This window comes from Cervus elaphus, chromosome 1, assembly GCF_910594005.1.
Source record: "Cervus elaphus chromosome 1, mCerEla1.1, whole genome shotgun sequence".
Classification (NCBI taxonomy): domain Eukaryota; kingdom Metazoa; phylum Chordata; class Mammalia; order Artiodactyla; family Cervidae; genus Cervus; species Cervus elaphus.
In genome coordinates, this window is record NC_057815.1 from 43,753,786 (window position 1) to 43,825,268 (window position 71,483).

Below are 71,483 nucleotides of genomic sequence, written 5' to 3' on the forward strand. Positions count from 1 at the left end.
CTCGTTTTTTCTTCTTCTTTTAAAAAATATCTATTTATTCAACTGCTCCAGGTGAGATCTTTAATTGTGGCATGCAAACACTTAGTTGGAACATGTGGGATCTAGTTCTCTGACCAGGGATCAAACCTGGACTCCCTATATTGAGAACTTGGAGTCTTAGTCACTGGACCACCAAGGAAGTCCCTCCACTTCTACAAGTGGAAGAACGAATGCAAAATTGCCATCCATAGAGGTTTTCCCAATTTATAGCCCATCAGCAGTGTCTGAGCCTGACTGTTTGCCCACTCTCACCAATTTGATGGCTGAAAAATGATATCTCAACGTAATTTTCATTTGCAGTTTTCTTACTATGTGAGTTAAAGCATCTTTAATTCCTTCTTTCTGTAAAGTTTCTACATCTTTTGCCTGTTTTTCTACTGGGTGTTCTCATTTTCTTGATGATTTGTGGGTGCTTTTTACTTATCAGAGATATTAGCTCTTTGTTTATAATAGGAAAGCCTAAAGCTGTTTCTAGTGGTTAAGCCTGCTGCTTTTGTGTATTTCTGAACATGAATATCCAGTTTCTCTCCCTGAGAAGGTATTTATATCTCCTACCTTCTTGACCAGGGGCAGTTGTGTGACGTGCTTTGGCCAATTAAATGTGAACAGAAGCGTATTTGTCACTTCTGGGCTGAAGCTCGAATTGCCAGAGCTTTGTGTTTTTTCTTTCCTCCTGCCATGGCAATCGGCATCAGCAGATGATGGCTATGCCTTCAGCTGGGGAGCCTAAAGAAAAGGTGACAAGAGTGACAACATGGAGGAGAGACCCAGCCAATCTGCAAGAGGACATGCAGTGTAGGCAAGAAGTAAACCTTTGCTGTTTTGTGCCACTAACATTTTGACTTTTTTTCTTGCTGCAGCATAACTAGCCTATCTTGACAGATACAGGTGATTTTTTCCACAAAGCCTATTTTTTATTTTGATGAGGCTAAAGTGATCAATTCTTTATTTTGTGACTTCTAACTCTGTATCAGAAATCTTCCCAACCTCTGGATTATTATTTTAAAAATTCTCCCATGGCATGGTTAGTTGAAAATCCACTATTTTTCTCTCAATTTGAAATGCCATCAGGTGCTATTACTCTGATTGTTGCTCCAAAGTTAAAGAAGCAGAGCCTGGGGCACCGGCTGCTGCAGTCACCATTAACCATTGTTAATGTGTTAGCACTTTGTGTTAGTCAGGGGAGGCAAGATTTATGCCTCGGTAACAAAAGACCCTTATCGAAGTGACTTAGTATATACATATTTGTTTCTTGTTCACAAAAATCCTCATAGCTGTCTAGGACAGCTGTCCCCACCAATCCAAGCAGCTTAGATTCTGGTGATGGCACCATCTCAACATATGCTGCACTTGCCACCAAGAGTGGCCAGACTGGCGGAATTCGAAACTGCTCTTTTCTGTTTCCGCTGGAAGTGACGCTTAGACCTACAGTCCACTGGCCAGCACAAGGCAGATGGCACCGTCTAGCTGCAGGTAGCACAGATGTGTGGTCAAGTCTCTGGGTCTAGCAGTGACATGTGCAAGAAGTGCCTCTACCATAGCCCACAGGAACCTGCTACTAGTTCATGTCCAAGTGCCTGCCTGACCCTCAACAACTCCTGTGGTTTGGCCCCACCAGACTCCTCCCAGCACATCACCCACCTCTCCCTGGTTTTACTCCCTGCTCCAGATTCATCACACCAACTCCTCCCTCTGAGCCTTTTCTCATGACCTCCCTTTGTTTATCAATCTTCACCTCTTCTTTCCTAAGTTCCTCAGAGCCTCAATCAAGGTCAGTCTCTTTCATGAAGCCTTTCTCTGGCTCAGCTCTTCATGTCCTCCCTTCTCAGAGCTCCTCCAGGGTTTACTTTTAAGCTCTCACTCAGCCCTGGGCACAGGTTCCTTCTATGGCCTACCTAGACTGTAACCCTTGGAGGTCCGAGGGCTGGATCTTCACCCTCTTTGTGATCTCAATGCCTTTCTCAGCAGGGTTCTCAATGATTTTAACTCACAAATGGTTGTTAAACATCTTCTAAATGCCAGACACCAAGCAAGGCATGGAGGATGCAAAGAACAATAAAACGCGGTTGTAGAAGGAAATTAACTAGCATTTATATGTTGCCTGATCTGTAGCATCTAATGATGAAGAGAGGTAACTCGAGTCTGCTTGGGGTTAAGCCCTGCCTCTGGTTAAATAAGCTGTAGGACCTCAGGCAAGTTACTTAACTTCTTTAGCCTGAGTTTTCTCATCTTCAACAATAATGATGATCATTATCTGCAGTATTAGCTTCCCAGGGCTGCTATAACAAATTACCACAAACTGGGTGGCTGAAGACAACAGAAATGCATTCTCTGACAGCTCTGGAAGCTAGAAATTTGAAATCAAGGGGTTGGCAAGGCTGTTCTCCCTCTAAAGGCTCTAGGGAAGAATTCTTTTCATGCCTCTTCTACTTCTGATGGCTCCCAGCACTCCTCGGTGTTCCTTGGCTGGTTGCTGCATAATCTCTGCCTCCATCCTTACATGATATTCTTCTCTTCCTCTCCTCTCCCCCATGTCTTCTCCTCTTCTTATAAAGACATCAGATATAGGATTTAGGACTCACCTAAATCCAGTATGACCACATCATAACTAATTTTGCGAAAAACACATCTGCAAAACCCTACTTCCCTATAAAGTCACCTTGTGAGGTTCCAGGTTGACGTAAATTTTTTGGAGGGGGTATCTGGTCAACCTACCTCATAAGATTATTTCGAGGATTAAATAAGATGGTGCCTGTAAATCATTTGGCACATTGCCTGGTGTATAGTAAAAACTCATTGAATGTTAGTCATTCTTAGAACAGTGTATTAGTGAGGATTATTTTATTTCAAAGTGTCAGAAACTCAACTCAGTCCTGGTATGGCTGGATCTGGGTGTTTAAATGAGGCTATTTAGAATCTTTCTCTTTTCCTCTCTCAGCTCTTTGTCACCTTTATTCTTACATACTCTCTCCCTGTGAAGTGGCAAAGACATTCTTCAACAGATCTAGGGCTCCATTTGACCAGCTAATCATCCTCAGTGGAAAAGAAGTACCTCTTTCCTCAATAGTTCCAGGAAAGTCCCAGGACTGATTCTCATGGAGCCGATCTGGACCATGAGTCCATTCCAGAAGCATTCTCTGTGGGCAGAATGATGGAGTAACCTGAGCTGGGGGATGGAGTGGGAGTTAGCCATAGCTGAACTACTTCTATAGCAAGTGAGTGAGGGGTGGTTCCCAGAAGGGAAATCAGAATATTGGACTACTGGATGCTAAGCAGGCAAAAGGACAGCTGGTTCACCATACATCACGGCACCGCTGTGTGCCAGCTTGTGGCCCAGTGCCTGGGACAGTGCAGGAGTTTCAGTCAATGTTCATTGAATGATCACAGGAATGATGTAAGAAAGAACATGTTTAGTTTGAAGCAGCTTGCTCGTGTTTTTTCATTATTTCCCACAATAGCACTAGATGTAGAAATTGAGGTTTAGTTAGTTTAAATGATCTGTCCAAGGTGACAGATTGAAAAATTGGTAGAGTTAGGATTCAAAGCCAGGTAGGTTTCATTGCGGAATCTATGTTATTTCTATTACACCACTTTACATTTTGTCTACCAAAATCATAGTGAGAGAAGAGAGAATGAATACATACCACTTTCAGGTGCAAATGTAAAATTAATACATTTCTTGGTCACCTTCCCACAATTTATCACCCTACAAGTTCAAATCCCCCTTTTCTTTTTTTCTAGTCACATCTCCCAATTTATTCAGTTTCTTAAAACAGTACACAAGCCCCTTGATTTAACTACCTCTTTGGGTTTTCATTTCTTTTCTGTGACGCCCCATGCACATATAACTATTAACACCAATGTAATTTTATGCCTTTTCTTCTGTTAATCTGTAGTTTGTTAGTTTAATTTGCAGGGCCCAGGTACATAACTAAAAGTGTAGAGGAAAAATTTTCCCTCTCTCACAATATTTAAGTTGTTTCCAGTTTTGAGCTATTAGGGAGCAAGTCACTTTGAATGTTCTTATTCACGTCCTTTGACAGACATACACCAAAAGCAGTTGTTTTTGTTAGGTACACAGCTAGAAGTGAAACTGTTGGGTCATAGTTCCTACCAGCATTTGCTGCTCCCTGTCTGCTACCTTTTGAAATTCCTCATATTGTGCAGAACCCTTGCCTGCTTAGACCTCTCTAAGCCTAGGGGCAGAGGGTTGAACAAGACGACCCCTGAGGCATCTCTCCTGTTTCCCAGAAGGACTTAACCATAGGTTTCCTCGGTCTTAAGCTCCTGCCAGCACCACTATTTGCTCATGAAAACGTTTCATGTGATTAGCCAAGTAATGACATCTTAAAACTGTAGAGCTAATATATTACGTAATAAAACACAGGAGCAAATCTCTTTGACACACAGTGGTGATTTACTCCACCAGCCATAAAGATAATTACATTTCAGGTTGATATATAAAAGGCGGCAGGCAGAGCTTATGAAGAATTAGCAAAGCTTTGTGTCGGACCTCTCCATCCATGTGGACCTATTTGTCATTCCTCTCGCTGCCAGCCGGCAAACATTGACTCAGCTGGGCCTGCTCAGTGACTGGTCACTGCTGCCACTGGGAGGAACTGCTGGACCCAGTGAAGGAGCAGCTGGGAAGGCTCAGGCTTGGGATACAGGGATTCAGTCCCACAGGAAGCTCTGTATCATTGCTGGGGAGAGCTCTGGCCCACACACTGAGCGCTTGGTCTCTGGGCCTGCTATGCCCCTCCAGCCTTAAGCAAGTCACCGCCTGCTTGGAATCAAGATATGCCCTGGGGCAAGATGATACCCAACTCCTTGTCCTATCACCCATGAGAATATTGTGGATGCTCTGAACTTCGAGGACCACTTTTTCAAAATCAAAGTTGGGTGGCTCAGTATGACAACTTAGTGAACTTCTAAGGACAAAGTGGCAGGGCGTATGTTCCCAGGGATGCCCTGGTGTCACTGATTTCCAGGACTCTGTTCCCCCATAATCCTTGCTTTCCCAGACCAGAAGGCAAGGGTCCAGAGGGAGATCAGAAGAAAGGAATCTGGAAAGACCTTGGGGCATCAGCATCTAAACTTTCAGTTTAGAAACAGGAAATTGAGGAAGGGAGAGGACATATAATTGTCCAGCTTCACAGAGAAGATCAGTGTCAGAGCAGAGAACAGAAACCAGGAGGAAAGACAAAGAGCCAGGAGATGTGAAGATTTTGCTACAGTTTGGGTAAGGGAGCCCAGAATCCAATGCTGTATCAGCTCCTTCTTTTACTTTGGCACAAAGCAAGATTTCAAAGGAAACCCAGCACCACACTGCTTCCCACTTCTCTCTTGCTTCTCCATTCCTTCTCTGTTGTTCCAGCTGGTGATGGCTTGTCTTGGGGAGTGTAGGTCTGGGTGCAGGGAGATGGCCGAGATGAACTCCGGAGAGCCTGGATGGCTAATCCTTAGACTTGGGGAAAAGTGGGACTTGGGAGGTGAGCTGTGGATGATTAAGGTTGAAGTAGCCATCAGCCAATCCCAGTGAATCCTTGGGAAATGACAGTCAGGACTCCTGGAGTCTCCTTCTCCACCTCCTCTCCTTCTGATTTTCTGAAGCCAGATTTGGTTTTCCGCTAGGAAATGTCGTTTGGCCATGCCTGGGCAGAGTGCCTCCTGCTGGTCCAATGGGGATATTCTCCAGTGAGCCCTAGGACCTGAGTTTGGGAAGAAACAAACTTCCCTGGTGACTCAGTAAAGAATCAGCCTGCAATGCAGGAGACCCCGGTTCGATCCCTGGGTCGGGAAGTTCCCCTGGAGAAGAGAATGGCAACTTACTCCGGTATTCTTGCCTGGAGAATTCCACGGACAGAGAATTCCATGGACAGGCTGCTGCTGCTGCCGCTGCTAAGTCACTTCAGTCGTGTCCGACTCTGTGTGACCCCATAGACGGCAGCCCACCAGGCTCCCCTGTCACTGGGATTCTCCAGACAAAAACACTGGAGTGGGTTGCCATTTCCTTCTCCAATGTGTGAAAGTGAAAAGTGAAAGTGAAGTTGCTCAGTCTGTCGGACTCTTAGCGACCCCATGGACCGCAGCCTACCAGGCTCCTCCATCCATGGGATTTTCCAGGCAAGAGTACTGGAGCGGGGTGCCATTGACAGGCTAGGGGGTCACAAAGAGTCCCACTCGACTGAGCGACTAACACTTTCACTTTTCTTTCAACATTGCAAATACCTGATTCAACAAAATGCCATTTGCAAGGGTTTGGGTATGCACCCCCAAGTCCAGCATCCTTGACCTGAATGCAGACCTGGCAGGTGTGGGGCATAATTTGGTGGTGGGGCGGCAGGGCGGGGGTGGGGAGGGGGACGGTGGTTGGAGGAAGCGTCCCAGCAAGCCCAGGAGAAACCCAGAGTCCCTTCCAGGTTCTGGAATGTGCACACTCAAGACCCACCGGCTCCCCTCAGCTGCGGGCCCCAGTTCCCTGCCGAGTCAGTCACTGAGGCAGACAACGGGAGCTGGCAGGGGTCTTTCTGAGTCGGGTGGGGCCGCCAGGGTCTCTAGAAACTCCCAAGCCCCTCCCCCTGGCCATTGTCTCCTGCCCCGCTGACGGTCGCGTCCTTCTCCCGCCAGCAGCCTGGGAGGCACTTCGGCTGGCTGCGGAGCCTGGCTCTTTGAGTGACAGTGGGGCGGGGGGACCGCGGGGCGTCCATTTGTTCTCCTTGGAGGTGGAGGCAGATAAACGGCGCCGCTAACGATCGCGTCTCCACGTCCGCAGGCTTCTGCGAGCCGTCCCAGCGGGGAGCCCGGGAGAAGATGAATCGCTTTGAATGACACAGGACATGGCAGATTGGATGTTTAATTTGGGTATCTATCTAGAACACCCCCACCCCCACCTCCTCGGCTCCCACTTAGCATCCTGCCGGGGAGAGAAAGCCTTGCTCCTTACAAATTGCCTTGTCTGGCGCAGAGAAATATCCCAACGTGACTGATGTCTAGTTGGGTCCCTCCGAGTGCGGGGAAGGGAACCAGCACGATTGCATAACGTTCCTTCCTACGAAGACAAGGCGTTGTGCCAGAGCCGGAGATTTGAGTCAGACTTCAGAAAGGACGGCCTGCGGGGGAGGGCTCCTGGCTGGGGGTGCGGGTTTGCTGAGGCGTCTCTCGGAGGCAGAGGGAGGACCAGCGGACCTCGGCAGGGGTCTGGGAGCTGTGGGGGGCCTGCAGGGTCGGGAAGAGGAGGCCTGCACGGCGTCCTGGAGGGCGGCTTTAGGATGCAGGGCGCGGAGGCAGTGCGCGGGCCCCACAGCCAGCCAGCCTTCGCGAGACTCTGCTCTGGAGCAGAGGCTGATCACAACCTGTCAGTCCTGCGTTCTCTCCAGCCTCACCTGCCTCCACATCTTTCCAAACAAGGAAAGGAGCTGCAAACACGGCAATCACCTTCTCTGGCAGCGCCTGAGAGCTGTCAGGGCTCAGCAGGGGCCAGAGCCCCGCCCAGCCCAGGATGGGGCGCCCCGGGGAGGGGAGGAGGGCCGCCCCGGGGAGGGGAGGAGGGTCGCGGCTGTGGCAGCCCTCCATGCCTATCTTGAACTCACGGGGAAGGCCTCTCAGTGCAGGGATTGTGGGGGTGGGGGTGGGGGGTGTCCACGGGCACCCTTGAGCCAGACCAGGATCGAGTTCAGGGCCCAGCACCCAGGAGCACAGCTGCTGAGACAGCAGTTAGGGAAGGAGCGTGAGGGGTGGAGCAGAGCCAGACATTGGCATCTCTGCTAACAATTGTGTGACCCTGGGGTGGCACTTGGTCCCTGACTGAGATTTGGAAGGGCTGTTTTGCAGAAAGTTTTGCTTTCTTTTTTTCCATTTTGGGGGACTTCCCTGGTGGCTCAGATGGTAAAAATCTGCCTGCAATGTGGGAGAACCGGGTTCAATCCCTGGGTTGGGAAGATCCCCTGGAGAAGGAAATGACTACTCTAGTATTCTTGCTTGGAAAATTCCATGGGCACAGGAGCCTGGTGGGCTACAGTCTGTGGGGTCCCAAAGAGTCGGACAGGACTGAGAGACTAACAATTTCATTTTAGGTTCAAAGGATTCATTAGCAAAAGAAGCCACTTGTTATACACAAATAAACAATGTCAATATTTAATAGAAGATTGTTTAACTTAATTTCAACATTCAGGCATTAAAAGAAAAGAAATAGAAACAATAGCCAGAAGTAACAGTGGTACACATCACCAAAGGGGGCGTAAGTCTACATCCAGACTTGAACAGTGCTGGGAAGTCCCAAGGAACAGCAATTTGGAGTCCCAACTGGGAAATGGACTGGGCAGTGAGTGCTTCCACCCTGGGGTGAGACTTCAAATTGCAGCTTTGGAGGCTTCCGCTGAAACTATTTGGTGGTGTTTTGTGGGGGCTCCGGTACCATAGTCCTGTATGTCTCTGCCTAAATAATTCAGTGAGAGGCAAGGTGATAGATAAGAGGTGATTTATCAGAATAGGATGCTTATGAAACTTACAGGCAGGCAGGTGAGGGAGTGCCATGTCCCAAGAACTTACTGGGCTACATTCTTAAAATTAAAGGAAAAGTGAGGAGGAGAGAAGATCTCCTTTGTCTTTCTTACAGTAGACGTCATGCTTCCATCATCAGCTCCTCCTCTGGCTTGAACAGGGGAGTTTCCTTATTTGTACATGGTCAAGCTAGGTCCACAAATTACTGTTTTCTATGTGTACAGAGAGCATGTCCTAGGGATCATTAACTTACCGAGGTCACTGGGCAGAACGTGGATCTCATGCCACCATTTTTTTTTATTGTTTTGAGGCAGGTCTTGTGCTTCTGTCACATTGTTTTGTTGCTAAACAAGCCTGCTTGGTTTTGTGGTTAAGCAAACCTGCTTTCTTGAGTAATCATTAACTTACAAGGGTCTCCCGTATTTTTTTACTTATGTTCCCCTAGTGGGATTAATTACTTAATCACCTACTTTGTCCCTTTATTCTGTCCCTATCGCCGCTTGTAATCCCAGGCTGCAAACTGATTCCATTATCAATTCGTGTGCAAAAATGCAGCTCTGGTTTTTCTTTAACTTTTACAATGCTGTTTGTTCCACCTTGTGAATTATGAGATTCCTTAGACCCCAGGGAAGCAGCCAGGTCCCCAGGGGCTTAAGAAATTCCAAGACCCACTCCCTTTCTTATTTAAAGTGCCACTTTGGGGGGTTTTCTAGTGGTTAAGCATCTATCTTGCTGTGCAGGGGACATTGGTTTGATCAGTTGGTGTGCTTGCAGGCAGGCATGTAGTCCAGGCAGGGTCCAGGCAAGGTCAGACGTGGGTCAGAGGCATGCTTCCCGACTTCTGAAGTCTGAACAGGACTACCTCTATTTTAATTTCCCTAACAAGGACCTAGGCAATCACACTTTTTTGGCCCCTGTCCTCTCTTCACACTCCCAGAGGAGTATTGAGGTGACTAATACAGGTTCTTTGAAATGAAGAGGCATGTGGATCAGACTCCTCAGGACTTTTCAAGCCCCCAGAAGCCTGGAACTAAGTGGCTGATTGATGGAGGTACATCTGGAAGTGTCTCATTTCCTTCCTGTCAGCCTTGGAGTATTTCTGCACATAGCTTCCCGCACATAGCACATCATTCCCCAGCTCTGGCTGCCTCTCCTGTTCCACGAGCTGTCTTTCTGAGGTTGCGTGTCTCCCTCTGAGTTCTTGAAAGCCTGGGGACAAAGAGAACAGAGGATGTTCTCAACATGAGTATGGGTAATTTGCTTCCGATAAGCCACAGTGTGGATAATTTACCTGGGCAAGTCAAGAGATGGATGCCTTTTCTGTCTGGCCACACTCTGATTTCTTCTCAAGTCAGAAAATATCTACTCTGTAGCCCCCAGCCCAGCTGATGCTGACTGCTCCTCCATAAGCCCCCTTCCCAGCTTCTTCCAGGGCAGTGGTGATGGATCTCTGCCCCATCTTGGTCACCTGGGATGAGAAAGCTGAGAGATGGAGGAGCCTGGAGGAAACTGGAGAGAGAAGAGCCACTTAAAAATGCCCCTTTGGCTTAAAACTTGATGTAGGTGGGGAAGATACCATGATCACAGGATAGTTGGGGTGGCAAAGCCCATCCCAGCACATCACAACAAAGAAGCTGGGACCAGATGCTAAGGCAACCTTCAACAAGCAATGCCAGGAGAACTTTTTCTTAATACTCTTAGCTCCCCTTTCTGTGCCACATGCTTTCCCCACCCCCTCCAGGGGCTTAACATCCTCATGTTTTCTGCGTCTGCACAGTATCTCTATGTGTCGTTTACACCTGCATTAGAAGATAAGTTATTGGGTGCCATCATGTGTAAATTCCTAGGCCATCTTTTCTGAAAGTTTTCTATCTAAGTAGTCTAAGACCTAAAAAATATCTAACACTGGGCTTTGTTCCCCCATCAAATAAGACCAACATTGATGGCACTTGGGGGTTTCAGAGCCTCTGTAAGTAGCAGTCAGGAAGCATTTGCTTTACCATCAGATGAAGTGACACTGCCAAGGTTCTGGCAATGGGACAAGCTCATAGTAGGGCAAGGAAGCCAAGTGGCCTTTTCCTCTCCTACCCTTTGCTCCAGGTTGGTGAGCTGGACCCAAGGGCTAAACTCAGGCTAGGCTCAGAGATTCCTGAGGATTCCCTCCTTAGTCCTCTTTCGGAAGAGCCTGAAAATGGCCTCTTTTGGTTGGGGTGATTTAGGAGAACAAACGACAGAAGCAGAGCCTGGGCTGGGGGGAAGGAGGGAGAGTGTGGCCACAGCCCATTGCCAGCAGCTCTCTCCCGCCAATTTCCAAGTCCATCCTTTTGCAGGGCTGCCGGTTAATGGGAGCACATGCTTTTGAGCCTCTCAGATGGACTGTGCATGGCAGAGGCACATTAATGGGGTTGTGGGTTGGAGTGGGTGAGGGAGGAACTACAGCTCAAGGGACAGAAGGGTGACTAGACGGACTGAAGGATGCTGCCTCTCCTTGCTGGCCGCTCACTGCAGCCCCCTCTATCCTCAGATGAATCATAGCACGACGGGACAGAAGCTCAAGAGGTATGCAGCCAGCAAACCTAAATCCTCTGCATTTGGTGCGTGTGTTAGCCCCTCAGTCATGTCCGCCTCTTTGCAACCCCACGGACTGTAGCCTGCCAGGCTTCTCCATCCATGGGAATTTTCTGCCAAGAATACTTTGGTAACTGCAACCAAAACTTCATTTTGGGACTTCTGTAGTGGTCCAATGGTTAAGAATTCGCCTTCTAATACAGGGGAGGCAGGTTTGACCCCTGGTCAGGAAACCAAGATCCCACATGCCGAGGGGCAACTAAGCTTGTGACCCCAACTACTAAGCGCAAGCGCTGTGGAGCCTTCGAGCTGCAACTAGAGAGTCTGTGCACCACAACAAAAGATCCTGCGTGATGCAACGAAGATCTTGGATGTCACAACTGAGACCTGAAGAGGTCAAATAAATATTTAAAAAAAAAACAGCAAACTTCATTTAGCCTCCATTTTCTCATCCGTAAATGGTGGTAATGTGAGTCCAACTCCCGATTTGAAGATTAAGAGAGATTTGGTATGCGAGACTTGCTAGTCTGCACAGTGGTGTGCTGATGTGAGTTATTATAGTTTTCCTTATGCAGGAAGCGCGCGAGAGCCTGGCCAGGTCACTTTCCCTCATAGCGGCTCAACAAGCCACTACCTACCCCCCACCCCACCCCCGCTGCTCCAGACAGGTGCGTGGTCCACAATAAAAGGCAAAACAACCACCACAAACCACAGATGGGGGCGTGATGCTTACCCACAAGGGTCCCTCCTCATCTTCAGGAGACTTTGACTTGGAGAAGGGGCTCTAGGATCTAAGCCAGGTGAGGACCCTTTGAGCACTCATGGAAACTTTCATGGGCGCCTGCAGAAGAGGGGGAGGTTGGAAGAGGGGAAGTTTTCCTGAATACAAACCAAGCCTACCGTTTTCAACTGACACCGTTGAGCATTCCCTGGTTGCCCATCCTGAGTTGGAAACTGTATAGGACCTAAGAAAACTCTGAAGGGGCTTACAGTTCAATTGAGATAATCAGGGAACCCCTCAAACATGGGAAATCATAGGCAACCTGGACCACCATACCCACAGGTGTAGAAGGAAGGAAGCTGTTGAAGCTGTTGACCCCACCATGGCCTCCCATCAAAGAGTGGTCTTCCTTGGGGAAATGGGGTCATCTTTAGCTGGGCAGGGAACATGTGAGGCTGAGAGGGAGGGACATGGGGGTGCTAGGCATCACTGCAAGGTCATTTTCCATCCTCCAATTCCAGTTCTCCAACACCAGCTGGTTGCCCTATGTGTGGGTGTGTGCCAAGTCGCTTCAGTTGTGTCTGACACTTTGCAACCTCATGGACTGTAAAACCCACCAGGCTCCTCTGTCCATGGGATTCTCCAGGCAAGAATACCGGAGTGGGTTGCCATGCCCTCCTCTAGAGGATCTTCCTGACCCTGAGGATTGAACCCTCATCTCCTGTGTCTCCCGCATTGTAGGTGGATTCTTTACCCACTGAGCCACCTGGAAGCCTGATGTCCTATACTTCAATTCAGTTCAGATACTAGCTACACAGAGTTAGCACAGACCCCACTGGTTAAGGGGCTCAGTACCACAATATTGCTTCCCCTTCTGGTGTCAGCTCTGCTTCAGGTGCCTGCCCCGCCTCAGAGCCAACAATTTCCTGGAATGGCTCCCAGAGCTCATGGAAAGCACTATACTTATTTTTTTAAAGGCAATTTTGATTTACTTATTTATTTATTTATTCTGTGGCTCCAAACAGCTTGTGGGATCCTAGTTCCCTGAGCAGGGTTGGAACCTGTGCCCCCGGCATGGTGGAAGCACAGAGTTTTAACCACTGGACCAGTGTGGAAGTCCCCACTCTACTTAGGATTATTGTTTTATCAGAAACAGTACAATGATTAACTAGAATAACAGGACTATTGAGCAAGGTGTAATGGAATGGACTGAAGCATAAGGGCTTCCATCCTGTGGAGTCAGGGTGAATCTCTTTCCCAGTATATCTACAATGATTGTTCACCAATCCAGGAGGACTCATTGTTCAGAGTTTTTATGGAGGTTTCATTACGTAGGTGTGATTGATTAAATCATCTGCTTCGTGCCTGAGCTCAATCTCTAGCTCCCCTCTCCTCCCTGGAGGCCAAGGGTGGGGGCTGAAAGTGCCAACCCTCTATTCACCTGGTTGGTTTTCCAGACAAACAGCCCAGCCCTCGTTCTGAAACTACCCAGGGACCTGCCTTGAGTCACCTCATTAGCATAAACTCTAGGTGTGGTTGAAAGAGGCACCTGATGACAAAGGATATCATTCGGGAAATTTGAAGAGTTTTTGAAGCTCTGTGCCAAGAGGCTAGGACAAAGACCAACTACATATATTTTTGTTTGATCTTACTCTTGGGAGGGTCTAGACCACGGCTGTGATGGGGAGAGACTCGGGGAGGGTGCTGAGAGTTGGTGACTTTAGTTAACTGGAGATCTGTCCTGCAGAAGGGGCTCTGCCAGGAGCACTTTGGCCCACTGAACCGGAGTAAGAGGGAAGCAGGTTTTAGGCGGAGTTTCCTGGCAGTATGTGGGCTGCCTTGGGAGGTAGTGAGCTCACCGCACTGGAGACATTTCAACAGAGCTGAGTGCAAGTTCATGTCTGCTTAGACCCAGTCAAGTATGAGCTCTGCTGGATACCTGGGGCTTGGATGTTACCTGGCACGGTAAATAGTTGGTAAATATTTATTTGTTGAATACCCATTTGTCAAGGCTAGAGAAGTTAGATTAAACAGCACAAAGGCCCAAATCCAGTTATAAATCTTTAGGTGCTATTACTGTATCCAGCTGGGCTTCCCAGGTGGTGCTAGTGGTAAAGAATCTGCCTGCCAATGTAGGAGACATAAGAGCCTCAGGTTTGATCCCTAGGTCAGTAAGATCCCCTGAAGGGGGGCATGGAAACCCATTCCAGTATTCTTGCCTAGAGAATCCTATGGACAGAGGAGCCTGGTGGGCTATAGACCATAGGGTTGCAAGGAGTCGGACAGGACTGAAGTGACCTGGCATGTCAAGTGTGCTGTTTGCTGGGTTTTTGGTTTTTTTTTTAATGGGGGTCGGGGGGGGGGAAGGAATCTCTTAAGAGGCTCACAGTTAGTGGGGAAACAGTCATTTATGTTCAGAAAGAAGGTCAATAAATAACATACCAGTTCCAGTTAAAGATGGCCAGTTGAAACCATCCATTGGTTTATATTCTCCTCAAACCCCATAAAAATGACAGTAAAGGGATTTTGTTAAAACCGCCATTAGTTCAAAGGTGAAATGCAGATGGAGACTTCCAGGTAAAGATGGTGAACTGAACACACACAGTTAATTTTTCTCTTCTTGATAAACCTACTATAGAGGCTATCAAAGAATTTTTGAAAAACCAGAAACCCACAAAAGGGGAGAGAATGGAGAGGAAGCAATTGTAGCTGAAGTTTGGAGACTGGAAAGTAATGAATGAGTGGACTTTACCCACCCAGAAAAGCTAAAGCCCAAACCCAAAGAGGCGAAAGCTAGAAATCCATCTTCATCCCAAATTCATCCAGAGTCTCAGGCACTGGTGATAGGAGGTATTGAATATTGAGAATTTGGATCCCTGAGACCTTCCTCAAATCTGTGCAGGTAAATACCTGTCCCCTTTCCCATACCAGCAGAAAACTGAAGTTTGTTCCCAGATATGGTAAATAGAGAGCTTCCCTGGTGGCTCAGTGGGTAAAGAATCAGCCTGTCAAGCCAGAGATGCGGGTTTGATTCCTGGGTCAGGAAGATCCCCTGGAGAAGGAAATGGCACCCACTCCAGTATTCTTGCTTGGGAAATCCCATGGACAGAGGAGCCTGGTGGGCTACAGTCCATGGAGTCACAAAACAGTCAGACGCAACTTAGCCACTGAGCATGCAGGCATGGTAAATAGAGGATCTCCACTGGGGATGCCAAGATGGATGCCATACTGAAAAAGGAGGGGAAATGAAATGGACTCATGTATATAAGATGCTAAGACCTCCACGACCCCCTTTCCAGAGTGCTGAGAGCTAGGTCAGGACAGGAGACTGGAAGGGTTTCCTCTGGGGAATCTGACCAGCTCAAGAGGAAAGACTTAAGGAAACAGACATCAGTTTCCCTAGCTCAACAGCTAATCACCCAAAGGAATCTCACCATCAACAAGTCCCATCACCTACAAAATTAAGAGTAGCATTTGGTCCCCTACTCCTACATAGTAGCTGACCCCCAAGGATTACCACTTATATGAGGAAAGTCACTAACATGTAAGACAGAGACTAAAATAAACAGAAAGAAGTAATTTAGCAGAAATAAGTACCATGCAAGAAGAAGAAAACTTCAGAGAAATTATCGCTAATATCCTTAGAGAGATAAGTGAAGATAATTGCTTGAAATAAGAAATGGATGCTATAAAAAAGAACGAAAAAAAGTGTTCTTGGAAATTAAAAATATGATAGCAGAAATGAAAAATTCAACAGCAGCAGTAGAGGATAAAAATCTAGGAGACCTCCCAGAAAGTAGAACAAAGAGAGAGAGAAAATAGAAAAGATAAGAAAATGTGGGAGCTGTCCAGGGGGTCCTCTATGTGAAGCAAAGTGTTTCCAGAATGAGAAAGCAGGAGGGAGGAAGTCATAAACTAACTCAAGAGATGTTCTGGGCCTGACCAATACAAGTTTCCACACTGAAGAGGCCCCCAGGTGTCCAGTAATGGAAAAATAGCCCACACCAAGACACAACATGGTGAAATTTCAGAACCCTGGGAATAGAGAAGCTTCCCACAAGGGATTAGACATTAGAATGGCATCTTCATAGTCATAATCATGTAACTACTGATCTAACAAAAACTACAATACAAATAAATTGTCAGGATGGGAGGTGGGTAAGAAGCGTGCACACGCGCGTGCGCGCGTGTGTGTGTATGTGTGTATGACATGTGACAGGAGGGGAAAGAGGGCCAAATCCTCATTTTGCACAGCGGAAAGTCAACAGATAATGCCCAAAATGGAAAAACAAAGAAGCAGCAATATAAGCACATTTAAAAAAGATGTGCAGGTAAATATATATTGAAAAAGTTAACTAAAAGCATTGAAAGTAGCTGCCTTAGGAGAGTGATTGTCTCCTCCTGGTAGGATAGAAAGCAGGAGATCGTTGTGTTTTGTTTTTAATACCAAACCTGGGGAGCTCCCCTAGTGGTCCGTGGCTAAGCCTCTGTGGTCCCACTGCAGAGTACCTGGGTTCAGTCTCTGGTCAGTTAACTAGATCCTACATGCCACAATGAAGAGTTCGCATGCTTCAACTAAAGATTCCACATGCTGCAACTAAGACCCAGCACAGCCAAATACATAAATAAATATTAAAAAATAATACCAAACCTGGTAGAATTCTATACTCTTCAAACTATGTGCATATATATAACATTGATAAAACATGTAAAACTAAAAAAAAACTAAAAAAAATTGGGTGCATGCATTTTGTTACATTAGTATACGCTTTTGTATGTTTGTAAGCTTTTATAAAATGTTTTAAAGGCAAAACCCCAGGCCAGGGATTTCTGAGGATGGGAGCTGCCAGAGAAGGTTCTGGGGGGAGGGTTCCTCTAACTGAATATTGAGTGCGGAGAGGAGTTGGGGCAGGGGGGGAAGGAGGAAGGGAGGAGAGGGTGGCCAGAGCAAAGGCTTGGCAGGGGGGGGGTTCTGACATCGGTGTGTTTACTATGTTCTTTGCTCTAATTGGGTGAAATGCCCACCTGTACTTGGCTCATAGGAGGAACATACATGGGTCGTGGGGGTTGATTAAAAGCCAAGCAGAGGGACATTACCTGGGGGGCTGGAGCCACTGGGTGCTGCTTCTGGTGCCTGAAGAGAGGTTCACCCACCTCCCAGTGGCTGTGAACAGGGCAAGGCCATAGGAGAAGCTGGAGGCAGGAAGCCAGCCAGTGACTCTGCAGAAACCCGAGTGGTGGCAGAACAGGTGGAAAGAGGGGAAGGAAGAAAGACAGTTGAAGGCTGAAAGAGGGAAACATGGTGGTGACCGGAGGAAAGGGGGTGGAGGGAGAAGCCCAGGGGATGAAGGCAGGCTGTGAGAGGATGGAGTCACGGGGAGAAACATGGGCACAGGAGGGGAGCAGCGGGGGTATCTAGGATGGGTTTCGGAAGTGTGCGGTGGCAGAGGGATAGGCCCGCGAGTGGGAGGGACTTATTGAGGGCTGGGAGGGGAGGAACTGTGGTTCAAATGATGGGACAAAGCCCACTGTGACATCTGAGGTGTTCGTAGAGCTTGCCAGTCTCAAAGAACTTTCTCAGGCTCAGCCTCGTTCAGCCCTGTAAGATGGGGAAGGCAGGCCTCACGATATTTTATCCAGGGGGAAATCAAGGCTCTCAAGAAGTTAAATGACTTACCCCATGAGCAAAACTCTCATCTGCTGCCTCCAAATTCCATAGTTTTCCCCAAACTACCTGGTAGGTGATGGAAGTGAATGTTGCCTCTGAAGAAGTTGTGTGGGGGGATTGGAGGAGAGGGTCCAAGAGACAGAGCATCCCTGGGGAAGGGGCAAGAGAAGCAGAGGAAGTGAAGTCAGGCAAGGGGACAAGAGAAGGAAACACAAAATTCAGATGAGAAGAGCTCGGGCTCCAGGCTGGTGTTAGTGTCAAAAACAACTGCAAATAAGATGCCCTGGGCTCACGCTCTGTGTCAGGCACTGCGCTCAGCTTCTCCTCTCATCCTGGCACAGCTCTTGAAGCAGGGCATGTGCCATTGAGGACAGTGACATTAAGCCCTTGCCAAGGTCATTTCAGGCTGCCCTGGTGGCTCAGACAGTAAAGAATCTGCCTGCAATGGAGGAGACTTGGGTTTGATCTCTGGGTTGGGAAGATGCCCTGGAGAAGGAAATGGCTACCCACTCCAGTATTCTTGCCTAGAGTATTCCATGGACAGAGAAGCCTGGTGGGCTATGGTCCATGGGGTAGCAAAGAAGCGGACATGACTGAGTGACTAACACTTTCAAGGTCAATTCATCAGTGAGTGGTGGACCCAGGATTTGAATTCAAGCATCTGATTCAGACACTGAAAAACTCAACTCGGCCATGTGAAAGATCCTGTGCCTTCAGGTTTAGGGAGTAGGGGGTAGGAGCAGTACTTTTAAACAATTAAAATGCTTTAAAAAATATTTATTTATTTTATTTGACTGCACTGAGTCTTAGTTGCTGCATGTGGGATCTAGTTCCCCGGCCAGGGATAGAACCTCCAGCTCCCTGCATTGGGAGCACAGAGTCTTAGCCATTGGACCACTAGGGAAGTCCCAAAACACCTTTTTCGTATTAAAAGGATAGATTTTAAAAAATCATTTACCAAAAGCAGTGACAATCATCATTTTTTTAAAAAGTAAACTGTTCCTGAAAGATGATGAATGGTACTTCCTCCTTCCTCTCCTTCATCCACAGCCATTTATGTATTCATCCTCAGGGTAAGAACAGAATGGCCTGGGATCCTCAGTTCATGGGACCTAAGCTGGGGACCCTGGGTGGGTTTCAGAAAGGATACGGGTCCTAGCATTGGTGTGCAAATGTTTATGCATCGGTCTCTTTTTCTGTCTGGGGAGCAGCCAACCTGGGGACCCCTCAAAAGTCGAAAAGCTGCCTTGTAGCCTGGCCTTCAGGAGATGGTGAAGGACAGGGAAGCCTGGCGTGCTGCAGTCCATGAGGTTGCAAAGAGTCAGACATGACCGAGTGACTGAACAACGACAAGCCTGGCCTTCAGGTTGGGGCGGTGGGGGGGTGGGGGGGTGCCCTGCCCACACAGCGAGAGAATGAGGAATGTGTGTATCCACGTGTGTTCATGCACATTGGAGTTTCATGGTGTGAATCCCATGTCTGTGAACAGACAGCTGTGTACATTAAATGCCCAAAAATCAAGGTATGTGTTCGGATGTGTGTGTTCTTGTCTGCTGACATGCTGTGGGTGGAGGTGTAAGGATGTCTATGGTAATGAATTGTGTGCTTGGGAGCAGGTACGTTTGTGTGTGTGGGTGTCTGTGTATGTGTGTGTATGTATGTGCACTATTTTGTGGATGGAAGCATTTTGTGACCATCATGAGTCATGTCTAAGAGCAGATGTATGTAAATGCGAGAAAATTATTTGAATATGTGGATGTGGCTGGAAGTGTAAGTGTGTGGGGGGGGGCATTATGAGTCACACGTCTGGGCCAGGTAGATGAGTGTGAGCATGTGTGTGTGTACGGTTCCCTGGGTATGAATGAGAGCAAGGTGCTAGAATGTGCTCTGTGTGTTGGGCCCTGGGAAGGAGGGCCGTCAGAAGTCCTGGCCTTTTCCCATCCCAGCCCCCAGCCCTCAGGTCCTGCTCTCATCTGAGCTCGACATCAAGTTGGAGAGAGATGTGAGCATCCTTTTAGCTGCTAGTCGTCCTGCCCGGGGAGCAGTGATAAGAAAATGTGGTTGTTTATATCCAAATACCTTAATAACCATCATTTTCACATGTGTTGATGGGTGGGAGAGGACGGGGACAGACAGCACTCAACTTGAAGGACACACAACTACTTAACTCCATGTGAAAGTTAATTTGTGAGCTAGGTGAGCGAGTGGGTGCTGGAGATGGACTTCCCTGGTCCCTAAGAGATCAGGAGCACCATTTTCTTTTTCACTTCCTTCTCTCATGCACGCCTTTCAGCAGAGCCTTGGAATAACATTAATTTATCTAATGTGTGCATGCCATAAGTTACTTTTTTAATTATTATGATCAAAATATTGCTTAAAATTGACGCCAGCTGCATGTGTTTCTGTCGGAAATCATAATTGCAATTGTAAATTGGGGAGCAGCTCAGAGCTGGGAGCTTCCCTGAGTAACAGGCCTGATACCATTATGGAGAGGTGGATAAAAATAAACCCGCAGATCGTGCAGCAAAAATACGCCAGCGCGAGTTAAAAGGATAATTAGCAGAGCAGAAAGGAAGCCGGGATGCTCACCCGCTCAGCAGCATGCGGGGGCAGGGACTGGGAACCTAGGGTGGGTGGTGGTGGTGGGGCATACGGAGGGCCCTGCAGAGGAGGGATGGGAGGGGACAGGACAACAGGTCAGGTCCTTTCTGTGGATCCCAGTTTCTCCTTCTGTAGACTGGAGATAGTAAAGACATCTATGGATAATAAAACCAGGTGATGTATGTAGAAGCTTTTTGGAAATGCACAAATCTCATATTTAAGTAAAGGAATTATTATTAATGGGACTAGGGGAACTGGGTGTTTTTCGGTTTCTTCGTTTTCTGTATTTTTACTGTTTTTTTTTACCTTCTGTATCAGGAATTGTTTAGACTGAGTTTAAAAGGAGGCTGCAGGTCTTGGATCAGAAGGCTGCCTTAGAGCATGGTCATCAGGAACACAAACCTTGGAATTCATTCACTCACTTGACAACATTTATTGGGCACTCTGTGTTTTGGATTCAGTTCTAAGCAGTGAACAAAATAGAGATCTCTGCCTTTGTGGAGCTCACATTCTAGTTGGGGAGCCAATAAACACTGCACATAATAAGTAAGCAGTGGGATTATATAGAAGTGAATTACATAGAAGTGAATTATATAGCATATTAAAAGTAGATACATTTTAGTTGTACTACTTGGGGCAAGTTACTTAACCCAGCACTGTCCAACCTTTTGGACAAAATGGCATTGCCATTATCATCATATTAAGAGTACTAATAGAAATAGCTAGTGTTTATGTCGGAGAAGGCAATGGCAACACACTCCAGTACTCTTGCCTGGAAAATCCCATGGACGGAGGAGCCTGGTGGGCTGCCGTCTATGGGGTCGCACAGAGTCGGACAGGACTGAAGCGACTTCGCAGCAGCAGCAGCAGTGGGGGTGGCAGTGTTCATGTAGTGCCCATGATATGCCAGACACTGTTTTAAGCATGGTGTATATCAGGCTATTTAATCTCAGAATTAAATCTTTGAGGCAAGGAGAAAATGATGCTATTTTAAGGTTCGTGGGGGGTACCTAGGAGGCTGCCCTCCTGTGACTGAATTGTCCTGTCCCCACTCCTGCATTCTGTTTGCTACGTGTGTCTCTGAAGTGTATTTCCATATTAGAGAAGTGGAGGCAATAACAGTACCCAGCTTACAAGAGTCAAGAAAATGCCTGTGAAGTACTTAGCACAGTGGTCGGTACATAATCAATATCCAAGATGCTCTTGCTTTCTTTACAATCTAGTAAGCCTTTGCCAAAGACTCCCGAAACTAGTTGGGAGCAGAAAGGGGAGTTCCTACCCATTAACCTTAACCATTTACCAGGTGACCCGCAGAGCAGAGAAGGCACCAAAGTCTCGTGGAGGTAACTGGGGTGGCTTCCTGAGAGGAAGAGGTCTGCGTCCCTGAGCGGACGCATGCTCAGCTGCTTCAGTCATGTCCAGCTCTTTGCACCCACCAGGCTCCTCGCCCATGGGATTCTCCAGGCAGGAATACTGGAATGGGTGGCCATGCCCTCTTCCAGGGGATCTTCCCGACCCAGGGATTGAACCCACGTCTCCTGCATTGTAGGCGGGTTCTCTACCACTGGCACCACCTGGGAAGCAGGTTTACTTTGGCCTTTTCCTCCCAGCCCTTTCCCTGGCTCTGGCCTATGGCAAGAGTGCCATGAATCACCCTGCTTCTCATCCTGGGTACGGGGTGCAGTGAAGCTGAGCTGCTGGTGCCCAGAGGCTGATCGAGGGGCACCCCCTTCATCTGGAGTCTCGCGCACTGGGCCGGCTGCCTCTCACAGCTTGTGCTGTGCCAATGTGCGCTGTTTTCTAGGTGAGATAGGTCCCGCCCCACAAGGAGAGGGCAGGAGAGAAGCCTCACCCGCCACTCTTGCTCCAGGGGTCTCTGCTCCAGCCCAAGCTGGTCCTACCTTCTGCCGCCACTGCCTCCCATCTTCTGGGCCACTGGTGTACCACCCACCCGTCTCCCCATCGCTCAGACTGACTCCCCAGTGACTACAGTCAGTGTGCAATGAGAGGGGAGGGGGCAGCAAATGGAGAGTGCCCCCCCACCAGCCACATTAGTAGGGAGCAGCCTGTCACAGCCAGGGAGGCAGAGGGGGCCCTGGGGCCAGGCCCAGAGGACTGGGGGTGGGGTGCTGGGCAGGGAGCCTCTGTCTTCTCCACCCCTTCTTCTCTCCTCCAATCCAGAACTCCTGCTCACAGGCTCTGCTCTAATTATAAATGGTTTGACAACTTTAGGCCAGGCCCTGCAATTAAAAATAAAGAGGAAGACAGGCAGCATTGTCTTCTAAGGACGCCTTTAATTGGTGGAGTTAATTTTAACGGGCTGAGCTGGTGCCTCCGAGGAGGGAATTCCAGAAATGGGGCTCTGGCCACCTCCCCCTGTGACGCTCACCCAATCCTCTTAGCTGTGTGCCTCCCGTCAGAAAGGAGCTCCTCAGGGCAGGGGCCGTGTCTTTATTTATTTGTTCCCATCCCTGGTGCCGGCACACAGTGAGCACTTAATAGATATTTGGGGAATGAACAAAACTCTAAGTGGCCTGCTGTGTGGAAGGCAGGATCAGGAACTTCTGAGGGTGTTTTTTGTTGTTTTTTTCTCTCAGCGCAGAAGAATCCTCACTCTTAGAATCATGCCTTTGAGCTAAGATGTTCTTCGAGTCAGGGACTGTGACCAGCAAGTAACAGAAACAAAGCCTATCAGACTGGCTCAACTGGGGAGATGAGCTCAAGTGCAAGGAGGGGGTGCGCAGGGACCCCCCAGGGAGGAAGGGAACAATAGCTGAACCGCTCAGCTGGGGGTATGGGACTCCAGGGGAACCTGGAGCCCAGCCTCTCTCCATCTCCAGAGGCGTCCCCCGTAGCTGAGCTTTCCCCCTAGGTCCTCACATTCCCCTGGGGACCAGTCCCCTCCTGTCCATGTCCAAGAGAGAAGGGACAACTTTTACATTTTAACTTCAGCTCAGGCTGAAATGAAATCCTTTCTTTGGGTCTCTGAACACTGCCAAAGACAGGCTGGTATTTTCAAATATCACTGTATCTGAAAGATAGAAAATAGGAATAGAAAACACAAATAGCAGAATCAGTTGTCCACGGGCAGGTTTTGAATGCTAGGAATCCTGGGGGAAATATAGGCTCACTTTTAGAAATTCCCAACCACACATAACCTCACTCTAACCTTTCAAGAGCTGGGACAATTCTATTCCCCGTCCCCTCTCACCCACCCCAAGGTCCCCATGAGCTGCCTCAGGTGGAAGTCACAGAAGCAGAACCATCCCAGTCCTTGGGAGGGGGCTCCCCTTCGAACGCGGAGCCTGGCACAGAGTAGATGCCTCAGTAAATATATGCTCTCCTACCTCTCACCAACTGCCTGCGATGCAGGAGACACAGGAGACTTGGGTTTGATCCCTGGTTCGGGAAGATCCCCTGGAGAAGGGAATGGCAACCCACGCCAGTATTCTTGCCTGGAGAACTCCATGGACAGAGGGGCCTGGTGGGTTACAGTTCATGGAGTCGAAAAGAATCGGACACAACTGAGTGACTGACGCTTTCACCTCTCACCAAGTGGAATCATTTAGCAGGCTGTCTTATTCTCTCCTGGAAGGAACAAAAAGAATCCCCCCAAAGACAAACCTTTCTATAAATTAAGCCCCTTGGGTCTAAGCCTCTCTCATCCCTTATCCAACCAAGCCTCATCCTTAAATCTTACCAGTTTCCTAAGGGACTGAATAATGGTTTTGAAATATTAGACCAATATGTCTTATTGCCGTGGCAGGGAAAGATTTTTTCCTCTACCCTTCTAGGTTTCTGGCTGGTTTAAGAATTAAATTGATGTGAGACAGATTAACAGGAGAAAATCAAGCAAAATTTTCATAACATGTATTCATGGAAGAGACCCAGAAAAACTGAGTGATTCACCAAAATGGCTGAAAACTTCACCTTAAACACCGTCTTCAGCTAAAAACAAAAGAGGTTGTTGGGGGCAGTGGTTTGGGACTTCAAAAAGGAAGAAGGGAATTCACAAGGAGATGGAAAAGCAAATGTTTGGTAAACAAATGGTCTCTGGGCCCTGCAGAGACAATAGGATGAAGAGTGGTCTCTGGTCTCTAAGTGCCCCCCACCCCAGCCCAGATTTTTCTGGTGTTAATGCTATTCTTATAATGGGTCCTCTATCTAAATCTTCCAGGCAGTTAGAGAGAAGGTCAAGATTTCTGTTTCAGTCTTTTGGGCCTGGATTGTTTCCGTTCAAAATAATCCACAGGCCAGAGAGACACTTTGAGATGGCAAGTTTGATTCCCTGACACAGGGTAGTCTGTACCTACTGAGTCAGTGGCATCATCGCCTCTGGGGAGGGTGGCTCCAGCCTAGAACAAACACAGCAATTGAACTGCTGAATGGATTTTTCAGACGCAGATAACAATGGTCTATGAGCAAAGCAATTTTGATTGGCAAGATCTAGCGCTTAAGAGAGAAACAGTTTAGCTTTAAATTCCAAAAAGGCTAAACTTAAACTCAGGACTGATCATTGAATTTTAAGAAGTGAACCGTAGACTCTCTAGGGATGTTGCAGATGCTTAACTGTTGATTGAATTAACCTTCTCCATGTTCGAAAATCTATCTGTGCAACTAAACGTTTATTTTCATGCAATGCTTCTAAAGTTAGACTGAAGACTGAATGGGTAATAGGGTTAACATTGTGCTTACACAGTCACTTACTGTGACAGAGAAACTCCGGTCAATTGCTTAATACTACTCTAATGGTTCAAGAGGGCTTCCCCAGTGGCTCAGCATAAAGAATACCACAATGCAGGAGCCTCAGGAGATACGGGTTTGATCCCTGGGTTGGAAAGATCCTCTGGAGGAGGGCATGGCAACCCACTCCAGTGTTCTTGCCTGGAGAATCCCATGGACAGAGGAGACTCTCGGGCTACAATCCATAGGGTGGCAGAGAATCGGATACAACTGAAGCAACTGAGCATGCATGCAAGCCCTCTAATGTGCCTCTCTCTGTTTATATCCATCCTATTACTTCTATTTCCACTGCTGCTACTCATTCAAGTTCTTTGTCAGCTTTGGGGATCAAACCTCCCTTGTCCTGAGGCTTCTGGAGAGAGGCAATCACTTTCTCTTCCCTGCCACAACTAAGCCTGAACACACTTTGATTTTTGCACTTTATATACGAGACTTTAATTATTATAAATGTTATTGTGTCTTATCGTTTGACCCATCAATACTAGAATTTTTCTCTGTATCTCTAGAATCTGGCAAATCTTGGCATATAGTAGAGACTGAGGATTGACTATGAAGTAAATGGCTGAATGAATGAATGAATGAATGAAAAAACTAACCACAGATCAGGGGCTTGAGGGCAGTTGCTGTACCAGACAAGCAGGCACTCCTCCCTGGGAAGTCGAGGAGCCCAAAGAAACGGAGAGCTGGGGTTCTGATGGGTGTTCTCTGTCCTCTCCACCCTCAGTTTCACTTAGGGACCAGAACCCCAGGGCACGATGGAGACCACCCAGGGAGTCCACCCAGCCCAAGGCAACTTGTGCCCTGTTTCCCTCTGGAACTCCCAGAATGCCCTGCACCAGCAGGGGTTGAACACTGCGGAGCAGAAGGGAGAAGGCCTGAGATACTGCCTCTGGTGGCAGCCTTCCTCTGCTACCCTTTTGGTTCCTGGCCTGTGGCTGGAATCCAGGAAATACAGAGTGGCCTCCAATCTGAGAGATGAGGGCTGGTGGGACAAGCCAGGGCTAGCCGGAGGTGAGCTATTGGATAATCAAGATAAATAATACTTTACTGCAGTACTTTAAAAAAAAATCAAATTGGCAAGTCATGGCCTTGGGGTTGGCTGCCTGGTTTTATGAAGTTTTATTGGAACAAGGGCTGGGATTACAGTGAGGTGATTGAGACAGGGTCATGCAAGAAATGGGTTGGATCTTTTCTCTATTAAACTTTTGATATTTTGTTTCAATTTTCAGCATTCATTTGATTTTAAAAATACTATGATAAAATATTATTGATCTTGATTGCTGAGTTTTGGGGACATTGCCTTAAATTTGTGCTTGAGGTGTGAGTGCCTTAGTTTCCTTACTCTTTGCTGTCCTGGGAGGTGGGGTCTCTGTTAGAGGGATGGGGTGGGGGAAGGCTGATGTCTGGATCTATGCCTTTGTGGGATTTGCAAATAGGCACCCCTTCTAGGAGGATGAATTACCCAAAGCACACTCTCCTCTGGACTGTCTTAGCTTGGTGAGCAGGGCACCGCTGGATTTAAGTTCCCATTCAGCCCCTTGGTAGAACCCTCTGTACAAACACAATGTGTACAACTAACTATAAAACTCCAATACTTTGGCTACCTGATGCCAAGAGCTGACTCATTTGAAAAGACCCTGATGCTGGGAAAGATTGAGGGCAGGAAGAGAAGGGGACGACAGAGGATGAGTTGGTTGGATGGCATGACCGACTCGATGGATGTGGGTTTGGGTGGATTTTGGGAGTTGGTGATGGACACGGAGGCCTGGCATGCTGCGGTTCATGGGGTCGCAAAGAGTCAGACATGACTGAGCGACTGAACTGAACTGAACTATATAGAGTGGCCTTATCTGGGGAACAAGCTTTCCTGGTGGCTCAGCAGAGAAGAATCCACCTGCCAAGCAGGAGATACAGGTTCAATCCCTGGGTTGGGAAGATACCCTGGAGAAGGAAATGGCAACCCACTCCAGTATTCTTATCTGGAAAATCCCATGGACAGAGGAGCATGGCGAGCTACAGTCCAGGGGGTCGCAAAATAGTTGGACACGACTTAGCGACTAAACAACAACAACTAAACATCGGGGAAACAGAAAACAGGTCACCTGGCCCAGAGCCACTTCAGTGGCAGATGCTGCAGAGGCAGAAACCAATGCCCAAGGGCCACAGAGGACAAGCCAGCCCTCAAGGGAGGGCAGGGGAGCCCTTGCTCAGGGCCGTGATGTTACATAAAACTCCCATGAATGAGACATCCTAGGGAGAGGGCAAGAGTAGTGAAAACCAGGAGTCCCAATAGGGAGCTTGAACTCTGAGTTCAGATCAGTTTGAAGCCGAGTGTTGACCCCAAAGAGACTTAAGTTTTCAAAGAGAAGTGACTCTATTACCTTTACTTGGCAAGGTTAATTGTTCTCTGCTCTCAGTAGACATAGGGCTTCAGCACTGTATTGCTGCATAACAAATGATCTCAAAACTTAGTGATTTAGCACAGCAATCTCTTTTATTCTCTCTCACAATTTCAGTGCGTCAGGGACTCAGTGGAGACTGTGGCCACAGCTGGGAAACCCAAAGGCTCAGGGCTGGGATTTTATCTGAGGACTTCCCTGGGCAAATGAGGATCTGCTTCTAAGACGATACCCTCGGGTGGCTGGCAAGTTGGTGCTGGCTGGTGGTGGGAGGGCTCATTCTTGACCATGTGGGGCTCTTCACAGGACTGCTTTAGTGTCCTCATGGCACGGCACTGCCTTTGCCCAGAGCGGGCAGTAAGAAAGAGAGAGAGAGAGCCTTTTATTATGTAGCTTTGGAATTAATGTAGCCTTGCTTCTGCCACATTCTATTAGTTAGAAGTGAGTCACTAAATTTGGTCACATTCAAGGAGAGGGGAACTAGGCTCCACCTTCTGAAGGAATGACTGTCAAAATATTTTGAGGACATTTTAAAAACCACCACAAGAACGAAGTTGAATTCAATTATAAAGAAACTCGTATTTCTGCACATCTCAGTTTTGACTGTATGCTTAAATCTGCTACATCCATCCTAAGTGCTTCTTGGATCTGACCTTTCCTCTCCATCTGCACTATACTTCCTTTGTCTGGGTCACCATTATCTCTCATCAAGACTCTGTAACAGCCTCATAACTGTCAGGATTTCTCTGCTTCCAGTTTGTTTTCTACCCTGTGGCCAGAGCACATTCTTTCCAAAATGCAGATGAAAAATGTCACTTTCCAGCTTAAAACTATTTAATGGCTTACTTTTTTCCCCAAATTGACACATAATTCACATACCATAAAATTCACTATTTTAAAGTATACAATTCAGTGGTTTTTAGTAATTTTGCAGAATTGTGGAGCCATCACCACAATCAAGTTTAGAACATTTTTTATCACCCTCAAAAGAAAGAAACCTCGTATCCATTGGCTGTCACTCTATATCCCCCCAACACCCCTACTCCTAGGCAATCACTCATCAACTTCTCATTTCTGTAGATTTGCCCATTCTGCTTCTTTTATTTAAATGTAAGTTGTGGCTTTTTGTGTGCCTTCTTTCACTAAGCACAGTGTTTTCAAGGTTCATCTGTGTTGTATTGATAACATGTATCAGTACTTCTCTCCTTTTTATGGCTGAGTAATATTTCATTGTATAAATAAACCGCATTTGATTTTTTGGCACAGAGCAGGCATTCAACATTGTTAGTTCCTTTCTCCTCCTATTAGAAAATTCTTAGACTGACCCTTAATCTGTTTCTCTGTGAATTTCAAATATCCGTTCTTGCAGCCACAGGAAATACATCTCTCTTATCCATGATATCTGTCTCATATTTGGAGTCTGTGTCCTTAAAAAACTTCTCTTCTGCAAACCCTGCATGTCCACCTCCATCAGCTGCTCTGCTCCAGTCACCCTCACTGATGGGAGCATCACCTAGACATCAAGCCAGATCCACCCATGGTAATGGCTGAACTATCCATGGGTTTAGCTCATTTCTGTCAGCATGGGAGCCCTGTCTGGTTCACTACACCTTGTAGAGCCCTTCGCACCTGGCAAGTGGGCTTCCCCGGTGGTTCAGATGGTGAAGAATTCTTCTGTAATGCAGGAGACCCGGGTTCAATCCCTGGGTCGGGAAGATCCTCTGGAGGAGGGCATGGAAATCCACTCCATATTCTTGCCTGGAGAATTCCAAGGACACAAGAGCCTGGTGGGCTACAGTCCATGGGGTCCAAAGAGTTGGAGACATCTGAGCAACTAATACTAAGTACTCAATAAAGATGTGTTGACTAAGCCTGCCTTCCTTGGTCAGAGTGAAACCTCTAGCCCTGAATCCCTCTTCCCTTCCTTTGCAGCTCCTTGAGACCAGAAAGTGAGGCAGACAGTAGTATTTGTAGGATAATCAATTCATTCTTTCTTTCTTTCGACATTTACTGACCACATGCTGGTGAACCAAATATCAGGCTAGGGACCCTAATAAGAAATCTGTCATTTCTCTAGGGCTGCAGTAACAAAGTACCACCTACTAGGTGGTTTTAAATAATAGAGATGTGGGACTTCCCTGGTGGTCCAGTGGTTAAGAATCCACCTTTCAATGAAAGGGACACGGGTTCAATTCCTGGTCGGGTAACTAAGCCCTCACATGCTGTGGGGCAACTAAGCCTGTGCACCACAACTACTGAGTTCAAAACTAGAGAAGACTGCTTGCTGCAACAGAGATCCAGCGCAGTCAAAATAATAATAATAATAATAATAACAGTAATAATAATAATAAAATAGAAATGTACTCTTGAAACTTCAAGTGGCTAAGACTCCATGCTCCCAATGTAGGGGACCCAGGTTTGATCCCTGGTCAGAGAACTAGATCCCACATGCTGCAACTAAGACCCAGTGCAACAAAATAAATTAAAAAATAAAATATTAAAAGAAAAAAATAGTAATATGCTCTTTCACAGTTCTGGAGGTTACAAATCCAAAATCAAGGTGATAGCAGGGTCATGCTTCTTCTGAGGTTCAAGAGAAAAACAGTTCCATGTTTCTCTCTTAGCTTCTTGTGGTTCCCAACAATGCATGCTAATCTTGGGTTTGTAGAGTCATCACTCCAGTCTGTCTCTGTCTTCACATAGCTTTCTCTTGGGTGTCTGTTTCCAAGTTTCCCTCTTCTTAAAAGGACACCAGTCACATTGCATTTAGAGGCTATCCTACTTCTGTATGACCTCATCTTAACTAATTGCATCTTCCAAAGACCCTATTTCCAAATAAGGTCATGTTCACAGTTTCTGAGTGGGCATGAATTTTGGGGGGAGACTAGCACAAGAAACAATCCCTCGTTGCAAGAAATTCACTGTCTAGTAGAAGGGGAAGCAGACTAGCAGGAATGATAGGCGTGTTGGAGCAGAGAGCTCATGCCAAGGGGAAGGAGAATGGAAGGGGAAGAAAGGAGAACATGTGAACCAAGCCTCCAGGGGGAAAGGAGTTGGTAAGGGAAAGAATGTGAGAAGGACATTCTAGGCAGAGGAAACATCATGAGTAAGGGCATGGAGGAATGGCCTGGGGTGAGTAGAGAACTATAAGGAGTTGGTGATGCTGGAGCATATGGAGGGGGTCAGGAAGTGATGATGAGAGAAGAGACTGGGGAAGTGAGCAGGACTGGTTGTGGAGTGCTTTGTATATCAGTAACTTTATCCCACAGGATGGAAGCCATCAAAAAGTTTTAGGCAGGAAACTGATAAGGCCAAATATGTCTAGAAAGCTGACTCTGGCATTGGTGTAGGATGAGCTGGAGAGGTGGGATGGGAGGTCACTGCAATAGACTGAATCTTTGTGTCCCTCCATGAATTCATACTTGAAATTCTAACATCCAATGTGATGCTGTTAGAAGGCTAGGTCTTTGAGAGGTGATTAGGTCATGAGGGTGAAGCCCTCATGAATGGGATTAGTGCCTTTAGAAAGGAGACCCCAGGAGCATTCTCTTTTCCACCATGTGAAGATACAAGAAGCCTGTAACCTGGAAGAGGATCTCACCAGAATTCCACCATGCTAGTACCCTGATCTCAGACTTTTAGCTTCTAGAAATGTGACAATTAAATTTCTGTTGTTTATAAGCCACTCAATCTAAGATACACCATTACAACAGCTGGAGCCAACTAAGACATCAGCCAGCTGGTTGCAGGCTGTTGCTAGTCCAGGCCAGAGATGTGAGGCTGTCAGATGCCGATGTGGACCTTGTCCAGTTTGCATGAACTATTCTAGTATTAAACACCATGTACTTGCACCACAAACTCAATTTTTGCAGATAGAACTTGACCTTTGTAAAAGGAAGGAAGAGAAAGGCATCAGAAATCGTTTGCCCAGAGCAAAGTTTAGATTTCTGGAGAATCTGAAGTCAAGGCTGAATTTCTCAATGAGCTAGAAGTGGGGCTCCATTTGGCATTTAGACATCCCAGGGCTTGCTTTCCATTGACTTTCCCGTGGAAGACTCCTCAACATCCCTGGTCTTTCTCTTACATTCTCAGTCCTCTGTCAGGTGCAGTTTCTGGCAAGACCTGAAGCTTTTCAAAGTGCCCAGCTGGTAAAGTTACCCTTGGAGCCTGAGTGACCTGGGGATGTCCCTTTCCTGTAGGACTGCGGCACCTCTTTTCTGGTCTATGGAGGTCTTCCATGGGCCAATGTCAATGTGAGTGGCTAGGGAATTCAGTCATGGCCAGACCCTCCTCTCCCCAGCCCACCTGTGCCCTTGATGTTGGCTATTTGACATGAGAGGCCCTCTGCCTTTTACATTGTGATGTAAAAAACCTACTTTCTCCAGTCTCAACAAAGGAACTATTCCCCAGGCAGCTGTAGATGTGAGTCCGGGATGTTAGTATCACTGTGAGTGGGAGTTGATTGGCAATTGAAAGGCCTAGGGGCCAGGCTGTGAGACCACTCCTTGTCTGGTGGAAATATGGTGATAAAAAACATGTGCAAAAATGCAATCTGAGAGAGATAGGATTAGGGGATGGCTGGGGAGTGGACACTTCTTACAGCAGCCCAGACCACTGCTTTTACTGAGTTATTGATTCATTCTATAGGGAAACACTGTGAAAGACTGAAATAGATGAAAAAGATAATTGAGTGCCCTGACTAGCACGTTCTTGATTTTTTTTTCAACTTTTCATTGTCTTTGAGCTATTTTACAGTTCTGGAAGTGGCAGAAAACTGATAATAATGCAAATGCCTCTTGTCTTTAAAAACATAATTTAATTGTGGTCAATTTATTATTGCTTGTGGACAGACCCATTTTACATCTATTTGTAAATTCATCTCAGCATTCCTTATCTGCATGTTGTTAGCAACTGAATGTTTGTGTCCACCTTCCATCTTCGCTATTCATATTTTGAAGCCCTAACCTCCAGTGTGACTGTATTTGGTGATGAAGACTCTAAGGAAGTAATTTAGGCTAAATGAGGTCATAGGGTGGGGCTCTGATCTATAGCAGTAGTTCCCAACCTTTTTGGCACCAGGGACCAGTTTTGTGGAAGACAATTTTTTCACAGACCACGGGAGGGGAGGGATGGTTTCAGGATGATTCAAGTGCGTTACACTGATCATGCACTTTATCTCTATTTTGTGGCATTCTCAGGATATTTCACCTTGACTTTAGGGTTAGGGTTTGTGCTCATATGAGAGCCTAATGCTGCTACTGATCTGATAGGAGGTGGAACTCAGGCGATAATGTGAGTGATGGAGAGTGGCTGTAAATACAGAGGAAGTTTCACTCGCTTGCCTGCCACTCACCTCCTGCTGTATGGCCCAGTTCCTAACAGATCACAGACCAGTACTGGTGTGTGACCCAGAGGTTGGGGCCCCCTGATCTATAGGATTATTGTCCTTATGAGAAGAGGTACCAGAGGCCTCACTCTCTCTGCCCCTCCCCTGCACAGGCACAGACCAAACCACGTAAGGGCACAGTGAGAAGGCAGCCTCCTACAAGACAGAAATCAGCTCTCACCAGAAAGGACCCTGCTGGCATCTTGATCTTGGACTTCCAGCCTCCAAACTATGAAAAACGAATGTCTGTTTAAGCCACCCAACCTGTGGTATTTTGTTACGACAGTCCAAGTAGTCAAAGACATATATATCTAAGGTTCTTTGACTTTTCCTTTGAACAGCTTGTAACATCTTACTGGTGTCCTCATTAATTAATGAGTTAAGTAGATTTTTGATACAGATTTTATGTTTGTATGTGAGAGTCATGATTTTATTTTTAGGACAGAAATTATTCTTTGACCATCAACTGCTCAGCTTCTGCGGCCCAGGCAAACTGTGCTGATGGTTAGGAATATGAAAATGAGTTTAACACAGTCTGTGTCCTCTCAGGGTTGGTTGTCTGGAACAGGGCAGGCAGGGAGGCAAATCAGAGGTTATCACAGAGTGACACTGCTGAAGCTGTATTGGAGGAGGTGGCTCCAGCAGGGATTTCTGGCAGGGTTGGGTTTTTCTCAGTGGAAGAAGCATATGTTTGGGAATCAGGCTTAGGTCCAAGTCCTAAGTGCACCACTTCAAAGCTTTGTAATTTCAGATTAATTAATGTTCTTATCTGTAGAGTAAAACTAGTAGTATTTCAGTCTTAAGGAGTTGGGAGAGAAATAGAGACGGTGCTGTGGACAAAGTGCTTAGCCCAGTGCCTGGCACGTAATAAACACTTGATATGTGTTTGTCTTTCTATTCCTCCTTGTCTGGGATCGCAGAGGTGTGAGGAAGGCTCCGCTTCCTTTTGCTCCGTGTTAGATGACACCTGAAATTCCTTCAGAAGAGAAAAACCCTTTCATTACACAGCTTGCGAAGGACTTGCAGTGTAAACAGCCTGGGACAGGAAATACAGTGACTGCGATGCACCTTAACGAGTAATTTGCTGATCCCAGGGCTTCTGTTTAGAGAGGGTTTTGGTGAGAATAACCCCTTGCCTGTGAGTGCCTTCGAAAGCACTTTCACATCTCTGACCCCATTTAATCCTCCCAGTGCCTTCTGGAGAGGAAAGGGCCCACAAGATCATGCTCATTTCAAGGAGGAGGGGATGTGGGCCCTGAGTAGAGAAATTAACAACTTGCTCCAGGTTTGCCAGTTAGATCTGGGACTCAAAACAACTCACCTTTTCCTCCAAGGAGCACAAGAAGGGAGAGAAGGAGGGAGGAAACAGAAGGAGGGGAAGATGTCAATTTAAAGAAGCAAACTGGGAGACTCCAAACGCAGAGAACTTGGGATCAGCTCTGCTTGGAGAAGGCAGGGCCTCTGAAGATGGCAGATCAGGGTTCTGTGACCTACTTGCTGTTTAATTTTTAATCACATTGGACCTCAGTTTCTTTCTTTTTTCTTTTTTTTGGCTACACTGTGCAGCATGTGGGATGTTAGTTCCCCAACCACAGATTGGAAGTGCTGAGTCTTAACCACTGGATCGCCAGGGAAATCCCTCAGTTTCTTTTTTTGTAAAATGGAGGTAGTAATGTCTATTTTGCAGGGTTGCTATGAGAATAAATAGGATAAAGGAAGCCAAGTGTCAGGCACAATGTTAGGGAAGAGAGCTGCAAGCTGCACAAGGGCAGGGATGAATCTGTCTTGTTTTCGGTTGGATCCCCAGTGATCAGTGAAGCGTGGAGTACACCGGGGTGCTCCATGAGCATTAAGCGCATGAATAAATGAACAGCATGTGCTCAATAAAGTTACATTTTTCTACCAAGGTAACTGCAGAGAAACAGGGTTGCCTGGGAACTAACCAAGCCTGGGGACATGGAGGGGAGGCTGGAGAAGCTGGGGTGTCAGGCACCTCCCAGGTGGCTGTAGGAAGGCAGACTCAAGGAAGGACTTGAATCCTTTGGGCACCAAGGCTCTGGGACACCACTGCTTTGAATCGAGAGGCCAGGCACTAGGATACTCTGCACCCAGGCAGAAGTTGTAGGCACACACATAAGCCCCAGAGGGCAGAGGGATACAGAAGCCCAAGTCCGTGCAGCCCAGCAGGGGCAGCTCAGGCGGGTGGTCCAAGGGCCGTGTAAACAGCCCCTGGCTGGGGGAGGTGAGCGGACTGAGAGAGCTTGGTTGAGGCTCCTGTGTTCAGGGCTGGGGGAAGTCACAGAGGGACCTGAAGGACCCAAGCCACAGCCACGTTCCCTGAGGACTGTGTCCCCTCCTCCAGCCTGGCCTCACAAGGGGCCAGGATGTCCCATCAGGGGCATCTCTGCTCCTTCCATCACACTCCTGGGACTGTGGATTCATGCCCAGATCTCTTACAGATTTCTGTGGATTCAGGTGCTTTTGACGGGGCCTGTTTTCAGGAGAGGTTAGTGGGACCCTCTGTCCCTGAGCCTCAGAAGTCTCTGGTCTGTCCCCAACTGCATCTTCCTTTCTGCCGTATACAACCTCCTCCATCCAATGGCCGGCTCCTTCCCTTCATCATTTACCCTTGCTCACCACCCTCTTAATGCAAAACCAAGCAAAACCCTCTCTCCCTCGCCCCTACCGGTCTCTTCTGATAGCATCTATTCCTTCCCCTCCATATCTTGCCACCTTAGGTTCTCATCTCTCCTTCACTTATCAGATGCTATTTCTCTGAGGGGAATCACCAGTGGTCTCTGAAGACCACCCTCCCAATTCTCTGTACTCTGATTACAAATCCATCCAATGAACGATGCTTCTGGAGCAGCAATGGACAACATGGACCTCTGCCTCCAGGAACCACCGCCCACCTCTCCCTACCTTGGATACCCTGACACGGAGCCCTCCCCGTCCCTCTGGCTGCCCAGCCTCCCCTCTCCCGGTTTCCTCCTCTTGTTCTCCCTGGGCCCCACCCTTCCGTGGGACGCTCCTGTCCAAGGTCCTCGCCTCCTCTCTCTCACGTTCTCCCAAGGTGAGCTCATCTTCCCGTGGCTTTAATTACCATCTAGAGGCCCATGACCGCCTCTCCAGTGCGGGCTTGTCTGGAGCCAGAGACCCATACGTGGAGCAGCTTGTGAACGTCTCCGGGCGGAAGCCTCACGTGCGCTTCCGTCTCCACAAGCGCTTCCGCCTCCACGTGCGCACACTTGACTGAACGCATTGTGAACACCGGCCACTTCCGGCCTTCCCACCGTGGTCACCACCTCGGTGAGCATCCGGAAATCCGGACATGACCCTTGGCGCCTCTCTCTCCTTCACCCTCCAGACTCCCTCCTTCTGTTTGATTTGACCCCCTGCTATTAGCTCTGTCCCTCCTAATTAGCTCCTCCGGCTACTCCCTCGTCTCCTTTCCCGTGGCCCCCACCCTGGCATGGAGGCTGCCCTCTGTTCCAGCCCCTTCCCGGCTCCCTGCCTCCAGGGAGCTCTGCCTGCTCCCCTCAGCTCAGCAGGTCTCAGCTCTGCCTCAGGTGTTTGCCCGCTATCAGTCTCCTTCCCTCAAGGTTCCCTAAAGCCTCACCTCTTTAAGATTACCTTCATAGTTAGAAGGGGCGGTCTGGAACCTACACAGCTGGTTCAAACCAGACCTCACCACTCACCAACTCTGTGGCTTTGGACACATTTTTAACCACTCCAAGCTCAGTTTGGATGGCATCACCGACTCCATGGGCATGAGTTTGAGTAAACTCCAGGAGTTGGTGGTGGACAGGGAGGCCTGGTGTGCCGCAGTCCATGGGGTCGCAAAGAGTCGGACACGACTGAGCCACTGAACTGACTGAACTGAACTGAGCTCAGTGTCCCCCTGTGTTAATGGTGGTCAGTGGTAGAGATAAGTGTCCTTGTTCAAAACAAAGATCCCTGTCTCTCTGCCAGCCATTGCTACCTATCTCTAGAACGCAAAGCAGCTCAAGACGCTTGATTCACAGCCCTCTGAAATATACTGACCGCCGTTAACACAGGGAAAGTGAGCTCAGTTCAGTGTGGTGCCACCGACGAAGCTCTCCAGCCAGCCTTCTCCAGTCAGAGTGAAATCGGGGGAGAGGGGGCCAAAGCCGGCAGGTGTGGGGAGGGTCTGGCAGTGGGATGGAGGGCCGAGGCTGAAGGGAGGAGTTGGGGGATCTGCTTGGTGGAGGGGGAGCTTACAGGAGTAGAAGGTCTGGTTTTTTTCATTTCCAGCTGTTTGCTGAGCTTTGAAAAGTCGCATCTTTTCCCAGCTACTCCCAACTTTCAGTAAACTTCTCTTTATAAGTTTTGCCTTATGTTAGTAATGTTTAGAGGGAAATTAAGGAAAAGGCAGAGCCACCCCACCTTCCTTCCGAGGTTCTTCCCATCCCCACCCCAGGTTCTGGTTAAGTACCCCACTTCTGTAGATCGACAAGAAGACAAAAAAGGCATGAACTCCAGAACTGAGTCAGAACAGGATTGAGAGAGAAGAGCACATAGGAATGAGAGAGAATCATGAAAATGCTAAGTCCTGGCGACTCTCAGGGATCTCGGAGAGCAGGGGGAGGGGAACCATATTTATCTGAAGGTTAAAGGAAAGGGTGAATCTCAAAGCCTTAAAAGGACTTCAAGAGAGCATTTGGATCATTGAGAATTAAATTAGATAATTTACTGAAAGCTTCCAGCACTGAGCCCAATACCTAGGATACTTTTAGAAATTTGGGAGTTATTTTTCAGACCCATGATAATGTCCTATTTCTTATTTGTCAAGGATACAAAAATCTCATCAGAACTGAGGTGGGCATACATCTACAGAAGCAGGTGTGGCATGTCTCCTGTATCTTCCCTTGGCACCCAGTCTTCCTGGTGGGCATGCGCAGCTGCTGGTGACAGTCTCCAAGCAAGGACAGTCTCACTGTATTTGGAAATGTCCATTGTGGTTGCTATCGTCAGCTACTATTATTTTTAATAACACTGCTCTTCTTCCCCTGAGTTCCCTGAACATTTATTGTCTTGTCGCTGTCCTCTGTTGCTGAGTGCTAATCTTAGATTACTATTTTTCACCTTACATATAAGAAACCTGGCTGGTTTTCAGGTGTGGTTTATGAACACAGAATGACTATTTTTTGGTCCCATGGTGTATTATATCTCCTGCCTCCAATTATACTATAAGCTCTGTGAATCTGAAATTGAATGGACAGTTTTCCTTTCATTCCTTTTGTCTTACACACAACAGTGGCTCCACAGGTGTCTGTTGCTACTGTGGGTGTTAATTCCCTCCCTAAACCCTCTTACACTGTTGGTGGGAGCGCAAACTAGTACAGCCACTATGGAGAACAGTGCGGAGATTCCTTAAAAAACTGGAAATAGAACTGCCATATGACCCAGCAATCCCACTCCTGGGCATACACACCGAGGAAACTAGATCTGAAAGAGACACATGCACCCGAATGTTCATCGCAGCACTGTTTATAATTGCCAGGACATGGAAGCAACCTAGATGCCCATCAGCAGACGAATGGATAAGGAAGCTATGGTACATATACACAATGGAATATTACTCAGCCATTAAAAAGAATTCATTTGAACCAGTTCTAATGAGATGGATGAAACTGGAGCCCATTATACAGAGTGAAGAAAGCCAGAAATATAAAGACCAATACAGTATACTAATGCATGTGTATGGAATTTAAAAAGATGGTAATGATAACCCTATATGCAAAACAGAAAAAGAGACACAGATGTACAGAACAGACTTTTAGACTCTGTGGGAGAAGGCGAGGGTGGGATGTTTTGAAAGAACAGCATTGAAGCAAGTATACTATCAAGTGTGAAACAGATCACCAGCCCAGGTTGGGTGCATGAGACAAGTGCTCAGGGCTGGTGCACTGGGAAGACCCAGAGGGATGGGATGGGGAGGGAGGCAGGAGGGGGGATGGGGATGGGGAACACATGTAAATCTATGGCTGATTCATGTCAATGTATGGCAAAAACCACTACAATATTGTAAAGTAATTAGCCTCCAACTAATAAAAATAAATGACAAAAAAAATTCCCTCCCTAGCTGCAACCCGGAAGCCCACACCTAGGCAGAAGGTTGAGATTTGGTGCCTGCTCTGTTTTCGCCTGTTTTTTCACTTCAGCCTTGAGATAGCCTGGGGTGCCCAGATGTGGTGATGGAGAGGAGATAAAGAAGGGGAGCTTGAGAAGGGTGAGGAGTACAAAGTGAAGGACACCCCTGGGAAGTGGAGATTGTCTTCAGTCTGCTTCATAGATCTCAACCAGAGATGTGGGCCTTGGTTGGGGAAACGTGTATACTTGTGAGCCATGTGGAATTATTGAATTATGCAGGATTGACATCTTCTAGACAGGAAAGGACCTCGAGGTCATCACATCCAACTCTGACCCACTACCAGAAACTCCTCTAATATCTCTGGCAGATTTTATTCAGTTTTGAACATCTCTATGATAGAAAGCTCATTGACATCAGAGCAGGAGCTTTTGGTTACATTATTATATCTCTTCTCTCTGTCCCTTCCTTTCTTCCTTCTGAACTCAGAATTTGTTTTTGATCAAGTATCCACCCTCCTCCTTGTGTCAAAGGGAGAATCATAACTGGTTTAAGGAGTTGTGGTGAGCCCATTTTCCTTCCCAGTGAGTGATTTTGACAAGGGCATGATAATGTGACATAATTTTAGCTAATGAAGTGGAGGAGAAATTTGCTAAGGGCTTCCAGGAAAGGTTTCTTCCTTTAAAAAAAAAAAAAAAAACAAGAGGACCTGGTCTTTTCTATTAGAAACTTGAGCCTAGATGTAATGCCTGGAACTGTGGCAGCTATCTTGTGACCATGAGGGGAGCTAACTTGAAGGTAGAGTGGAAAGACTGAGGCTAACAGAGCAAAAACATTTAAAAATAAAAGAAATTAAGTAAACCAAGCAATCAAGTAAACAAACAAACAGTGGAGGAATTGATATAGTCATTGAACAGCTCAAATGGCATTGGGTTGTATCTACCTATTTAAGCAAATCTCAAAAGCTGGTAACTCATGTTAGACATGAGAAATAGTTTACATAAACTGCAAATAAACCAGGGATCTCTCAACCTAAATGTACATGACTGAATTTTGAACCTAAATGAAGGAGTTTACATTTGTCTCTGTTAAATTTTTTTTTATTTCTGTTAAATTTTATTTTTTTGGCTTTGATTTAATTGATCTAACCTTTTATCTTTTACAAACCTTTTTGATTACCAATTTAACAATACAGACTATTCCTAATTCCTTTCAACTGTATCTCTTTTACTCATAAAGTTTCAATGAGCACATTTTCTTCATTCAAAGAAATGATGCGAGCTGAAATAAAACCAAAGAGAGAGTCTATAAAACTATACTTGAACCTCAGGGCACCAATGTGCAGACATTCTGAGCCCACCAGTCAGCCCATATTTCTCTGTCTTGTCCACACTTGGAAAAAATTGCCTTGGTGAAATCAGGATGTAGTAACTATGATATACCAATACACTGACATCCTGGCCCAGTGATCTGGGGACTGGGACTGCCAGGCCCTGCTGCCCCCTCCCAGCTCTCCAGGGCCTGCTAGCCTGTGGGCAGATGTCAGTAGGGAGGGCAAATGGCAGCTCTATAGGGCCCAGCCCAGATGTCTTCAGGGCCCTCTCAGTCAACATACTTCATACTCTGGAGGTGCATTCCTGCTCCAGGGCTGAGGACTTGAGGTGGCTGGAAGGCGGGAACCTCTCAGTGGCTTTCTGGGTTGGCTCTTTCCCAACTGGAGAAGAGCCAGGTTGGAACAGAAACTGCGTAGCTCCTGCAGGAGCAGGATCTCATAATTTGGGAGCGCCCAGATTTCCTGGATCTCTTTCCCTGGAGGTGGGGGAGGGGACCTGGCCAGACAGACATCCCAAACTCTGTGTGGCCAGCAGAACCTGTGGTTTGATCTGGGTGAAACTGGGAATTCTGGGAGAGATTGATCCTATCCAGGAGAGGGGGGCTTTCCTGAGCTGCCCTGGGGGTGATCCACTCCTGTTCTCTGGCTTGGCATTCTTAGGTGTTGTTGTTCAGTTGCTGCCATGTCCGACTCTTTGCAACCCCATGGATAGCAGTACGCTAGGCTTTCCTGCCCTTCACAGTCTCCTGGAGCTTGCTTAAACTCATGTTCATTGAGTCGGTGATGCCATCCAACCATCTCATCCTCTGTTGTCTCCTTCTCTTCCTGCCCTCAATCTTTCCCAGCATCAGGGTTTTTCTAATGAGTCAGCTCTTCATATCAGGTAGCCAAAGTATTGGCGTTTCAGCATCAGCATCAATCTTTCTAATGAATATTCAGGACTGATTTCCTTTAGGATTGACTGGTTTGATCTTGCAGTCCAAGGGACTCTCAAGAGTTTTCTCCAACACCACAGTTCAAAAGCATCAATTCTTTGGCGCTCAGCCTTCTTTACGGTCCAACTCTCACATCCATACATGACTACTGGAAAAACCATAGCTTTGACTAGACAGACCTTTGTCAGCAAAGTAATGTCTCTGCTTTTTAATACTCCGTCTAGGTTGGTCACAGCTTTTTCCAAGGAGCAAGCCTCTTTTAATTTCACTTCTAGGTGATTTGCCTACAATGCCTGAACTGGTGAGGAGTGGGAAGAAGGAACTTGGTATTTGAGTTTGGGGGTAATTTAGTGGGTGCTGGGGAGCTGGGGGAGCCACCTCATGGGGTCAGCTCTGCTGTCCTTTTCCTGTGACCCTAATAGTCAGTTCCCCAGCAGCTGAGGAAGGATGGCTGTCTTGGGCCTGGCTTCAGGGATGCTGAAGTGGGAGTCAGGGTTCAGGCTCTGTCTGGAAGCATCAGAGAGAAGGTGCGGAGTGTGTAGTGGAGGGGGAGGTACACACTCAGGCACGCCCACTCACCCAGACACCACAGTGCTCACCCAACTGTGTGCTGGAAGGAAGAAGAATCTGAGGGCTCTGTAGGTCTGGGTGGTAGGGCCTGGGATGCAGGACGAGGCTCCTCTTCTGGGCTGGCCTAGAGCAGCATCTGGGGGTTGGGGTGAGTATGGGGTGGGGGGCGGCAGTGTCCTCTACATGGATGGTCATTAGAGGTAACAGACTCTGGGGAGGTCAGTGCAAAGAGGCTGGGGGAAGTGGCCTGGGGGTGACAGATTGGCAGCCAGCTCCAGGTAGTGGTCCTCCCAGAGGTAAGGGTAGCTCTGGAGGGCCAGGGGCCTGACAGGTCTCATTCTGGAGCTCCAGGGAAAGAGAGGAGGGGAAGAGGGAGGGCTGGGAAGAGAACAGGTGGTGATGGGGCCCGCAGCCCACCGGGCACCTCCCAGCCCACCCGCTCCCCCCCTGCAATGGGGGAGGGGGTTGTTACTCTCCCTACAGCAGCACTGGAGTGAGTGGAGTTAACCCACTCACCCATGGCCACTGGCAAGTATTGGATTGGCGAAAAAGTTCATTTGGGATTTTCCATAATATTTTGTGGAAAAATCTGAACAAACTTTTCAGCACGTGGGAGAGCAGGGTTTGAACTCAGGTCTGTCTGTGGCTGACCTCCCCTTGCTGCTGAGAAGAGTCTAGAGGAATGGTGGAGAGGAAGGAGAAGTGGAGGGGTCTCTCTGGGTAGGTGCAAGTAGCAGTGGGGTGACTGGATCCTGAACTGACCTTCACTCTGCTCCCCATGACCCTGAGCTCTGACCTGGAAGTCTGGGGGTCCCCAGTCACTTCATCCTGTTCCCAGGCGCACCGGAAGCCCTCCAGGGGCTTCCCTGGGAGGGGCTCACCTTGGGGCAGAGGGCTCCCTGGCTGCAGGGCCTGAAGGCACGGGCACGTTTCCAGGACTTCCCAGCAGGGGGAGCTCCTCCCCACGTGCCCACGTCCCTGGGTTTTCCTGGATTGGAGGGGCCAAGGCAGCAGCTTCCACACTGCCCTCTGAAGACCACTGAGGCCAATGAATGCAGGAGCCCGACCGGCCCTGGGAAGGGCTCCCTGGCCCTCTCCTCCCTGGCCTGCCTGGCTTCCACGACTCCTGACCTCCCGCAAGGTTGGACACAAGACTTGGGCCATTTGGCTCCCAAGCCCCTTCCAGGGGTCCTCCCACCTCCTCCAGGCCTAGAAGGGAGGAAGAACATGTGAGATGGTGAGGGGTCCCAGGAGCAAAAGCCGTCCTCAGGAAGGGAAGGAAAAACTAATTAGGGCCTGGGAGGGTGCTCAGGCTGCACACCCCCTGCAGGGATTTGTGGGGGTGAGGGGTGGTGGGCATCACCCCACCCTCCACCTCCCACCCTGCCCACTCTGGGCGATGGCCACTCGGAGATCAGCTGAGGAGGCTGGCCTAGCATGGGGAGCCCAGGTGCAGGAACTTCTCTTGGCCAGCTCGCCACCCCAAACGTCCCATGAACCCACCTTCACAGTCCCCGCTGCTGAATGTGCCTGTGGAGAAGAGGGGCAGGGGCCAGGCATTTGGGTGGTGCCTCTGCCTGTGCCCTCTAGGATGGCAGCCCCTAGCCATGTGTGTCTGTTTAAATTAAAATGAAAAATAAGAACAACTGACATCCCAGCGTGTGGCTGGTGGCTGTGCTGGAGAGCGCAGAAGCAGAGCTCTTCTTTCATGCAACAGTCCCTACAGCGGCGGGGGGTGGGGGGGGCTGGGGTGTGTGTGTGTGGGGGTACTGAGCCAGGGAGCAGGTAGCAGCAGGTTGCTTTGCTCACAGTGTTGGGGGCAGTGGGGGATCTGGAGGGTGGGTGGGGTGCTGTTACCCAGAGCCCTGGGGCTAGGGCGCCATCCAGGGGCTTCGGAGGAAGGGGGGCAGACATCCGAGGGAGGGTTCAGTGGGCCCCCGCGGGGAGGGCGGGGAGGGCAGGCCAGCAGTGTTGAGCCCGGCCTGTATACCTTGGCTCTGAGCTTGTCAATGTGCCCACTGACAACCTGGGACGGATAAGCCCCATCAGATGGTGTAGAGAGAGGGGCCTGAGAGAGGCCGGGGCTGGCCGTGTGGCCTGGAGGCAGGTCCCGCCACTTCCGGAGCCTCAGTCACCCCCAGTAAAGCAGGAGCAGCTGAGGCTCCAGTGAGTGGGCGCTCGGGCTGCTGGCTGCTGGAAGCAGTGCAGACTGGAGATCTGGGCCTGGTCTCCCCGTCCGAAGGGGCCTCAGAGGGCCTTGAGTTCTGCCTCCTAGGTTCTTTAAAATTATAATGTATGCGGAGTCTGCTGCCAAAGGAGGATTGGAAGCAGCTAACCCCTTATTTTACAAATGAGAAAACAAGCTTTGGGAGGTTTAGGGACTTACTCAAGTCACGTCTTCCTGAAGTTCCCTGATGTTCGGAGCCAAGAAAAGTTTCATAAATGCAGCCTGGACCTTCCAGCTCCACCTCCCACCCCATCGAGACGCCATCGTCCCCCTGAGGGATGGGGCGCTGGGCTGAGGCTGAGGGTGAGGACTTGGGGGTCAGAGACACAGTAAGAAAAGGCCGCAGGGGCAGGGGAGCCCAGGCTGGAGAGAGAGCTGAGTGTCTGGTGGGGGCTTTACATCCTGGTGAGGATCAGGTGCAGAGGTCTGGGTTCAGGTGGAGCCTGTGTGCCGAGTGACCCCTTGGGGTGTTAAGACTTCTGCCCTACAGGCAGCAGTAGGCCACACTCCCTGGACACCTCTGCCCTCGTCTCTACACACTTCCAGCCCTGGGAGTAATATTACAATAGCAATAATATTAAGAGCAACTACTTATTGCTCACCAACTATAAGACAGGCATAGTACTAGATATTTCACCCCCATTTTCTCCTTTAATACACTCAACAGTCCTATAAAGTAGATTATAGTCCCATTTAACACGCAATGTGGCTATGGGTCAGAGAGGTTCAGTGACTTGCCCAAGGTCACACAGCCAGTGAGAAGCTGGCTGTATCGGTTTTCCAGCTTGTTCTTTGAATCCCAAGTTCTGGGAGCTTTCCATCAAACAGCGTGGCCTTTCCAGCACCAGGCTCTGGCAGAGAATGTACTTCCCGGGGTGCTGGGATGCGGGACTTTGGCCTGTCAGGGAGAGTTACAGTCTACACGGTGGGGGTGGGAGGGGGTTGTGGGGGGACGCTCCTGGCAGAGTCTGGTCTTTGATGGGGGAGCACAGCTTTGATCTCCTTTTGAAGTTCTGGCCTCTGGAACCGGCAACTTCAGTGGGGGAGGGCTCGGGGAAGGGGGGAGATGAAAGGGTAGAGGCAGCCAGGGTGGGAGAGAGAAGGGAGGGCGTGGGGACCCGTGAAGACACAGGAGAGAGAAACAGATGTGAACCAAGAACAGGGGGTGAGGCAGCTGGTGAAAGGGAGAGTGAGAGGCGGGTGGTGAAGACAGACTGGAGGACAGGAAATGCTGCGGGCAGACAGATGGGCTGGCCGGGGCAGAGAAAGGGGACAGGGCTGCGAGGGGCAGGGAGGGAAGCGTGGGAGAGGGTGGCCTGGGGGCCCAGGCAGTTTCTGGGGCCCCAGCTTCCAGCCTCCTCTGCTCGGGAGTCTGGGTTGTGTGCCGTGGGGCCCATGGGTCCCCCCTTCTGGTCATCCTCTCCCGTCCTCCCAGGGGGAGGCATTTCTCTGGTTAGTTCTGCCGACGGTTGGTGTCTAATGGTCTGGAGGTTCCAACAAGTTTCTGGCCAAGGCTTCACTGAAGGCATCAAATGGCCCAAGGGATGGGGTCAGGGGGAGGCGAGCAGCTCCCATCCTGAAGTTTCTTGGGGTTTATGGCTCAGCCTTGTGCCCAGGCAAGGGGGCGGGGGGTGGTGAGGGGAGGGTCTGCCCACACCCACCCCATGCACCTGCTCCTGTCAGACATCCTCCTTCCTCCTGTGAGGCTGCTGAGAGCCGGGAGGTGAGAGCACGTGGTGGGAAGGGGCCAGTGGCGGGAAGCCAGCTAATTCCCTGCTCTGCAGGCAGCCTCCTTCCGCTCCACCGAACCACCAGCTCGGAGCCCCCAGCCCCCAGCCCACCCCCACCCCGACCCCTAGCTATGCTCCCATCCCCCACACTGCCCAGCTTCCCTAGAAGCTGTCAATTCCTTGCAGCCTCTCCTCTGTCTTGGGCACCCTAGTCCAGCACCGTTCAGACACTGGACCCAAACAGAGGGCCTCCTTGGGGCCTGGGATGGCACCCTTAGCTCTGCTGATGGTGGGAGTGTTGGACCAGGTTGGGGAGGGTGGGAAGGCACACAGTGAAAGCCTGCAGGGGGAGGGGGCTGAACTCCTCCCTTTCCTGGGTTTCCGCCAGCAGCGCCCAGGATTATACCCACCCCAACTCCTTGCACTTCAGAGAGGCCGGGAGGGCTTCCAAATTAGGATTTATGGAATTAATGGCTTTTTTTCTGCCTTCCCCCAGCCTGTCTCCCTCACTGCAAGCCTCAGGCCCTCCTCCCAGGGGGCCCCTCCCCGGGGCCCAGACCTCACAAGAAGGCTCTGCAATATCTGAGTTGCTTCCCTTGGTTGGGAGGGTAGGGAGACCAGAAACCCCACCTGGTGCCCAGCCCCTTCTTCAGGCCCGCAGCACCGCTTCCTTGGTGAGGGAGGAGGGCCCGTCAGGTAGGAAGACAGCTGATTCCAGTGGCAGGCTCCCCAAGGGTGGCTGCGCAGGGCCTGGGGTCCTTGTATCCCTTTGGGTCTCCACTCCTCCATATTTGCGGCAGGGGCGGGAGTTGAGGCTCAGCCAAATTCTATCTGCAGGGGGATGGCAGGTTGCAGGAGCACAGGGGTGGAGACCAGTGGGATGTGGGGGAGCAGAGTCTTGGCCCTTCTTGGGTCCCAGGATCTGACTGGCTCCTGGTTTGGGGGGACAGTCTGCAAAAGCCACCCACTGAGTCCCTCCTGGGTCCTCCCGCCGCGCCAGCCCTCACGGGTCTTGTCGGACTTTTCTCACGCTCAGCACTGCCCTGTCTCTCCTGGCTCATTCTTCCCTCCTCCATGCTGCCCCTTTCTCTATTCTCTCCCACCCTGCTTACCCCCAAATCAGCTCAAGTACATGCCCCGAGGTCCAGTTTCCTCATCTGTAACTTGTAGGGGTTGGGGGGAGGGGTGGACCCTTAACCAGAGTCTACAGCCCTATGAGTGTACCTTCTCAGATTGAGGGGGCTTCTGCTTCCTCTAACCCCTCAAGGAGGCTCACACATTTGTCGAAACCCCTCCGACCTCACCATCTCCCGAGTCAATATCTGAGTTCTCAGCCCTGTGGCTTCCACGTGACTCAGGACCCATCCTGCGGAGAGATCCTTGCTCCCCACCCCCTGCAGCGCCTAGCTGTCCATTTTCAGCTCAGGGGCCCTGGGTCGTCACTCTGCTGGGAAGCTCTCAAGGGGCAGGAACTTTGACTTGTCCCTCTCTGAACCCCGAGCCTCAGCACAGTGCCTGGCACAGAGCAGCTGCTCAGCGAAGTTGGTTGAATCAAACTTTAGCTGAGCCAAGGGAGGTCAAGATCAGGAGGAGAGTGGGTGTACAGCCTTGACCTGTGGTGGGAAAATAAAGTGTGGCACCCAGGTGCCTGTGAGGGCTCAGGGGCATCAGTGTTGCAGGGAGTGAGGCCCCTCCTGGGAGACACATGTGCCCGTCGGAGCCATAGAACGATAAGCGGGGACGGTAGGAGGAGGAAAGAGCCCTAGAGATGATTTCTGACCTCCTTGTTTCACAGGAGGAGAGACTGTGGTTCTGAGAGGTGAAATGAAGGTAACACAGTACACTGGTGGCAGCAGCAACTATATTCCAGACCTCTGGGCTCCTGGTTCCTTCGGGGTGTACCTGTGGTCCACAGGCAGGCTGGGCCACTAGGGGTCATGCTCTAGGGTGGGCTCAGCTGGATGGTGGCATATTCCACAACCTCTTCAGACCCCAACATGATGCTCCGTGGCCCGGACGTGAGTTCCAGGGCTGATGTGTCCAGCTCTGCATAATAGATATCGGTGTCCTTAGGACCAGAGCTCTAGGAATGAGGCAGAAGGGAGACATGGTAGGAGGTGGTGAGGGAGGGGAGTAAGGACCAGAGGAAGCATCCCAGGGCCAGGAATTGGGATGAAATGGGGAGGAGTGGGAGTGAGGTGCGTGAGTGAAGGAGAAAAGGGAACCAGGAAGGATTGTGTGGTATGGAGGGAGGGAGAGAGAGAACCAGAAGAAAAAAATCAATCAGTGACAAAAGAGAAGACATGGGTTCAGAAAGGTGTTTACCAAATCGGCCACACGCATTTGTGTGCTCTGCTAAGCTGTATCCCCTTGGACTGCTGTGGGGATGGACAGAGGAGCGTGGACCCTGCTCCAGGCCCACTGCACTTGGCTCTCAGAGACCATTTGGGCCAACCCTCTCCTTTTGCAGAGAGAAGAGACTGAGGCCAAGGAAAGAAATGTGATGTGGCCTTCCCAGGTCACATGGAATAGCTGGCAGGACATAAAGTCGAACTTGGAGTCAGAAGACCTGACTTTGAATTTCAGCCAGGCCATGTGCTGCAATTGGTCAGATTATTCAACCCACCCGAGCCTAGTTTTTCATCTATAAGATGGGGGAATAAAACAATCTGTTACATGAATGATCACTCTTAGAATGCAGGCTCCAACTTCTGCCCTGCTCTTTGGTGGCTCTGTATGACTTGTCTTGACTTGGAAATTACTAGATAAGAGTGCTCTGAGGGCAGGGGCTGCCATGAAGCTGAAAAGGCAGAGACACTCCCTGGCACATATGGACATTAGCTCTGCTGATGACCCCTTCTGTGGCTGTGCCCAGCTCCCTCCCCTCAAGGGGCCTCAGCTTCCCTTTCGGCAGAGTGGTCCCTGATCTCTGAGGTGCTGCCAGCTCTCATCCCTGGATCATTCCTCATACGCTTCTCCTCCTCAGCTCGCTGCCCATGATGGACCTGTCCGCAGAGCGGGGGCCGCTCCTTGCCATGGGAGGCATTCCCCTGTCTGCCCCTTGGTGGGGCTGCCCATGCAGTGGGAAGGTCGAATGTCCTGATTTCAGCAGTGTCTATCTGGTGTCCATCAGTGACACTGAAGTCAGTGTGAAAATCGAGTTAGACTCTTTGCGACCCCATGGACTGTAGCTCGCCAGGCTCCTCTGTCCATGGGATTCTCCAGGCAAGAATACTGCAGTGGGTTGCCATTCCCTTCACCAGGGGATCTTCTCAACCCAGAGAAGAAACCCAGGTCTTCTGCATTGCAGGGAGAATCTTTACCATCTGAGCCACCAGGGACACGTGGTCCTGGTAAGTTTAGTGCAGTTAGCTCCTGATTTCTCAGACGTGAAAGTCACACCCCGAGGCCTTTCCTTCATCAGCCCCCTGTGCTTTTTGAGCCCGTCAGGAGAGCGTGGAGGAAGCACTTTCTCTCCAGGTGGAAGGGGCCTAGGGGAGGAGGTTGGAGGTACAGGAGGCCAGTGACAGAAGGAAGGGGAAGGGGGCTGAACAGACAGGTGGGGAGCAGTTCCTGGCTCCCTGGCCATGAGCTGGAGGGCCAGTGAAGGTGGCCATGGGTCAGGGAGGTAGGCACAAGGCCAGCAGGGCAGTGTGCAAGCAGGAGCTGTTGAGGGCAGAGGCCCAGACTCTCTTCATCCCTGTGGGGCCCTGGATGGAGCAGCCAGAGTGTGGATTCCACAAGTCAGGACTCCCGTAAGGTGGGAGGGTGGCTGGCACTCTGGGATGGGGTAAAGACCATCCTGTGGAGGCCAGCAAAGGATGCACTGACCATGTCCCCATTCCACACACCCAAGGTGTGGCAGGATGAATGGATTCCACCTCTTGACCTTCCCATCATCACAAGGATGTCTAGAGATAGGTGCGTCAGGTGGATGTGAGGCTGGGGGTATCCTGGAGCTGCCAGACTCAGGCAGGGACCCCAGTGGAATTCCCACTGAAGCTCTCTGCTAAGAGACCACCAGGGTCCAGTAATTTTTCTATGTGGGCTCTTCCCAACTGAGTGCCTTCTGGATGGAGCAGGCTGGGCTCTGACCCCCACGGAGGGCTGGGAGATTGTGGGCTGATGGCAAAGTTGGTTTGGGACCATCTCATGCAGTTGGGTGGAGGGGAGTTCTCCAAAACAGGTGGGGCTGCCCTGGAAGCCCTGGCACTTTGCCTTCTATCTTAACGGAATCCATCACAGAGACAAAGGAGCAATGCTCTGAGACTCCTCCTTGGACTGGGGGAATCCTTGGCTAGAGATCAGGGAGCCAGCACCCCATAGGCCAGATGTGTCCCTGGCTCTGGGCACCAGCCTTACCAGCTGGTCCCCATCTCATCCCAGGAGGCTCACACCTCTTGGCCCAAGTTTGGTGAATGGGTAGAAGTCTCATCCCGGGCAAACCATTAGTTCCATCCCAAGCTCATTTTTGCCCTGGACTTCCCATACTCCTTGCTTTGTCTTTCGCTGGAGCAGCCATGGAAACGCACCACTCAGACCTGCCGTGGGGAGTGTGGCTGAATGACAACTCAGCTCCTGCCTGGCTGGATCCTCCAGGGCATTTGCAGAAGCTGCATGTCCCCCGGCTGCTCCTGCCAGGGACTGAGCACCACCAGTGCTAGTGGAGCTCCCTTCCTGGGGACAGGACTTCTCTAAGGCTGGCCTGAGGACTCCCCGTTGGCCCAGCACAGACTTTCCCAGAGCCACATTGCCATCTGAGGCTCCCCCTTCCTTCCTTCCCCCCTTCTTTCTCAGGCCAGACCTGTGTCTGCCCCTGCCTTCTCCTGTCCCCTCCCCTTTATCTGTCAGCGCTGGTTTTCCCCAGTGAAGCTCTTGGACATCAAATCTTGTCTTCCTGTCTCTTCTCGGAGGCCTCGAATGCACACAAGTGGTGCCGGGCAGGTCTGAGAAAACAGGTGTAAAAGGGAAAGTGGACATTTGGGCCTGGCTTACTTACTGCCTGGGGGCAAGGAGGCCCTACCCTGAGCGGAAAGCAGGGCCCAGAGGGTCTCTGGCACAACTTGGCAGCCCAGTGGTGAAGCTTCCACCATCAGGGGCCTGGGAGGGCGTGCTGGTGGACGGGATGCTCTTTCAGGAACAGCGACTCAGGCTTTGAGATGCCCAGGAAGTGAGGCTGGAGGGACAGCAGAGTTGGCTAGTTATTATTTTAGTGATGTTGTCACTTATGGAGGGTTCATGAGGAACTGAGGGCCCCCAACAGGTAAAAGTTCAATATAAGAGCCAGAGACCCCTCAGGGAGCTTGCACAGGGCTCCATCTCCTCCTGCTGTGGAGCAGTGGACACAGGATTTGAGTGAGAATCATAGGCTTTGGAGAGGCTCAGCCATGCCAGCTTTGTTCTCCTAAGTGCAGGCTCAAGCTGAAAAAATCTGCAACTCTGAAACTGAGTTGGAGATAAATGGATAGAGGTCTGTTAGGGAAATTACAAGGGAGGAAATCTTGTTCAGGCTTCAGAAGCAGGAGAGCAGGCCTCTGACTTGACTTCTGACCCTACCTGGACCACATGCCTGCCTGCAAACACACCAATTGTTTCCAGCAAGTGAAGTGGCACCTTAGACAAGAGGGGGAGTGGGTCTTGGAATTTGCTGAGCCCCTGTAGGCCTGGCCAGCTCCCTGGGGTCTGGAAAATCCTGTGACTCACAAGGTGAAAACCAATAGTATTCTAAAAATTAATGGAAAACCAGAACTGTATTTTTGTGTGCAAACTGATGATGATGTCTGTTTGTGGTCTGAGATTATAAGTGGTAGCCCCCAAAGCTGCAATTTGAAGTCTCACCCATGGGGTGAACATACTGCCTGGGACCTTTTGCCAGTCGGGACTCCAGATTGCTGTTACACAGGACTTCCCAGCGCTGTTCAAGTCTGGACGTGGGTTTTCAGCCCGATTTGGTGATGTATGTACTGTTCCTTCTCTCTGTTGTCGCTATGTCTTTGCTTTTAATGACTGTATATTGAAATGAAGCTTAAAAATCCCCTATTAAAAATTGAAGTTGTTCATTGTGTGTGTAATGAGAGGTGTCTGTTGTTAATGAATCCTTCAAACCTAAAACGAAAGTAAAACTTTTGGTAAAACAAGGTCTCCGGACTTCCCTGGTGGCTCAGCGGTAAAGAATCTGCCTGCCAAGGCCGGAGACACGGGTTCCATCCCTGGTCTGGGAGGATCCCACGTGCTGCGGAGCAACTGAGGCTGTGTGCTGCCATAGGGAGCCTGGCAACAGCAACTACTGAGCCCACACCTGAAGAGCCTGTTGCCCCACAACAAGGGAAGCCCCCGAAAAGCCTCCACCTTGCCACAACTAGAGAAGGGCCCACGGGTGGCAATGGAGGACCTAGCACAGCCAAAAAAAAAATATATCAATAAAAGTATTTTTAAAAACACCCCCAACACAAAACAAACAAACAAGGCTCTGAGGACGTGTCCCTTGGGGCACACGGAGGTGCCCAGCCTAAACCAGTAAGAGCTACCATCATCCCAGGCTCACCCCACAAGGCGAGAGGCACACTCTTCGAGAGCTTGCCCCCACCCGCGTTCCTGGCTACCAGGCTGATAACTAAGTTTAAAGCCCAGCATGACCCAGCTGGGGCCAGCTGGACCTGCTGAGGGAGGAGAGATGACGTCCAAGGAGCAAGGAGTGGCAGGAATTCTCTAGGAATTCTCGCAGAAGCTGGGCGGGCATTTGTGGGTGGGATTTGGGGGAATAAGCAAGACCGCACTGACCTGGGGGCACTTTCTCAGGATGTGGGATTCAACAGCCTGGCAAGGACCCCAGAGAACAGGGCGAATTCACTGCTGGGGAACATGGAATTTCCCAGTGCGGGACTGGGATGGACATGCTGACGCCACAGTGAGCCCCTGGTCTGCGGGACACAGCTGAGTGGAGCCCTCCGAGACTGCCCCCAGCCGCTAAAACAGTAAATCAAAACTGATACCGCACCTGAGGTCAGAGTCATCACAAAGCCCTAAGGGTCACTCGGTGCGGGTTCCCATCTTATCTGCATTTAATCCCTCAATCTGGTCCCACAGGATGCTAGAGGAGGACTTCCAACCACCACAGGCTCCATCAAGCGGCAGCCGGACTGCAGCTCCCGATGCCCTCCGTGCCAGCTCCGTGGCAATACTCCTGTAGGCCTCTGTGTGGCGCTGTGCCCCCAACAGGAAGACGACAACGGATGAAAAGAGGAGTGGCCCCAGTGACCCATGGGGGGATTTTGTGCTTGCCGTCCCCGCCACTCTGGGCTCTGCGGGGCGCACTTGGACTCCTGTGTTCTGGGCCTGCAGGCAAGGAGTGGCATCTTGGAGGGTGTGACTGGCCCTGGCCCGCGGGAGGAGATCAGGCTGCTGCCACACATGTGGCGGGGAGGCCGCTCTGGAGGACACGGGTGACTACCTGGGTCTCCTCTGCTCTAGACGTGAGTGGACACATGTGGCAGCCCTGGCTTGCCAAGGGTGTGATTATCAAGGGCTCAGAGGCCTCAGGAATGAAGGCGGGGGACAGCTGAGAGAGAGGATTTAGAAGGGTTATGGGAAGGAGAGGATGAGCACGGCTGTGGGTCTAAAATTTACTGGAGCAACGAGGGCTACACTCTCAGGAAGAGACCCCCAAATCACAGAGGTGCAGCGTCCTGTGGTGCCAGGGTCACCCGTGGTGGCTTGTGGACACGCATGGCTTAGATCTCCGCCCTGGGCAGCCCCTCTGGATCTACCGCAGCTTCTGTGCTGTGCCCACCCTTCCCAGGCTGCTCCCACCCACGGCTGGACGGGATGGGGTCCTAGTGCAGTTGGTCCCTGCGGAATGGGAGGCTCCTCTCATGGCAGCTGTGGCTCGAGGTCTGTGGCCCGCTCAGAGCTTATGCAGAGTGTGTGGTCATTCAAGGCTCTTCCCACGCAGCCTTCCTTCCTCCCCCATCTGCCCATCCACTCCTCCATTTTTGGTCCTTCACCAGTGCCCCTCCTGCCATGGCTGTGTCTGATCCCATCTTGGTGTCTCCTTCCGGGGGAACCCGAACCAACACCAAAGCTTTGGAACTGCATCCCTCCCCGGGTCGTTGCATCCAGTCTTCTGCTTTTAGTCTGGGCTGTCCATCCTCCCAAGACTGAGGAGATGCGAGCCCCTCTCCCTAAAGGCGAGGCAGTGCTTCCTCCTCCCACTTCTTCTAGGCATCTACCTTGGAGCCTCTGGAAGTCCTCCCCAAGATCTAGCCCCAAGCCAGCCAGCCTTTCAAATGGTACCTGCCACCGGAGTGGACTCTTAGCCCAGAAACCTCGACAGAAATTGAGAGAAGTGTCACACCTTTGCTTAATGCCCTTGAGTGTGTGGGCAGCATGGGACCTGGCCCACACAGACTGGGGCCAGTAGGCTTGGAAGGGGGAGTCTCTACTTGTTGGTCCCTGGGGCCCCCTGCAGCTTTCCCTCCAGAGCCCCGCCTCCACGAACGGTGCATGCTCTCTTCTTGGCTCCCTCTCACTACTTGTTGGGAAGGAGAATTGATGACAATGTCAATAATGTGACTTGTATACAAGCTGCACCGCCAACAAACCCGAGTGCTGGGAATAAATCCTCTCCTGGCCCCGTAATTGCTCTGTAAGCCGAAAGGAATTACACCGCTCTTGGCAACACCGGCGCCTCCCTGGGATGCTGGAGGTGACCTCCGTGTACCAGCCCACAGGCCGTTCTCATAAGCGTCCAGCCACCCAGGAGCCCTCATCTCACGGCCTCTGGGTTCAAGACTTAGAGTGCGCCCATCACCTAACGCATCCTGCCCATGGCTGGGTGGGAGAAAAGCGGCTCCCTCTTCTCTCCCTCCTGAGTGGTCTTGAGTCTTGAAGGCTTCAACTCATTTGAGGTTTCTGCCAATCCACCGCGAGCAAAGCCTGGGGAGGGAAGGCTGTCGGAGAGGGTACAGCATAGGAGCCACGTGCTTAGTCTGGGGTTTGTATGAGAGGAGAGACAGAGAGGTGGGGGCCAGGAGGAGGGGGCTGTCCTCAAGCTGGAGCTGCCAGGTCTGGCCCCCCGGGAGGGCTGCGCCTGCCAGGCTGAGGGGGCAGCAGTCGGAGAGCGGGGCCCAGACATGAGCGGGGATTAGGGCCAGATGCAGCTGTCCCATTACATCACGGCCATTTTTACGCCGAGCCTGGGCCCACTCTTCAGGACAGCCCACAGGAGTCTTCCATGACTTTACAAATCGCTCCCTTCCATCATCTTCCCTCGCCTCCAGGCCTCAGGCCCCACTGCCCGCTCCACCCCTGCTTTTTTCTCCTCCCCCCCGCCCCCGTTCTCCTTCCGCTCGGGGCTCAGACAAGGTTACTGACTCCTGACTTGGGTCCACGCTGAGGGAGGAGAAGGCTGATTTGGAGGATCCTGAGCTTTCTCTCTTCTGGAAACATTGGCGTCTCCGCGTGCCCTCCTTCCTTACCCACTTTTGGACCTGGAGATACTGTGCTTCCTCATTGTCCTGAGGCAGGGGCAGGCGAGATGATGTGCTCCAGGTGGGGGATTCCACCCTGCCCGCTGCTGGTTACGTGGCCCAAAGTGACATCTGACTCAGGACTCTAAAGCCAAGCTCTTGGAGCTGGCTGCCTTGCAGCTCTCAAGGCCTCTGGAGCTGATGGGCAGCCAGGAGGCAGAGCTGGGCGTTCCGCTGCATGCAGGAAGCCCAAGGCTGCGGATGCTCTGTATGAGCTGGTGGCCACCCTTCAAACCTCTTCAGGTAAACCCCCCACAGGTCTGGTCGTCACCGTGACTGCTGCGTGGTAGGACCTGGATTTGGGAGCCAGAGGACCAGGGGCTTGAATAATGCTCTCCCCTGTTACCTGTTGAATGATCTCGGGCAAGCCCCTTTATTTCACTGAGCCTCAGTTTTCTCATCTATAAAATGGGGGCAAGAATAAGACTTACCATGCTGATTGCTGTGAGGGTTAAACAGAGCTGTGTTTGAAAAGTCTCAGCAAAGTGCCTGGCACACAGTCGTGTTTAGCACTGTCCCTAGGCCCGCTTGGAACTGGCAGGGCCAGGCAGTGCAGCCTGGACACGGGGGCGTGGGCACTCTCATACGGGAAGAGGTTGTCCAGCCACTGTCTAAGGAACGGACTTTGTGTCCACCGTGAGTTTTAGCTCACTTCAAAGCCTCTAGGTTGACTGAGACATGACAGATGGCTGGTGGTCTTCTTACCCCCTGCGTGGAATTGGAAGGTGGGGGCTGGGTTGGTCCTCTGGGCTGAGCACCCGGGATAGGAACGCTGCCTCCCAGGGGCAAGATTTGGCATCTTGAGATGGATTCTCTTTGGCCCTTTCAGCCGAGCGGGAGGATGCCAAGGCTGTGGAGACAAAGGCCTGGCTCTCCCTGCAGTGCCAGGAGAGGGTGTGTTATCTTTGGGCCCAGGCGGTCTGGCCTGGGTCTCTGGGCTGGCACTGTGATGGGTACTGCCCCAGCCCCAAGTCTGCTGAAAGGAGTGGGCTCTGGGCAGAGGTGGCAGGCATTCAAGTGGACACTGGCCCTCGGAGTGGCTGGGAGCGGGGCCAGGAGGAGGGGCTGTGGCTGGCTTTCTGGTGGTCACTGGCAAGTCCAGGGACTGGGGTGAGGGGTACAGAGCTGGGGGTGGGGGTGGGCAGGGCTGCAGGAGGGAGGGCTGGGCACCAGGCTTGGGCTCTGTCCTCACTGGAAGTGCCACCATCTCGCCCTGGTCCGCAGTGTCCAGCACCCGCTTTGCCCTGAGGTGCCTGCAGGGGTGTAACTGTGAGGGACCCCCTCTGTTCCCCTTCTGTCTCAGGCAGCTGGGCTCATGGCCAGGCTGAGTGGAGCTGGGCTGGGATCAGGATCCTCAAGGCTCAGGGGTCCTTACCAAGGGGTGGTAGGAGGGGGAGGCCCCCAGATCGTAGTAGGGGGGCTGTGGGGGCAGCTTCTGCGGTTCATCCTCTTCCTGCTGTAGCTGCTGCTTCTCCAGCTCCAGGCAAAGAATCTGGAAGAGAAGGTGGCTGAGTGGCTGCATAGACTCTAGCACAGCCCTGCTCCAGGCGGCCCTCTTGGCCCTTAGTGGGTTGTAGATTCTCCTCCTATGTTCCCATGCACCCCCTGTCCTGCATTCAGTGCTTTGGTAGCATCCAGGAGGCATGCAGGCAGCCTGAGTCTTTTGCTTTGTGGGCTCCCTGTGGCCAGCCATGGGCCAGGCATCAGTTTTTTTAAAAAAAACTTTAAATATTATATTGGAGTATAGCCGATTAACAATGTTGTGATGGTTTCAGGTGGACAGCAAAGGGACTCAGCTGTAGCATCAGTGGATTTTTTTTAATGAATGATCTGAGAGGTAAAGAAAGAGGTTCCCGTGGAAAGCAGGGATGTTGGGTAGGAAAAGCCCTAGCTTGTTATTTCTCAAGGTGGGAGAGGGAAAGACCCCGACCATGGTCTCTAGCCTGAACCTGGCCTTGTGGGAACTGGCCAGGACTAGTGGCACTCTGGGGACCGTTCAGGGGTTCGGGGAGTTGGGAGAGCTCTGCCTTCAGGTTGGGCCCCCTCCCTGAGGTTCATCTCCCATTTTTTCTCCCCGTCCCCTCACTCTAGGGACCCAGGCCCACCTGGATGTCCTCAAGGGCAAGGTGGCTCTGCCTGCTGGGAGAAGGCTCTGGCTCCTGGGAGAGAGGCAGGGCAGTCCTGGGGGGAACAGAATTAGGCTCACATGAGGTCTCTGTCCCAGTCAGGCCACCTGACCACTTCTGGTCCCCGAGCCCCACTCACAAGGGTGGCCTGGGCTCTGCTCCCGGGTTGCCTCCTGAGTAGCCAGCGCGTGGTGGAGTGGAGGCTGAGAGAGACCCTCCCATCTTCCCAGGTGTCTCTGCCTCCAGTTCAGCCCAGTCCAGCCCAGGCTAGCCCTCCCTCCAGCCTGGGCCTAGGAACCAAGTAAATCTCAGATGCCCTGGCTTGAAGGACAGTGGGAAATTCACACGGGCCCTCAACTGGGAGCCAGGATGCAAGGGGTCTGAAAGCTCGGGTGCAAAGCCTCTGGGGACATCATAAGTCTTAGTCATCACAATAAAGAACATTTCAGTGTAACATTTAAAAATCAAAAAGAATGCAAAAATCCATAATGAACAAAATATCAACATTTTAAGTAAAGACAAGATCAGTAAGAGGGCTATGCCAAGCTATATCAGAGCCTGAGGCAAAAAGAAAAATCAGTAATACTGAGCTTGTCTTTAAAGTGTTGATATTTCGTTCATTGTGGATTTGGGGCATTCATTTTGATTTTTTAAGAACGTTGCATTAAAAATTATTTCTCATGATGATGCAGGTTTTTGGTGCCTCATTGAACTTGATATCAGAGGCAAGGACCCCACTCTGGTCCAGGTCATGAGAAGGTGAATTTGTATGTGGTATTTCACCTCTATGCCTCAGTTCCCTCACTGTAAATGGTGGATTATAATTATATACGAACTTCTCAGAGTTGCTGAGAGGATAAAATGCATCTTTGTAACCCAGCGTGAATGTTGGGTGGTGCCTGCCCACAGCCAGCCCTCTAAAGGCTTAGCTCCAGTGCAGGAGGGTTAGGGCCCCCTCCCACCTCACAGGTGACTGTGTGTGTTGACTCTTTGCGTGTCTGACTCTTTGCGACCCCACGGACTGTAGCCCACCAAGCTCCTCTGTCCATGGGGATTCTCCAGGCAAGAATTCTGGAGTGGGTTGCCATGCCCTTCTCCAGGGGATCTTCCCAACCCAGGGATCAAACCCAGGTCTCCCGCACTGCAGGCAGATTCTTTACCGTTTGAACCACCAGGGAAGTTAGGAGGAGGGAATGGGGCCTTGGGGGGGGGGCAGTGAGGTAGCCCTGAGCCCCTTACAGGTGCAGAGGCTTAAGCAGCAGCCCGTGGGGTGGGGAGCAGGAGGGGGCAGTGTTGGGTGGGCAGAGGATGGCTTGTTCACACTCACCCGCCCCCATCCATCTCTAGCCGGTTCGTCTGCTGCCGGTGATACAGAAAGAAGACAGTGACAGCCACACTGAGGATGAGGACCACGGCCACGGCACACCCCAGGAGCCTCGCCATAATTCCTGGGCCCCCCTGGGAGAGGGGCTTTTCTGGAACCAAGAGACCAAAGTGGAGAATGAGAGAGTGGGGCACAGAGAGACAGAGAGAGAAGAGAGGGGGAGACAGAAAACTTCTGCAGGCAGAGAGGTAGGCAAGAAGTAACAGCATCAGAGCCGGAGGCAGTGTCCTGCCCTGACCCCTCTCCCCAGCATCTCCCCTCCACCACCATGCTCGAGTGCCAGGAGGAGCTGTCCCGGTTAGGGTAGGACAGACCTCATGTCTGACTCTCCAGGGCCCTAGAATCCCAGCCTCTGCTCTGATCTTGGGATCTGGGGCATGGAGGTGGGGATGGGGGTGGGGAACATAGGGAAGGCCAAGGGGGTGCTCAGAGGTGGGGGTCCTCACCGCTCTTTCCACCTCTGGCCCTGCCGGAGACCCCTGTTGAGGAGTTTAATTTCCTTCCCCTTCCTATCCAATTAAACAAGCAAATGAACTAATTGGTGCTCTGCCTTCCCAGCTCTGGAGAAAGCATGAGGATTCGGAGAGGGAAGATGGGAGCTTGAGGTTGATGGGGATCCTTGGGGGAAATCTAGTCTGTCCAGTACTGAGAAGGTGAAAAACCCACAGGGCCGGGGTCAAAGGTGAGGGGGATTAAGCCGCCCACTGTCTGGACCCACCTGGCCATTGCCCAGGGATTGCTGGTCTCATGGATGGGAAGTAGGGTTGGGGTAGGCTGCAGTCCCTCTCAACTCACTCAGTGATGACCTGGGCAAGTGACCCAGCCTCTCTGAGTCTCCGAAAGTAAAGGGCCTGGGAGGTGGTGATGGTCTGTTGAAGGATTTCTCAGCCTGAGCAGGGGCCACTGTGGTCCCTAAAGGCGAGGACACCATGAAGCTGTTGGGACTAAGCCCGGGGCCAGGGGCACGTACTGCTTTCTGGCTGGCCCTACTGGCCCAGGCTTGGCATGGGAAGCCAAGCACAGTGCCAGGCCTTTCTCTTCCCTCCCTCTGCGGGGCTCCATTTCTCACCTCTGACCCTCCCAATGCCCAGGGAGGAGGGGACTGAGGAGAAAATCACACACACTTCCTTCCTTCCTCCCTGCACCGTCCTATATGTAATTAAACAGGAGAGCACCTGAATAGAGATGCTAAATTGCAGTTTGCAATAAACATCATGGAGCCAATTTCCTGAAGTGGGATTGACAAGCACCTGCCTCTCTGTCTCTCTGCTCCATCCCAATGCCCTGAAGGAGGAGGTGTCTGGCAGAGCCCTCAGTACCAGATTGGCTCCCAGTGAATCTGCAGCCCCTCTGGCCGGGCTCCTCAAAGTAATTGGAAGGCAGACACTTTGCAAAAGCTCTGGCGCAGCATCCGTCCATCCACAGCTGGTGTGCTGTGGTCCTGTTGGGAGGGCAGTGTCTGCTTCTGTGTGTGTATTACAGGAACTCGGGAGCTCCAGACTCCTCCATGGACCCTTACGCTCCCCCAGCACTGTCTTCCCTCTCCTTTCTCAGACTCTTGGGCTGGGGCATTGCAATCTATTAAACAAACCTTGCCTCTTTTTCTCTTAGCCTTAGCTTCTTAGCACTCACTATCATCTCCTCCCTGGCCCCTCTTCTTTATCCTCAAGCCTTCCTGCCTTCATACTTGCACCTTCTGACTGTGCTTCTCTTTTGGTTTAGCAAGCATTTATTGAGCATCTACTGTGTTCCAAAGCACTGTTCTGACCCTGGGAAACAGAGATGCCTAAGTGCAGATACCCTGCCTGGCTCACCAAGTTCAGGTTTTTTCTCCTGCCTCAGTTAGCTCAGCTGGGTGGGCCAGGCCTGTGTGGGATCCAGGCTGGAGGGAGAGACAGCTTCATGTCAGCCCTGGCCTCGCTCCCTGCTTCCCAGTGCCCTCTCCCAGGGCCTCTCACCCATCACCTTCTCAGTGACTCTGGGGCCACTTCAGCAAAGGAGGCAGCTGTCCTTCTAAGGGGCCTTATAACATGCTGACAGAGCAAACAATAACATAGGCAAATGAGTTTGTAAAGGCACGAAAGCTGGTTATTGCAGAAATTAAGGGCCCCAAAAGGTGGGATGCTGCAGAGAGGGGCCTCAAGGGTAGCAGGGCCAGAGTGGAAAACTGACTTTGTCTCTTCAAATTGCCCTCTATCCATGTCCCACTCTTTCAAAATATAAGTGCAAGTTCTCTTGGAGCCCCTGGGCCCTGCCTGCTCTACCTGGAGGGCATCACCCTGGAAGGAGAAATAATAGTGGAGGGAAAATGAGAGATGGGGATGGGAAAAGGAATAGGCCAAGAGGAGAATCGACCTGAAGTCTCCAGCATGCCAGGCACTGCCCGGCGCCTTGGCTGACTTGGGGTTCATTTGATCCTCACATCAAGCCTGCAAAATTAGATCATGCTGTTCCCAGTGAGCAAAATGAGGCTCAGAGAGGTTAAGTGCTTCTCCAAATGTCACCCAGCCAGTCAGTGGCAGAGTGGGCACCGGAACCTGCATCTGTGTAACGTTCTCTGATCAGTCCACGGGGTCTTCTCAGCCATCCTAGTCCCTCACACACATGGAGCCGCCATCCCCTCTCCCTCACCAGACGCCCTGTACCCCCTTGCCCCTAGGAGCTTTGCCTCTGGGTCTCCTCCCCTTGACAGCTGGGAGGTGGGGGCCTGGTGCTGGCCCCAGCCGGAGCCCTGGCACTGTGCCCCCAGACACTCTCTGGTTTCACTGGGACAAATCCGTCCTCCTAGCCCCAGCCCCCAGCTCCACAGGCTTTAGGGCAGGACTGTCACCTGCAAACAACTGGGCTGGCCAGGGCTGGAGCTTAGGGGTTGAGAGAGTTGGGAATCAGGGTGTGAGAGAGGGGGACGAGAGGCCTCCAGAGAGCATCTCCTGTGAGCCAGGCTGGGTGCTGGGCCAGGGCTGGTTGTATAGGCCTTATTCTACTGAGAAGGCTCAGAGAGGTTAAGTCCGTTGTCCAGAGTCCCACAGCTAGGAACTTAAGGGCTGAAATTGGATCCAAGTCGACTTCTGAAGTCTTTTTCCTCCTGTGTGAGAACTACCATTTGAGCCACCATTTTCTTGGGCTCCAAAATCACTGCAGATGGTGACTGCAGCCATGAAATTAAAAGACGCTTGCTCCTTGGAAGAAAAACTATGACAAACCCAGACAGCATATTAAAAACCAGTGATATCATTTTGGTGACTAAGGTCCAAATAATCAAAGCTATGTTTTTTTCCAGTAGTCATGTGTGGATGTGAGAGTTGGGCCATAAAGAAGACTGAGTGCTGAAGAATTGATGCTTTTGAACTGTGGTACTGGAGAAGACTCTTGAGAGTCCCTTGGATAGCAAGGAGATCAAATCAGTCAATCCTAAAGGAAATCAGTCCTGAATATTCATTGGAAGGACTGATATTGAAGTTGAAGCTCCAATACTTGGGCCACCTGATGAGAAAAGCCTGTTCATTGGAAAAGACCCTGATGTTGGGAAAGATTGAGGGTAGGACAAGAAGGAGACAACAGAAGATGAGATGGTTGGATGACATCACCAACTCAATGGATTTGCAAACCCTGGAAGATAGTGGAAAACAGGGGAGCCTGGTATGCTGCAGTCCATGGCGTCACAAAGTTGGAGCAAATTAGCAACTAAACAACAACAATAACTGTGTCAGCAAGGCCTGGCCGCTGTATCCCAGAATCTCCCCTCGCTAGGCAGAGTCAGCATCTATCCTGGCTCATGCCCCAAGAATGACCCCCAACCAAGTCCTCCTTACCTGTCTCTGGGGTTACCCCAGTGACATCCTCTAAGCCTTAATGTTCTCACCTGTCATTCCTGGTTTTTGGGTCTCAGACTGGGAAACTGAAATCCCCAGCCAGGAGATAAACACAGACCTAGGTTTAGTCAAGGGGCCTGCAGGCCAAAGACAGTCCGGGACTTGGTTCTTCTTGGAACCAGATCTGCCTGCTGCACTGAGGCCCCACTGTGGGGGGTGGGAGGGGCTATGGATTCCACCCAAGTGTCCAGCAATCTCAGTCTGCTTCTCCCTGCCAACCCTTCTCAGTCAGGCCTCAGTGGCCCTGAGCCCCAGCGTTTGCTTGGTGGTGGAAAGTGGACCCAGACATCTGCTTCACAGGACGCATTTGTCTGCCCGTTGCCCTTTGCTCAGTTCCATAAACACATCCTGACACCTTCTCTGTGCCATGGACTGTGTCAGCTGCCAGGGGGCAGGCCCCCTGGCTAATGGGGGGATCAGAACTGTACATAAAAAAACACTCTATTTTATGATTCATTCCTCAAGAGAAGTCTGTCCAAGGTCCAGGACAGGTGTAAGGAAGAGAATGATTAGCTCTGGGAATTCATGGCTTCATAGTTGAGGGACCTTGTGAATAGGGTTTTGAAAGTACAATAGGAACTTTCCAGGAGAATAAAGGGAGAACAACAAGGTAGGCAGGATACGGAGTGTTGCAGGGACATGTGTATCAGATGTGGGGTATATAAAGGAAATTCCAAGCATTGGCTATGGCTTGGAAATGGGGTGCAAGAGGGGATAGACAGGGCAGGAGTCTGGGGAGAGGTACATAGCAGGTGGACCTGGCTCAGACAGAGGTCCGCCCTCTCTCCTGCTGCCCCTGCCTCTGGACAGAGACACTGCTTTCTCAGGAGCTGGACTGACCTGGGCCCTCCTGTGGGTTGCCCTTCCAGGACTCCTTGGAGAGCACTTGGCCACCCTGCCCACGAAGCTGTCCTGGGTCGGCTGCCTTCTGCTTGCCTCTGTGGCACAGGCAGAACAGGTGTTTCTGGGGTACCAGGAGCTCAGAGGCAGTGGGTGTCTGGAATTGGTGTAGATGCTAGCAGGTAGGAATGCCTGGGGGTGGGGCTGATTACACTGCCGAGGGCCCGCCCACAGGGTCAGAGCTCCACTGGCCCTTTCTCCAGCCCAGGGCTGTTGGAGTGGCTCCCAGAACCCTGTGTTCAGCTTGCTCTAGCTCTGTCTCCCTGTCTCTCTCTCTCATTTCAATGCTTTTTTCCGAGGACCCCAAGCTGAGGCTGCTCTACCATCACCCTGGGGGGTTGTGGGAAATATCCTCTCTCCTTGCAAGGAGGGGGTCACATCTACCCCCTCCCACTCAGTCCATACAGAAGGGAACCCTTTCAGGTGCTTGCCTTTGACCCAGGTGGTGAGGAAGTCCACTCAGAGACCTGTAACTGAGGGAATTACAGAGCTGTCTACTCTTACAGAGCCCCATACAGCCAGCATGACCACCTGGTCAGCATGACTCGAACTCAGCCAGGCCTCTGCCTTCTCCTTGCCTTGGGCTACAGATCTAGGAGGCTGACCTTAGGAGCTGGAGCTGCTGGGAGACCTGCCTTCCTCTTCCCTGGGGTGGGCTCCTGATCTCTCTCTCTGCCCTGGGCTTGGTTGTACTTCATCTTTGCCTCTGCCCTGGTGTGTTGGTTTTAGAGAAAAAGTCTTTTATAATTGCCCACAGAATTTGCTGTGGTTCTGCACTCATGTGAAGATCAGTTTGCAGTCACCTTCTTTAGCGCCTCTGGGTGGAGGCTGGGGGCTCTGAGCTCTGCAACCTCATCCTCTTTTATCCCTTGCGTCCGACTCCCATTCTCTTTGTCTGGAGCACACATGAATTATGAAAAGTGTTTAGCACAGTGTCTGGCACATAGTCAATATGTAATAAATGGCTGCTATTTTGTTATTAGCTACTCAATAAGTGCATATTGATCTTAATGATGTTGGTGACGTTGGTGATAATGAGGCTGGTGGTGATGATGTTGGTGATGATGACGATGGTGGTGATGATGTTGGTAATTATGATGATGTTGCTTCTCCCCTCCCTGGAGTCCTGGCTTCTTCCCTAAACTAGCATGCTGGGCCAGATTACACTTGTGGCCACCGCAGTATGTTATCATATGTAATATGGAAGTGAAAGTGTTAGTCGCTCAGTTGTGTCCAACTCTTTGTGATTACATGGACTGTAGCCGGCCAGGCTTCTCTGTCCATGGAATTCTCCAGGCAAGAATACTGGAGTGGGTTGCCATTTCCTACTCCAGGGGATCTTCCCGACCCAGGGATTGAACCTGGGTCTCCCACATTGAAGGCAGATTCTTTATCATCTGAGCCACCAGGGAAGCATATATACATATGCTTTTACTTAAATTACCTCACTTGGTGCCTTTGTCTCTGTTGACAGATGGCTAACTGGAGGCTCAGAGAAGTTTAATAAAATGCCCAAGTTCACACATCTCACTGACAATGGAAGTGAGATAGGCACCCAGGGGTCCAGGTCCTCAGTACAGAGCTCTGAGTGTCCTTGATGAGGGAAGACAGGCCAGCTCTCTCCTGAGTTTGTCATTTACATAGCTATAGAATCTTGGGCAAGTCACTCAAATTCTCTGAGCCTCAGTGTTCTCATCTGTAAAATGGGAGTCACAACAGGGTTGTTAGGCAGAGATGAGCTAATTCATGTCAGAGTCCTCAGCAGAGGGCCTGTGCCCACTCAGTACTTAATAAGCATTGGTTCCAGGAAGGCAGGGGATGTGTCTGCTCCTTGGGCAGCTCCCAGGCAGCTGGGCTGGGAACCCTGCTTTAATCCTGCCTGTGGCCTCTGTTTTCCTTACCTTTAACTTTCCTTAGTCCCTTATTGGTCACGATCTGCAAATCCAACTTGTCTAGGTCTGTGAGGACCTTAGGACATCGTGTGTGTGTATGTGTGTGTGTGTATGTGTGTGTGGGTATATGTTTATAAATGTGCATGTGTGCATATGTGTATATGTGTGCATATGTATGGGTATATGTGTGTATATATATCAACATACTTGTATGTGTGTGAGAGAGAGACTGATGCTCCTTGGGGAAGGTTGAGGACAGTCACTTCCCACATTGCACACAGGCTTCCAGCCATCTGGAACGTCCTCCTCAGTGTCTGCAGGCTCCCAACCCCTCCCACCCAGCCCTGCTCACCTTGAGTTTTCATTAGGAGGAGAAAGGAGCGGGGTGCGGGGGGTGCAGCTAACTTTCCCAGGAGCCCACCCCTTGCCGCAGGGTTTGCTCTTAAAGCCCCCTCCAAAGTCAGGCCCAGCTGGAGAGAGTTACTGGGATTTCACACACATTCCTGTGGGGAGAGGGACTATCTCCCTGTTGGGGACCCTGCCAGGCAGGGAGCTGACCCCCAGCCCTCGAAGGGGGAGGAAGATGAGCACGGCTATTGCCCAGCCAGGTGGGGAGGGCTGAGGGGCACAGGGAAGCAATTTGTCTGTCACACACGCTTTATGCGGACACCCCCTCCCGACTCCCTGGTGCCTTCTCCCCTCACCCACCAGCTCCTAACTCCTCCCTGCCTCCCCTCCTCACAAAGGGCTGCTTTGAAGGAGAAAGTAGGGCCACATCTGAGAAGCTGCACCACGCAGGGGGAGAAATAGTGGCCTGGATGCTCCAGTATCTCTAATGCTGTTCTGAGCCTCAGTTTTGTCCTCTGTGAAATGGGAAAATGGTGGACACATGTGAGATAGCGCACATGGAACTCCTGGCGTGGAGCGGCCCATGCGAATCGTAGTGTTGTAGCGTCAGTGGTATTCTCAGTCTTCCAGCTCTGAAACTCAGTGTTGGTTCTCTCCTTTGTCTGGATGGCCCTGGAGGAACCAGCTGCCTGAGGTGAGCTCAGGATTCTTCCAGCCCCAGTAGATCCTTGCCCATCATCCCCCCACTGCTGTCCTCTGGAGCCCCGGTCCAGCACCAAGCAGCAGGAGAGCTTGGTAGAATAAGGCCACCCCCACCCCAGGCTTTGTTCCCAGGGAAACCAAACCTCACTGGCTTGGGGTTGGGGTCACCTGAGGTCTCAGCCAGGCTCCCCAGCCACCTTCCCACTCTCAGCGGCCGGGCACCGCGCAGACTTCCTGCACTGATGGAGCCTCTGCCTCAGGTGGGGGGCGCTCCAGTGGGTCAGGGTGGCCCCAAGGGAGCCTCCTCTCTCTTCTAGTCTGCTTGCAGCCCTTGCATCTATGGCCTGCCTCCCTGGGGTTGGCGTGAGCTGGCGCCAGTGACAGCATTAAAGCAGTCAAATCTGACCCTGCCCCACTGGGGCGGTGATATCAGCTCTCTGCATGGAACAGAAAAATGTGAGGTCAAGGGCCGTTGAGACAATCCCTAGGGAACCCGGGGTTGGATTGAAGGCTGCAATAGACTGTGGATTCCAGAGCAGGCTGAGCCACAAGCCACGGTCGGGGTGCCAGTGGTGGGTGAAGCCGCAGCCTGGCTGCCCCTCCCCAACCCTAACATACACACTGCCCCAGGCCTCAGAGACAGCCACTTGTCCAGGCCCTTGCTCTCTGTTTTGGGGACCCATCTCTCCTCCCAGTCTTGGTGGGTGCCCAGAGGAACACTTGCATGCGTGCATGTTATGTCTCTTCAGTCATGGTCAATTCTTTGCCACACCATGGGCTGTAGCCCACCAGGCTCCTCTGTCCATGGGATTCTTCAGGCAAGAATACTGGTGTGGGCTGCCATGCCCTTCTCCAGTGAAAAGGATCCTTACCTACCTACAAAGCCCAGGACTTTGCCTGCATGATTTGAGGGTTGGCTGGGGAAGGGCTTGCCCCTCCAGCCCTTTCAGGTTCTTCCCCTCCTGGTCTCCCTCTCAACACGCTCTGGCTCTTTTCAGGGGAGGGGTCCTCACAGCCCAAACCCCCTCCCCAAAGCCTAAATTTTCTGCCACAACAGTCACTACCTATGGAGATAGACTCCTTCCACTCTATTTCATCTGGGACAAGATGAGCAATTTCCAAAAGGCGTGCTACTAGGAAAATTAGAAGAACAGGAAATATAAAAACACAGGATGGTCAAGATCATGGAGGACCTACTTCTTTTCCTAGTGTAATTTACAATCTAGCCACAGACCTGCCAGAAATCTCTGAAGGTCAGCGCTGCTAGCAGGAAACTTGGGCTGCCCAGGGAGGAAGTAAGGTCTGTCACTGGAGGTATTCTAGCAGGGCCTTGATGCCTCCTCCATGGGGAATGACCTTGAAAGCTCAATACATAATGGTGATCCTTCATTTCGGCCCAGAACTTCATGGTTTACAAAAGGGCTTTTGCTTGCATTTTTGTGTCTTTCATGTAATCTTAGGAAATAGAGCAGGGACGGACATCACAGTTTCATAGATGAGAAAACTGAGGGGCTGGAGAGTAGTGGCTTTTCCCAAAGTCACAGGGAGGTGGTGACTGCATTTGCTAGGATCCACGTTTTGAGCCCCCCGGGCAGAGCTGATCTGCCTGTGGTTCCTTCCCGATTCAGTCTCTCAGAGATGCCTATCCTGCCCACCTGCATCTCCCTCCAGGTTGGACCACATTTGCAGGGTACATAGGAGATAGTTGGAGGTGATTCTGGAGTTCATGGGGACTCAGCAGGGCAAGCAGAAGCATCTTTACAGGGACACCTTAGCCAGATAGACTGGGGGTGCTGGAGGCTGCCAGGTGGGGCTGCAAGGGGAAGGGGACCTGAAAAGGCTAGAATTCCGGAAGCAAAAGAATCAGAAACTAAAGGGCTATCTCTGTCTCCTTGGGAGTCGGGGCTGTTGATGGTCTAGCTGTCTGTCCATCCTGGGCAGGGGCCCTCTCCTTGTGGCAAATCCCCAAAATCAAGTGTGTATTGACAGTAATCCCAGCGCTGTCTGCAGTCATTGAAATCAGGGGATTTAGATATGGAAATTCTTATGCTAAAAATGCCATGAAATTCAATGGTGCTTCTCGGGGTCTCCTCCAAGGTGGAAGGCACAATTGCACCTGCTCAGAAGGAGCTCAGGTTCTCAGAGGGTGTACATTGGGCCGGGGAGAGGATGAGCTCCAGTGCCCTGGGGTTGGGAGTGGTAGTGCCGAAGACGTCAGAAATCTGGAGGGCATCGGGATCTTGACACATTTGCGGAGGGGCGAAGGAGTGCATGGGTGCGTGCAAAGTTGCTTTTCGTGTCTGACTCTGTTTGACCCTATAAACTGTAGCCCACCAGGCTCCTCTGTCCATGGGGATTCTCCAGGCAAGAATACTGGAGTGGGTTGCCATGCCCTCCTCCAGGGGATCTACTCAACCCAGAGACTGAACCTCCATCCCTTAGGTCTCCTGCTTTGGCAGGTGGGTTCTTTAGTACTAGCGCCACCTGGGAAGCCAGAGAAGGAGTGGGGTAGCTTAGTTCTGGCAAGTTCTCTGAGTAGCACTATGGGAAGACTCGGAGAGAAGATTTAATTTGTTCACATCTCTCAAGTTGAGGGGAAAACAATCTCGAGAAAAAAAAAAGTGGTTACACCTGCACTCTGGGTCCTTCTTGGGAGAAATATTGGAAGAAGTCAGACTTGGATGGGGCGTGGGCATCTGGGTGGGGGCATGGAGGGTGTGGGTTGGGGGCAGTGTGGGATGGGGTTTCCTGTCATGGGCCACAGGCATCCTAGTACCTGCCCTCGTAGTAGGGCTTATTGTCTCCATTTCATTCCACTTGCCCCAAATCACCAAGCTCTTAAGAGACAGGTTTGGTGACTGAACCTGGGCCTATATGACTCCCAAACTGGGCCCATCCACCTATGTTTGCATGCACCTAGGCTGGGTTTCAGGAATCCAGAATAACCTCAAAGAAGACCATGTATGTTCCAGCATTTTGTAGTTATAAGCCAGCGTAAAGCTATGACCCTGGTGGCATTTTGTCTCCTCTCTCTCTCTATTTATTTATTTGGCCGGGTCAGGTCTTGGTTGTAGCGTGTGGAATCTTTCACTGTGGCACATGGACTCTCCACTGTGACTCTAGCGTGGCCTGCAGGCCCAGCAGCTGTGTCTCGCAGGCTTCTCTCTAGTTGTGCCTCATGGGCTTAGCTGCCCTGAGGCAGGTGGGATCTTGACTCCCTGACCAGGGATGGAACCCAAGTCCCTGCTTTGCAAGGCGGATTCTTAACCACTGGACCACCAGGGAAATCCTGGTTTTGTTTCTTTTTAAGGGGAGGTTCAGTATAGAGCAAACAGCACTTGACTTGGAGTCAGAAGGCCTAGGTCCAAGTTATGAGTCTACTACCTACCACCTGTGTGACTGTGGGCCAGACATTTAGCCTCTCTGGGTGTCTGGTTAATCATTAGCTAATTGAAGCCACTTGCTTATCTCCCCAGCTGGCTGCAAGGATCCTGGGATGCAGACTTCCCTCCAGCTGCCCAAGGCTCTTGGTCTAGTCTAGTTGATTCTTGCTACAAACATTTATCTGGAGATCCTCCCTATGCTGGATATTCTACAACTTTGCCAGGTCACTTCCATTTTTACAATGTCATCTCTGATACCATCTTTTCTAGGAAATCTTTTCGCATGAGCACTGCCTGCCTCTGACGACTCCATCTGCTACCAAGCATGGTTCCCGCAAGCTCAGAGGACCGCACCTGGGACACTTGCTGCTTTGTGTATTGAAATCTGTGTCAGGCCCACAATCGCCCCAGGAGTTAGGCTGGTGTGACCCCTTCTGCGCTCTGCTGTCCGGACATGGCGCTGCCCTTTAGGAGAGACTGTGGGCAGGATAGTTCAGCAGTTACAGCGTGGCCTCTGAGGCCAGACTGACTGGATGTGAAGCCCAGTCCCCCACCAGCAAGTTCTATGACTTTGGGTAACTCTCTTCATTTCCCTGGTAATAGTGATAATAGTAATTCTAAATCTGAGGTAAGGATTTAATACCATAAAGTAACTTAAACAGTGCCTGGCACTCACTGAGTGATAAGTCTTAGCTATTATTAAAAGATCTCCATTCACTTTGTAATTTCCGAACATTATATAAATGTAAGGAGTTCTTACTGTTGTTAACTTTCTGGGACTCAGTATAGCCATTTGTGGGTTGGGGCAAATGATCTTGAGGTTGCTCTGGTTCTCATGGTCTGTAATTCTCAAGTAGGTAGATAGATGTTTTGCTTGGAATCAGCACATGTTGTGCTGTAGGGGCAGTCGGATGGGGCACATGGCGCGGCACTCTGGGACCCAGGCTCAGGAGGGGAGAGGCTGATACCTGGGACGTGATGGCAGAAAACACCCAAGAGGAGGCAGCGAGTGTTGGAGGGTGAGCCTTCCCAGGCAGGGAGGCCCTGTGTGCCATTTTCCCCAGAGCCTGCAGGAGGAAGAGTCCCAACCAGCTTTGGACTCCAGTTCCCTTGCAAGCCTGTGATGTCTCCTGAAAGATTTGAATATAAGGGACTCACACTTATCATTGATCAAAACTCCAAAGATCAACTCTTCCTAGGGTGAACTTCATAGGAAAACCCTGGAGATAGAGATAGCAACTGGTACTCCCTAAGTGTGCTGCCAGAGGAGACATGGGGAGCCCACTCCCACCATGCTATTCCCGGTGGGGACCCCTTCTCTGCTCAGCTCTTGTAGAGGCTTGGATCTCTGCTCTACTAGCAGAGCAGATCAGTCACTTCTCTGCAGAGGAGGGTGGCGGGGGGTATTCTCACCAGTGAGGGGGCTACTGCCTACACTCCTCCGTGCTCCCCTGCCACAGCAAGCCACACTCCTCTGGAAGCTGGCCCTGCCCACTATCACCCCAGACACCTGGCCTCAGGATCAGTTACAGTGGATAGAGGCGATGGAACGGGGCACAGTGATTCATCACTGTCGGGGCTGCCGGGGAGCTGTCACCCCAGCCCAGCTTTATCTGCAGGGATTGCCCAGGAGAGGCCACCAAGCTCTCATCTCCCCGGCTCCTTGTTCCATGTGTATAAAGTCATGGAATCAGAGAGGTGAAGGGTGTTGCTCAAGGTCACTCTGTGAGAAGCGGCAGAAAGAGGAAGCAGAGCTCAGCCTCCTGGGTCCTAGACCAGGAGTCTTTCTAGCAGGTTCCTTGCCTCCTGCTTGTG